Source organism: Schistocerca piceifrons, chromosome 4 (assembly GCF_021461385.2).
Source record: "Schistocerca piceifrons isolate TAMUIC-IGC-003096 chromosome 4, iqSchPice1.1, whole genome shotgun sequence".
Classification (NCBI taxonomy): Eukaryota; Metazoa; Arthropoda; class Insecta; order Orthoptera; family Acrididae; genus Schistocerca; species Schistocerca piceifrons.
This window is the reverse complement of record NC_060141.1, coordinates 45,417,198-45,489,286: the sequence shown is the minus strand read 5'-3', so window position 1 is coordinate 45,489,286 and position 72,089 is coordinate 45,417,198.

Genomic DNA, 72,089 nt, shown 5'->3' with positions numbered 1-72,089 from the left:
TTGATTTAAATGTTTTATCCGTGATATAAAATGACGCGCTGGTGTGTTACTGTAATAGGTGCTACTGCCTCACTCCACTACAAGGAGTTACGATATATTCTCGTTGACTGGTAATCTGAGGAAGCGTCTCTGAGGGGTTCGACTGAGAACAGTTATCAGCAAATGACAGCCTATGGTTTATTACCGAAATCGTTACTGATTTCAAACAATCTAACCGCACTGATTTTTAGCAACATCTCACATGCCACCATATGAAGTTAATCACTTCACACTGAAACCTTAAGACTGGCAGAATGTTCACACGAATGCATTTAGCGAGCACATCTGGCCAATGGTCACACACACACACACACACACACACACACACACACACACACACACACACATGCACACAACCTGTAACTTCGTATTGAACTGAGACTCTCCAATGCCAAGCGCACACTGGAAGCAACAACAATCACAGTATAGTATCAGAAAACATTGTCAGTGGGCAACAATCACTCCAATAGGCTACTCTTGGCTAAAACAGTGGTAGCAGCAGTAGCGTAATACTTAATATTTGTAAGTAAGTAACTGATAAACTTATGACAAATGTCACAAAGAATAACAAATATATCGACATCCTACCCCAAGATCCCAAACAAAAAAATAAATTTTGCCTTGAAATAGATCATGACATAAAGTATCAGCGTGAATGTAATTAATAAGGGGAATGCAGTCGATAGTATAGGAATTATGACATAATGGTAAATTAACTGGCCAATTGAGTATACACACCTAAGAGGCGCAACCACATGAAAACATAACTTCAAGGAATATGAACATATGACATCATTGAAAAATTTCCAACATACAGTGTTGAAGAAAATGTCATTGGGAAATGACTAAAAATATAACTACGAGGGTCATTCAGTAATTAGAGACAAATCGGACTGCAGAAGAAAGAGTTTATTTGTACAAAAGAATACTTTTTCTACTGTTCAACATATTCCCCTTGAACATTTGAGCACTTGTTACAACGGGCTACAAGCTGTTTTATTCCAGCTGCAAAGAACTCTTTATGTTGATGTTTGAATCAATTTCCCACAAACTTTTTCACTTCCTCGTTGTCCTGGAAGCTCTTCCCACGTAATGCCTCCTTCAGTGCACCAAACAAATGGAAATCCCAACGCGCTAAATCAGTACTGTAAGGGGGATGAGGCAGTACTTCTCAGCCCATTTCGTCGACGGTCTCATGGGCTAATTGAGCAATATGAGGATGTGTGTTGTCATACCTCTCCTCTGAGATCCACGACGTCTTTCTCTCATGACTGGCTTCACCTTGTTTAAAAGCAAATCAGAGTAGTATTGGCTGTTCATTGTATGCTGCTCTTCGAGATAATCACAAAAACTGGACCCTCAGCATCCCAAAACACCGTCAACATGACTTTTCCTGCTCATGCTTGGTTTTTGAATTTTTTCTTGACAGGTGAGTTGGTGTGTTTCCACTCCATGCTTTGCCTTTTTGATTCTGGCTCATAATAGTGAAACCAAGTTTCACCACAAGTTAAAATTTTGTTGAGGAAGTGTGCACATTCTGTTTCATAACGTTTCTTTAGCTCTGTGCACACACTCAACCTTATTTTCTTGTGTAGCCACGTCAACTCCTTTGGGACCAATTTGCACATTTCTTGCGATACTTTTGGGGGACCAGTTAAAGTTTCAACTCCCTCACTTTAAAGTCGAGTTGATGACATTATTCGTGCCGACCGGCGAGTGACTGTTGAATGGAGTTTTTAGCAATATATATAACAAATTCACTAGTTAGTAATTATAATTAAATGTTGTTGGTAAATAAATTAAGAACTATTAAATTAGCACATTCCAGTTTATGTTGTTAGTGCTAGCTTTCATTTAAGCAAGATTCAGTATATTCAGGAAAATGTATAAGGAGGAACAAATCCACTAATTTATGTTATTGTAGTAGACAAACATCAACAAGTCACATAGCCACATAGTAAAATTAATCATGGCGTTAATAAAGATTATAGACACGTGATACATAATATTTCCAAATCCCATACCTACATGGTAAGAATTGAGAAATGAAAAAGTAGAAGAGGGAAGAACTAAATTCGTTGCATACAATTTGCATAGGTAAATATATGTTTGTACATAAATAACTCATAATTAGGAATACCCAGCTGTAAAAAGAATTTACATTTTACTATTTCGCCTTAACCACTCACTGCAGTCTGAGATGCTCGGCAATGTAAAGAATCTGAGCGGCACACACCGATGAAGATTTGTATTGTTATGCCGAACCAGGTGGCTCTGTTGATAAACAAACTGCTCTCATAGTACTTGTCATAGGTACAGCCAGCATAAACCGGTAATACCATTTTGACATAAGGTATGCCAACTACTAGAATATCTTATGTGCCACAAAAGGCTTTCATGTGGAGACGTCATAGCACTGGTCAGCGACCCCTTGAAGAGAGAAACCAGAGAAAGAGCAGAGAGTAGAATCCCTCCAAAACAAAACTCTCATGTTGCATCATAAAACACATGGATAATAGTCACACATAATTTTGTTTGACACTGTATAGAAACACGAATTTGCATTCGCTATCAGTCAGTCTACTACATACTGTCATTTCTGAAAGAATATCATCGTAGTTAAAAATGTTTAATGCCTAGTTCACTGACTCTGATACACAGTTCATTAGCCTTAGGAAGAATACTTAACCAGTTTCATAAGCTACATCATTGAAAACTTTCCCCAACCAGTCTGTCATATCGTAACAGCACACAACATGAAAATATTGTTCTTGCAACAGTATTAGCTTTCATTTTCTTCCATAGGTCGATGGTAATAATTATCAATAAGTGTTTCCAACTGAACAGAAGTTTGAACTCTAAATGGTCCCAATTAATAAGGTGGAAATTTCTTGATTTCATCCTTTACTGCTGAAGATTTGAAACGTGATCACATAATCACATAATCTCCGACTCTATACACAATGGATTTCGCTTTATACAACTGTGTTTGAATGTCCTAGTCAGCGCTATCTACTCCGTTTGCTGTAAGACCGCTCGTTATCTTTCCTAAACTGTGAGTTCTGTTTATGTCAGTATATCAACAACCTCATAAAAATGTTGTTGGGCTTTTCCTGTGTGAAACTGTACAGAGTGTCAGACCTGTACTATCATGAGTAAAACTGTTCATCACATATTCAAAATCAGACAAATTATTAATGCGTTTCTTGTGTTTCTTTCTTTAGTGTAATACAAATAGTCTCAAAATTAAGACCTGCAGGATCAGATGCTGGATGTACTTATACATATTATACGACAGGTCTTCTCCTTTTCAATGAAACAGTTCCGCACATTAGAACGAAATTGTGATTCACTCTCTGACAATATACATTAGGGCCAAATTATATACAGAAAATAATCTCCCCATAAGTTTTTAACTATGATTTTGCTGTTAGCTTTCCTCAGCAGAAGGAATTGAACAATTCTGAGAAAAATTTCATCTCAACTGTGACCTGCGAGAAATTTGAATGAGACTTGGGGAGAGACCTGTAGAGCTCTAAAGCGTTAATTTATCCAGTTTTTTTGTGGAAGAATATTGTGCGTTAAAACTCTATGTTGCATTGTAGATGCCTTGGTAGACCGACATACATTACAATCCTTTATAATTCCTTGTACTCGAGCGTAAATGTTGATCTCATTTACACATGGGGTTTCACTGCTGCTGGAAAAGTACAGGTATGGATTTCGAAAATCTTGAAAATTCTGCAAAGTCATGACCGGAGCAGACACTGATGAAAAAAAATTGCAATATCAAAAAATAATTAATTTAGAGTAACGAATTTTCGGGAATACATTTGTCTCAGTTACACACTTAAGTCATTAACATTTCAAGACCACAAATTAAAGTAAGCACTAGATCAGCAGTTGCAAATGTGCTCTGCTAGTACATTAGCAACCAGTATGATTGCCAGGATACTGGGTGCAAGGATGCAGACGTGCAAGCATTGTGTTGTACAGGTGCTGGATGTCAGTTTGTGGAATGGAGTTCCATACCTGTTACATTTCATCAGTCAGTACAGGGACAGTTAACGCCAGTTGTGGATGACCCTGCAGTGTCCTCCAGTGATATCCCATATTTGCTCAATTGGAGACAGATCTGATGATCGAGCAGGTCAAGGCTACACGTCGACACTCTGCAGAGCATGTTGGGTTACAACAGCGATATGTAGACAGGTGCTGTCCTGTGGAAAAGACTCCCTATAATGTTGTTGAGGAATGGCATCACCACAGTTCGTATCACCAAACTGACGTACAAATTCGAGGTCAGGGCGCATGGGATAACCATGGCAGTGCTTCTGCTGCCATACGAATTCGTACTCCAGATCATAACTCCACGTTTAAGTCCAGTATGTCCAGTATGCCTTCACTGGCACCGAACCAGAACCATATTTCATCAGAAAACGCTTCAGGCGTTCTACCTGCCCTCCAATGAGCTATTGGCTGCCACCACTGAAGTGGCAAATATCGGCGGCTTTGGGTCATTAGACTGCATGTTACAGGTCGTCAGGTTCATAGCTGTCCTTGAAGTAACCGATTTGTAACAGTTCCTTGTGTCGCTGTGGTTCCAACTACTGGTGAAATTGCTGCTGTAGATGCAGTACGATGCTCGTGAGGTCTTTGACGAGCACGCTTGTCTTCCCTCCCAGTAATGCCACGTGGCCAGTCATCTTGCGAGAGTACATTTCCGTGACCATCGCTGCCAGCAGTCACGTACAGTGGCTACATTCCTGCCAAATCTTCCTGCAGAAGGAACATCCAGCTTCTCATCACCCTATTACAAGACTTCGTTCAAACTTAGTGAAGTGCTGATACAGCGTCTTTGTCGTCTTAAAGACATTCTTGACTAACATCAACTCACAGTGTCTAATCTCAAAGATAAATACCCCCTCACTACCGTTACAGCAAGCATTTATAGCAAATCCGAATTGCATCCTCATGTTAGTGCTAACAGCGCGTCTCTTATGCGACAGGTGCGAAATTTTAATACACATCATCTTTCAAATGTACAGATAGAAGCACGTCTACCAATATTAATTGAAGTCGTACAATTCCTTTTTGGTCCTGCGATTTCTTTTTCTATGAGTGTACTAGTTGAGGAACCGAATAAGCCGTGAGGCAGGTCTACGACACTGCTCGCAAGTGAGGAAACACGGCCTGGTAGGCACTTACAACGGTGGAGACGGGTGTGGAGTAATCAGGCGCAACACAGGGCACTGATCACTATGAGAAACATGTGCGTAGCAGTTACACCAGTGCCTAGAAACCTGTATGTGGGGGCTGAAGGGGGCTAGAAAAAGCTGATGTTATCATAATTAAGGAAAACTTCCAGAGGGACTACATCAGAGGTGTAAGAAATAAGGTAACCTGGAGGCTCAAGGCAAGCAATAGTGTCACGACGCTGTCCACTTGTGGAACCTGACAGAACGACGACTGTTTGCGTTGCAGGCCAGCCACGACTATTTCGGACTATTAAATCTACCATGGAGCTATGTGTTACAGACACACCACTGCCATGCCGAGGTGGGTCTGAAACACGCCGCTGCACGGGTGTGGGCCTGGGCGTGCCCAGCTGCTGCTTTCTAAGTAACGTTAGTTGATGGACTGCAAGCTGGCATCTGTAAGGGTAGAGCTGGACCACAATCTGATGACCTACCTGGGTTCAAGACTGTCCTCAGTCACTGACCGAGAGAGACCCCTGGTTGACGATTGGAGCTGCTGAGGTTCCACTACAACAACAGATGCTACGATTAACACTCGAGTGGTCTACATGGTGACCACGAGCAGAGTTTGGAATAGCCAACTCTACTCCAGAGGGCAGGTGGAGGGCCTCCATGTCGGTCGACTCCCACTGCCAGCCTCGCCAGCCAGGCGAGAACAGGAGCCGTTAGGTCACGCTCAACGAGCGGCGAGGCCCAACAGCAACAGGTTCCGGCACTGGCGTTCGCGCTGACACACGCAAACACACGCAAGCACGGCTCTGCCGGTGTCTGGATAAGCTGAATCACTGTATTCTGCGGCGAAATAAAATGCCAAACTTCCAGAATGAGATTTTCACTCTGCACTGGAGTGTGCGCTGATATGAAACTTCCTGGCAGATTAAAACTGTGTGCCCGATCGAGAATCGAATTCCGGACCTTTGCCTTTCGCGGGCAAGTGCTCTACCATCTGAGCCACCGAATCACGACTCACGCCCGGTCCTCAAAGCTTTATTTCTGCCAGTATCACGTCTCCTACCCTGCCCGCGAAAAACGTAGGTCGCGAGTTCGAGTCTCGGTCGGACACACAGTTTTAATCTGCCAGGAAATATCATATCTGCGCACACTCCGCTGCAGACTGAAAATCCCATTCTGGAAACATCACCCAGGCTGTGGCTAAGCCATGTCTCCGCAGTATCCTTTCTTTCAGGGGTGCTACTTCTGCAAGGTTCGCAGGAGAGCTGTATATTTAGGAAGGTAGGAGACGAGATGCTGGCAGAAGTAAAGCTTTGAGGCCCGGGCGTGAGTCGTGCTTCGGTAACTCTGATGGTAGAGCACTTGACCGCGAAAGGCAAAGGTCCCGAGTTCGATTCTCGGTCGGCCACACAGTTTTAATCTGCCAGGAAGTTTCAATGCCAAACTTGTCTGTGTATGCATTCCCCGACGTGATTCAGTCCTCCCTCCCAAACCATATCTCTCAGTCATGCTGTCACTTATGCCTCTGGGGCCAGGGGGTCGTAACAGTGCAAACTTCTTTTCAATGTTGTGGATGAGATTACAAAGCATTAGTTAACACATCTGTTTCGCTAGGAAGGTACTGGATCACAAAATTAAATTCCTATATGGCGACGGCCCGTCCAGCAAGCCTATTACCATCTGTTTGTACAGTGGTTGTTGTGTGTGCAGAAAATAGTGGAACTGGTAAAATCCCCAAACAATCGCAACTACTTCATGGATTGCCAAACTGTATTTAGTTCCTTACGCTGATAAAACATTACTTGCAAACGTGGTAGTGCTACTTTGTTCCTGACCGTTTTCACTGATTGTTGTTGTTGTTGTTGTGGTCTTCAATCCTGAGACTGGTTTGATGCAGCTCTCCATGCTACTCTATCCTGTGCAAGCTTTTTCATCTCCCAGTACTTACTGCAACCTACATCCTTCTGAATCTGCTTAGTGTATTCATCTCTTCGTCTCCCTCTACGATTTTTACCCTCCACGTTGCCCTCCAATACTAAATTGGTGATCCCTTGATGCCTCAGAACATGTCCTACCAACCGATCCCTTCTTCTGGTCAAGTTGTGCCACAAACTTCTCTTCTCCCCAATTCTATTCAATACTTCCTCATTAGTTATGTGATCTACCCATCTAATCTTCAGCATTCTTCTGTAGCACCACATTTCGAAAGCTTCTATTCTCTTCTTGTCCAAACTATTTATCGTCCATGTTTCACTTCCATACATGGCTACACTCCATACGAATACTTTCAGAAATGACTTCCTGACACTTAAATCAATACTGGATGTTAACAAATTGCTCTTCTTCAGAAACGCTTTCCTTGCCATTGCCAGCCTACATTTTATATCCTCTCTAATTCGACCATCATCAGTTATTTTGCTCCCCAAATAGCAAAACTCCTTTACTACTTTAAGTGCCTCATTTCCTAATCTAATTCCCTCAGCATCACCCGACTTAATTAGACTACATTCCATTATCCTTGTTTTGCTTTTGTTGATGTTCATCTTATATCCTCCTTTCAAGACACTGTCCATTCCATTCAACTGCTCTTCCAAGTCCTTTGCTGTCTCTGACAGAATTACAATGTCATCGGCGAACCTCAAAGTTTTTATTTCTTCTCCATGAATTTTAATACCTACTCCGAATTTTTCTTTTGTTTCCTTTACTGCTTGCTCAATATACAGATTGATCAACATCGGGGAGAGGCTACAACCCTGTCTTACTCCCTTCCCAACCACTGCTTCCCTTTCATGTCCCTCGACTCTTATAACTGCCGTCTGGTTTCTGTACAAATTGTAAATAGCTTTTCGCTCCCTGTATTTTACCCCTGCCACCTTTAGAATTTGAAAGAGAGTATTCCAGTCAACATTGTCAAAAGCTTTCTCTAAGTCTACAAATGCTAGAAACGTAGGTTTGCCTTTCCTTAATCTTTCTTCTAAGATAAGTCGTAAGGTCAGTATTGCCTCACGTGTTCCAGTATTTCTACGGAATCCAAACTGATCTTCCCCGAGGTTGGCTTCTACTAGTTTTTCCATTCGTCTGTAAAGAATTCGTGTTAGTATTTTGCAGCTGTGACTTATTAAGCTGATAGTTCGACAATTTTCACATCTGTCAACACCTGCTTTCTTTGGGATTGGAATTATTATATTCTTCTTGAAGTCTGAGGGTATTTCGCCTGTTTCATACATCTTGCTCACCAGATGGTAGAGTTTTGTCAGGACTCGCTCTCCCACGGCCATCAGTAGTTTCAATGGAATATTGTCTACTCCGGGGGCCTTGTTTCACTGATTATTTGATGTAAATGAGATCTCAGTCGTAATTCGCTAAGATGAGTCCCAGTATAAAATGGTTTATTAAGATCTGGTAGGAGCAACAGTGGAGCTTTTAAGAGTCGCTGTTTGCTCTCATAAAATGCTGTGGAGCTTTTAAGAGTCGCTGTTTGATCTCATAAAATGCTTCCTGTTGATTGGTCCCCTATGTCCAGGCAAAATTCCTCTTAATTAAATGCAATTACGCAACAACCACTGTGCTTAGAGAAAATGCCGGCAGTATTAACAGGAACTAAGATATGACTGAAGTTGTTTTTCACAGGTTGGCGCCGGAAAACTTCGAATTGCTGCCAAATTCTTTACACCTGGCACAATTCGTGCTGGTGAGATGATATGTCCGAGATATCGCATCCTCTCCCTCACGAATTCCGATTTTTACAGACTTCAACTGCCGATAACCGTTTGTCATATCCGAACTACTAAGATAATAAGTGCATCGAATTTCTGCCAAATCTCTTCTTTATTTTTGGACCCATCTCTCTGAGGCAGAAGACGAAATTGATATACGAGGAGCCCAAAACAAATGTTGTTCCCTCCTTTTAATTGCTTTATGTATTTTCTTTTTGTTTTTCCATTGTCCTGCGTATATGCGGAGTCGACATGGTTATGAACAGACATGGTTTGGTTATTGAAAGGGATGGCCAGATGTGCCTCCCTGCCGCCACTCTGTTATCCGCCCCTATCTACCACCTACCCCCCCGCCCCCCACCCACACACACACACACACACACACACACACACACACACACACACACACGCACACCCTGAGTTAAAATATGTGTGCCCTAACTGATTACATCTGGTATCATCCACAAGAAAAAGTGTGAATATTTTCTAAATGCTTGCAAATTTTGTAAAGAACGCGCAATTTGGGCACTGTCTCAGTATATGCCCAGTCGGATGTAAAATATCGGCTAAAACCCACATCCAGGCAGACTGCCAAAGCGGTCTGAACCGTGCTCTCTCCCAACTATGCGCTTTCGTGAACTTCACTGCCTATCTGTGTTTGGTTTTCCGCCCTTGTCGCGGTTACGTCGTGATTCTTCTTCCTTCTACGTGTGGCAGCAGTGATGTGTATCGGTATTTGCGCCGTGTATCATCTTCGGTTTGGTACACATAGTTTCCGGCAAGGGGATCTGGAGTCGGTCGGTTGTTGCGGACGAGGGAAGTTATCTCTTCGCGGAAGAGACGGCTGGGGCCGCAGGCAGGCCCTGCACAGTGTCGGAGCGTGTGTGTAGCTGCCCGATAGCTACGAGCTTCATGGTTCACGTCAAAGTTGAGTAGTGGTTTCAACTACCCAAGTCACGTCTATTCATGTTGTGGTGATTCACTTCGGTGGTTTGCTGTTAAGGAGGTTTTCCGGTGAGCAACACTGAGTGGTTCTACTGCTGAGATTTAGCCGCCATGCGGTGCAATTAACTATTTTGGTCGACTACGATTTGAGTGCACCAGTGGAATTTTCTGCCAAGTGGCCGTTAGTGTTCCGGTTACCTGACCTGACCACTAACGTAATTTCAGGCAGCGCCCTTTCCTCACCTGTTGTCGCTGTCCAACATGGTGTGTAATGTTGACAGCTAATACATACTCCCTTGTGGGTCATCACATTTGTAACATTGCCAATTTGGGTTGTCATTTACTGATTGACAGGAAACAAGTCGTTTGTCAGTCGGTCGGTGGCTGTCCCCTGGTTGGGTTCCGACGGATCAAGTATAGTTGGGCTCACCTAAGTGAACGAGAGCAGACCGACCTCCCTGGAATGCCTTCTGAGTGCCACCGCTGTTTGATTATCTGTTTCCAGCTATTTTAAATTTTAGGCTTATGGTTATTTGTTTTATTTTATTAAAATTTCGCCAAATTAATTTCTAAATTTATCTTTCAAGCTTAAAAACTGAGGCCTCCTGCCTTTAAAGATTATAGTACTATATTTTAAAATTTTGAAGTTCAATTGTGGCCCTCCGCCATTGGTATTGCACCTTGCATATGTTGCTTCTTTAAATTATTTTATTGCTGTCTTAATTGGATTTTTATCTTGTTGATTTTTAAGATTTCTTATTGTTAATCATGCTGGCCTTTTGCCTTTAAAGGTCTGTGGTAATATATTCTGAAGTTTCGAAATTTAATTGTGGCACTCAACCATTTGTGTTGCCCTTTGCATATGCTGCTTTTTTGTGGATTTTAAGTTATTTTATTGCTATCTTAATTGAATATTGATTTTTTAATATTTCTTGTTGGCCTTCTGCCTTTAAAGGCCTATGTAATATATTCTAAAATTTTGGAATTTAATTGTGGCCTTCAGCCATTTTGCACTGCACTTTGCGTATGTTGTTTTTTTAAAATTATTTTATTGCTATCTGAACTGGATTTCGTCTTGTTAAGATTTCTTGTTCGAGGCCTTCAACCGTGAAAGAGTTGCATTCGGTAAAGATTCGGCTATTTGCCGCTTTGGTTTGAAAGGTTATTAAATTAAAATAAATGACAATCAGAAGCAGAAACTGACCTCAACCCTTGGCCCTTCCCACAATCCTGTAACCTGTTCTGCCCAGCGGGTTTAGCGGGCGTATCACGGCCCTTGCTGTAAATCTTCCGAACGGAATCGACTTGGGACCTGTGCACCTGCTCTAACTTCAGAAGTGACGTGCTAAACATCTGCCTATTAGTTGTTTAATTACTGTATGGATCAAATTGCAGTATTCATTGTCTGATCTTTCAATTATCTCATTTTCTATCATATGCTTGATTTCCATTTCTACAGCTTCTCATGTAAGTGGTGGTTCAAAATAAGATTTCATTTTAAACAGTTTGGGCACTTACACCTTTATACGACATTAACGTCCCGTCATCAGTTGAGCTTTACTTGAAAATACCTCTGCGTGCATATATAAATCTAACTGCAGTTCTCCCCTGTAGCAAGTCGGCAAATTACTCAAATCATCGATCATTCCGAGATGTTTCCTTCTCGTATTGTGGACATGTTATCCTTCAAGTAAACTGGCGATCCTATCCCATCAGTTACCTTCTTTTTAATAAACCTAAACCTGCACACGATTCTTCTTGTTCAACGAATCCGACGAAAGTAAGCACCAATTCTTCATTCTTAACCCAAATGCTTGAAATGATCACTAAATTCAAGTATAGTCTTCTTTTGGTCAGTAATTACCAAAATCTAATCCACAGTTAATGAATCATTAATCATTTATCAGCACAGGCAGGTAAAAGCGTCTTGCACGTAATGAGGGCATGTCCTGTAACATCACGAATTTTATGGCCAGTTGCTGCAGATTAATGCACACGATTTACAGGAAGAATAGGTATCGCTACAGTTTTATGAAGTTGTTCAAGTAATTTCTTCGCTGCTGCAGTATATTACTTCCATAATCTAGGATTGCAGCAATTTATTACCATCTGTAGTTTGTATTTCTTCTCTTAGTAATTCAGCCTTAAAATCTTCCGTATCACATTTAATCGTGTGAATTACCAGAGGTTACCCACTAAATTGTCCATATGTTCTGCAGCAGGTCTGGTACGAAAGTAAATTTTGTTTACTCACGTTCGTTCCTTTCATCTCTTTCTGTTGTCTGTCTTGGAGAGGTGAGCGATACCTCAAGCTTCTGTCTTACGCTGCTTGCTGGTTCCGCCTTGCAAAATCTTTTTCCCTCCTCTCGTTATTCCTTCAGCAATTATCACAGTGCACGTATTTCCGTGAATGGTCATCTCATCATACGTATATCATTGTATCACAGTCGATTGTCGACTTGCTGACTCCACGGTGGGGACCAAAAGTTTTCTTGCTGTGGTGTTTTGCTTTGCTGAAAACGTTGACTAAATGTCCTGTGCCATGTTCAAATTCAGCAGGAGTTCCTGTACTGACTGTCTCTTCTAAACGATCAACTTGTTGTAGCTTGTCAAAATCATTGAACGTCCACGAAACTGTCTTCTTCATTTTCATGGGAAATGCTTTCTCAAAATTGCATTCAGACCAATATCACTGATAGTGTCATATACATAACTACTTTGTTCCCGGTGTTTTTGAAGAAAGTTATGCATTGGCCAATTACTGCAATTCTAATTGATACATTTCATGGTTCAAATGGCTCTGAGCACTATGGGACTTAACTTCTGAGGTCATCAGTCCCCTAGAACCTAGAACTACTTAAACCTAACTAACCTAAGTACATCACACACATCCATGCCCGAGGCAGGATTCGAACCTGCAACCGCAGCGGTCGCGAGGTCCCAGACTGTAGCGCCTGGAACCGATCGGCCACTCTGGCCGGCCGATACATTTCATGCTTAGTTTCCTCCGCCAGGACAAATACTTGCAGAGAAACGCCTTTTCGAAGTCTGCAAACCTACTGCCTTGACCAGACAAACGTTTTCCCTCTTTCTAGCACCAACATTCACGTGTTGTCCAGAAATATCAGTTTTTTCAAACTCAATCTGAATTCAAGTTATTTCATTAAACCAACTGGACGTGATTATTAGTGCGGGACACACTCTCTTTACTGTCCTTCAATGAGCAGCTTATCGACGATAATGTTCATATAGCAGTTTACAACAGGATCTTCTTGCATTAGCATTTCTGCGCCTGTAAGGTTACAATTTTTTTGATGCTTCATTGTTTCTCCCTGTTCATGTTTTTCTAATTCTAAATCGGAATATTGTTGTTGCGCACCCAATACAACTTTAATAACTAACTTCTTATTTTGTTTGCATGTATCTTCATCAGACACAACATCGTTAGTTATTACTGGACTGTCCAGTACAACTTGTTTCACAGCTTTCTGTTGTGAGTTTATTTAGGGCTGTATTTCAGAAAGGGGTCCGGCAAGGCTGCATACTGTCACCGTACTTATTCAATCTGTATGCAGAACATGTCATGAGGAATGCGAGGCTAGATGAAGGAGAAACAGGAATTAAAATAGCTGGAATAAATGTAAACAACCTCAGGTACGCGGATGATACGATCCTGTTGGCAGAAAGTGAAGAAGAATTGAGAACACTCTTACTGAAGGTGAAAGACGAAAGTGAAAAGGCTGGTCTTATGCTGAATGTAAAGAAAACGAAAATTATGGCAACTACACCTACCAATTCATGGGATATAGCAGGAGAAACCATGGAGGTAGTGACCACATTCAGTTATCTCGGTTCCCAGAACTCTCCTGACGGTGACTGCAGCCATGAAATCCGGAGACGCCTGTTACTCGGTAGACAGGCGATGTCAAACCTTGACAAGGTTATAAGGTCCAGAGATATAACACTAGCAACAAAGATCCGTATTGTGAGGGCTATGGTCTTTCCAGTTGTGATGTATGGATGTGAGACCTGGACCATTAGAAAGGCTGAACGGCGAAGAATTGACTCCTTCGAATTGTGGTGTTGGAGGAAACTTCTTAGAGTTCCATAGACGGCAAAGAGAACCAACAGATCAATATTGAAGCAAATTAAACCAGATTTCTCCCTGGAAGGTCTAATCTTAAAACAAAAGCTGACCTACTTTGGACACACAATGCGAAGGCATGCCTCGCTGGAAAATACATTAATGCTGGGGAAGATTGAAGGAACTAGAAGAAGCAGACGTCAGAGGATGAGATGGATCGATGGCATCACAGAAGCAATGTGTTCCAACCTGGAAGGTCTACCGGAGAAAGTGCAAGACAGGAAAAAGTGGCGTGATTTGGTTCATGGGGTCACGAAGAGTCGGAACCGACTAAACGAATAGAGAGAGAGAGAGAGTATTTCAGCTACATGTGCTTCCATCTGCCGACAGTGTGTCTTGATCTCACTCTCAATTCAGGTAGTTGCCTGTTGAGCTACTTCGTAACTTGAACTGATAGGAAATCTACTTATGAATATCTATTACTTTTTGACCCAGAACTTTGTTCACATCTATTTTCAATTTTTCGGTACGCTCGTCGAGTTTCTTGTTCCAAACTGCCCTTAATTTTTAATTATGTTCATCGAGAATTTTCTTCAAATCTGCGCTCAGTTTTGATTATCAGCCATCAGCTGCCGCTTATTATCGTCTTCTTCTTTTTATTTTTTAGCACAGCATTTGTAAAAACTCTATTATAACATCCTTCCTTCCCTGTTTATCAACAGGTTTGTTATTTATCAAGGTCTTTCTTGTATAAAATTAGATTAAAAAAAATGGTCCAAATGGCTCTGAGCACTATGGGACTTAACATCTGTGGTCATCAGTCCCCTAGAACTTAGAACTACTTAAACCTAACTAACCTAAGGACATCACAAACATAGCAATCGCGCGGTTCCGGACTGAGCGCCCAGAACCGCTAGACCACCGGCAATTAGGATCAAGTTTTGTCTCTACAATATAAATTCTATTCATTAATTCCAATTCAGTAATGATATCCGTATCAACACTGTCTTGATTGACACTGTCCTTATTAATTCGTGTCTTGGCGTGAGTCACCATTGTTATTATGACACATACAATGCAAACGCAGTTTGCAATCATTGTCAACAACTATTTTCTGGCTCAATGCTTCTTGAAAATTCGAGGCACTGCTGAAAACTTCAAATTTGCTCACCAGACATTTCCGTTGCGATATACTTGTCACCAGTCTCCTTGTATAACATGCCTGGATGGTGTGACGTTTTAAAAGGAGCAGCTGCTTCTCTCCAGTCCAAGGAGCTGCGATATGTTATCTTTGACTCGTTATATGAGGGAGCAAACCATAACGATTTCAGCTTGTAATCCCTGAAACAGTACTCGTTAAAGCCTGTGCTATGGTAAGTGAACGGGGTTCACCTTATGAGAAAGAATTTTCTTATAGACATCGACCGCGTGTACATGAATGGTGGCAAATCAGACTTACATCCAGTCTGTAATAACAATGATACGTCAAGTAAGTTCGAAATGCAATCACACGTCAGGACGGAACAAAAGCAAACCAGAAGTTGCTACCAATGTGACAATAATACGGTCGCCAGCCTAATTAGGCATTAACTGAGTTTCCTCCCTGTACAAATTGGTATATATTCGTGCAAAACAACAAGTTAGAACACTGCATAATATAGTAGAATTTTAGAACCAGAAAATCTATTGAACTGATAGTTTCACGTTCTGTTCTGATATGGAAATTCATGAATACATAACACTACACTATAATGTTTACTACAAAACTTTATACTGTCTATAAATCTGATTAAAATCGGGCATAGGTTACCCTACAAATTGTACTTTCGTGTCACACACAAAATTTCAAATTTGATAAAGACAAAACACTGATAAATTTTAACTTTTATATTGACTTTAACTTTTACTGGTCAAACCAATTTAGAACACTTCAGCATTCAAATGAATGACGGGGGGGAGGGGGGGGGGACCATGAAACTGTTATGACCGCTGTATTTAAAAAAAAATTAATTATTACTGATTTTATTATTCATTCAAGATTTCCAGTATATAAGTTACTACTCTTTTCATCTTATTTACTGCTCATTTAAATGCCTTTAAATCTGTCTAAAAATAATAAACTTCATTACTATATCAATACTAAAGTTATCTTTCGACTTCATTAGACCTTCACTATTCATTTACTGGTTCATTAACAAAACATTTCTTTAAACACCATTCTAATATATCTAGTTCTGCAAATAATTATTATGAACACAATTTTTAATTTTCATTTCGGGACACTCGGATTGCACAACGTTTGGAAAGGACCCTGTCTAGGTTAGTTGTGAGGATAATTAAATCATGGAAAAGTTCTGATAAAATTTAGGTTATTATTGCACCAAACAAGCACAGTTCACTCTCTGATCCATACGAATACAGTACTAAAAGTTTCAACCTGCTAGTATCGATGCGGCGGTTGGCAGGCGGCAAGAAGGCGAGGCACCGAGCACACATACAACCCAGCTATGGCTCTTGACGTATCGGCACTTCAATTCTTTTTAGCGTCGCAGTACTTTTCCATTTAGTGCCTATGGAATTTTGCCATGCTGTGTGGGCGTTGGGCCGGCATACCCTAGGCTCAGTGAAGCTATATCTTCCAGGAGAGCTTCCTCGCTCCAGAAAGTGCCAAACTCCAACCACTACTGAGCACGTTGTGCCGTGCAGTGCCCGCGAGCATTTTCCCGCACTCGCGTGCCATCCACCTTTTACCGCTCCCTGACAGAACGGGTATTCACCCGATGTTTTGCTTTCTACATATCCTAACACATTGCCTACGTATAGACCAGACGCACAGTGACAATTTTAAACATCTTACAACAGTTTCAAAATCTGTTACTTTCAATTGTATTATAATATTGCTTGACATTTGACATAAACATTAATATTCACATTGAAACTATTTACAGTTTTCTTAACATAATGGCATGAAACAGAAAGAAATGAAATCAGAACATCAATTACACAAGTTTATCGAAAAATCAGATGGAAATAATTACTTAAATGTACAATAGTACAGAGTTCTTGTTGTTACAAACTGAGAACAGTTATTAGCAAATTACGTACCATACCATTTATCAGTGAGGTCGTTACTGATTTTAAAAAAAATGTAAATAGACTCAGTTTTAGTAAAATCCAAAATAGAAATGTCCGTAATTTACACCCATTATATCCTGTATAGGCTTCATAGAGCTACACCTTTACTCACCGATTCTTCCGCTTATAGAAAAGTGCCAAGCTAAATTGTGCGTGGAGTATACAAAGTGACAAATTTCACCAGCAATAACGCTAGCAAACACAACTGCCCGCGCCCCGCCTTCACCTCCTCTCCTTTTACGAGCTCGCTGAATCACATGTTAATGTGACGTATGTGCCTCCCCCGGTCGCCTATCGAAAGACGTCCACCTTCCTCTCTCCGGATTCTTCTCCTTGGCTGCTTTCCTCCTCCCTGAGCCATATATAACAGGACAGCTGCGATTGGCCGGCCATCTATTTCCAATTAGCCGGTCGACTGCGCTGGGTCGCCGTACCAGAGGCGAGGGCACACGTCCAGTGACTGGGGCGCAGACGATACAGCCGAGGCTTACGAATACACGCCACTGACTGTCAGGACAACCCGTTTTCTCTCCACAAACTTGTTGACTTCTTGGGAGCACATGTTCTAGCGTTGTAGGTAATAAACATTTGCGCCAGAGTAGTTGTCAAAGTGCAGCACGAAATAGGTTCGGATCAGCTTGAGTAGATGTGTGCAAGAGATGGTAACACAGTAGGCTGTGATGAAACAGATGGAGTATAACTGTTTTGCTGAGACTTATTTTCTGTACAGTGCTGACCCATTTATCATACCCTTAAGAGCGAATGCTGTTCTATAGAAGACACGTTCACAATGCAAACGGTTAAGTGACTCAGTAGTGGTTTCTGAGTAAGTAAAAGACTATAAACCTGAAATTTTTTTACACACTATCTAATTGATTTTGGAACTGACTAAATCACAATTTCCTCCTTTAGAATTTCTTTTTAACACCTGTTAAGGGGGGATTTTGACGAAATTGACCAAAAATGTCAATTTTAGATTTATTTTTTATTTGTTAGTACAACTCACGGACAATAAGTTCCCAAAGTTTCATGTTGAAATCGCATCCGAAGTGCCTGGAAGTTAATTAAAAGTGTGACGCGGCCTCCCTGCCACGCCCACGTTTTTGAAGCAGCACTTCAATATCAGCTCAGTGAACAACGATTCTGTGTATTACTTGCAACCAAACGTGTGCAGGATATATCTACAACGTCGTGATACACTCTCTTTAGTTTTATAGATCATCTCTGAGTCTGTTCTGTATTTATAAACAATAACAAACTAGCTGCATAGTTTATGACGAAGCAATTCTTTTTTGCCTTGTGATACCGTCGGAGATTTATACAAGTGATCGATTCTTTCTTCATTCAATTTCGCCACTATCACAAAGAGTATATAAAAAACTGGATAAACTTTGTTTGAATAAGTTAGTGAATGGAAAACGTGAGAAACAACGACAAACCAGCAATGAGACTACGTCCGAAGTATGAACATCTGCTGAAAAGTCAGTTGAAGACTTGGTAAAGGAAAGAAGACAGACAACAAGAAACAAGAAGAGAAACTTTGAAGGGGAAAATGACCCAGAGTACAAATATGGTGCCTTCTGAAGAAGTGACATAAGGAAAAAAGTTAGCGTCAACTTTAAATTGCGTTTCTTGAAAAGATTGTTTTTTAAGGTTTATGTACCTTTTCCTCAGACTCTATGAATGCTAGATTTATGAAATTTTGTACATATATTTCTGCAAACCTAATAAACGTTGTCTCAAGAGAAAATTTTGAAATTTTGATTGCAAGCTGAGATATGAGGCAAAGTGCTTGGAATTTTGTATGAATTTAAAATTGTACTTGTGGAATTATAATTAAAACATTATGAAAATTCTCCTATTGGTCCTATTCCAAAAACCTCATGCGGGAAGCTTAAAAAATATAAAGAGATGAAACAGAGAAATTTTTGTAGAAATCTCTTGATTATTTTCTGAGAAAAAGTAACACATTATTTTTTGAAAATAAAACTTCAGATTTCATTCAAATTAAAGTTGAATATATGTAATCGAAGGATTTTATATGTAAATGTGTTGCTTTCAGTTAAAGCGTGGTACAAAATTTCATTGTCATATCTCCAAAACTGTGGATTTGGTGCATTTTTGAAATAGTGTGTGTTTTTCATCAACGTCGCCCCTTAAATCACGACGTGGTCTCGATGACACAGTGATCGAAGAGCACTCTCATAACTCACTGGATAAGCCATTTCGACGGTTGAAAGAATGCAGGGATTTATCTTCCAGTTGCTATATGTAACATAATATATGCTAATGTGATATTCGATTTCATAACCATCTTTTTCCTTTGTTTCCAGGTATTTAAAAGAAGTCATCGTTCCACAAAACTGTACGGATTAAAAACAAATCCTTTATTTGCCACCGAATGCCAGTAGAAACGTACGGTAATTTTCAAAGGTACTTAACAGAACAAAGGACACATATGAGTATATGAACAGGAAGTGCATCCGCCAACAAGACAGTGTCTTTTTTCAGCACGAACATTGATGTGCTTTTTATTACATTGTTTTTCTTTTTGCTTAAAACTTAGGTTCGTGTTTACGTCCTTCTGAAAATTACATTGCTACGTATTAACTGAATTATTACGTAGAATATACAGCTAGAGAGTCGGCAAGTAATCATATGCTAATGTGCAACGGAACACTGTACACATCGTACTAAAATTATGCCATTTCTCTTTGAATGTTAACTGGTCTGCGAATAAAACGGGCGAAAACATGTTTCGTAGCGCTCTCTCTGCAATATCGATGAGCCATAGTCCAGAATGCTAAAAATGATCTCAACCTCGTTTCATGCTGTGTGCGACTGCGCATGCCCCGATGCAACGCCATCCCTTGTGGTACTATCTGTGCTACAATCCTCACAGCACGACGTCTGTAGAGGCAAGACCGGAAGTAACACCGGGCTTAGAAACATCCCCTCCACATCGCCTGAGCTCTAAAACCAAGCAAGCAATGAAAGGGGGGGGGGGGGAGGGGGGAATATGAAAACTCGGCGTTTTACCCACATGCAGGCTTCTATTACCAATGTTGATTTTAACACACTGCAGATTTATCACAAACACGTTACTGTGTGTACAATTTCAGGAAAATTGATGACACATCATAGATTAAAGCCTTCAGGACAACCAAACATAAATAATAATACTGTTATATGTTGTGTGTGTTTAGTATAGGTGTGTGTTGAGGTGTTGAGGCTCACATATTCGTCCTGCTCTCGTTACGAGCGTACTAATCATGCCTCTTTTCTGGCTCGGGTGGTGGTTTGACAGATTGTGCAGGTATCGGTCCGTGTGTGTCGGTTTCCGATACACGCTGTGTCCCAGGTTTCGCCGTCCCTCAAACGAGAAATGCAACACCTGGAAACTGTTCTGCGGAGCAATGAGTACTCCACAAATTACATTAGAAGTATAACAGAGCCAAACACTCGACGAAGTGAGGAAGCAGAAAAAGAAATGTCGGGTACGGCCTTTCTGCCATACATTCCCAGAGTGACGGACAGAATCGGCCGTATATTGCGCAAACACGGCGTAAAGACTATTTTCAAACCGACAAGGAAGATCGAAGAGTGTCTTAGATCGGCGAAGGAGATAAGAGACCCACTTGCAATGTCGGGAATATACCGTATACCATGCACATCGGAAAAGTTTATGTCGGAATTACTGGACGATCAGTTAACACCAGGATCCAATAGCATAAGCGACATTGCAGGTTGGGGCAGGTGGAGAAATCGGCCGTGGCAGAGCACGCACTGAATGAGACCGACCACGTAATACAATTCGCCGACACGGAAATTCTGGCTGTAGAGAAGCACTATCACACGCGCTTGTTCAGAGAAGCTGTAGAAATCCAAAAACACACGAACAGTTCCCACAAGAAAGAGGAAAGCCTTAAGGTAAACGGATTCTGGCTACCCGTACTGCAGCGAACGACCGTCGCAGGTAGCAAGAGGAGAACCGCACCGGAAATGACCGCGGAGAAGCCCTCGGACGTTGGCGCGCCAGGTACATATAGTCTGCGGCCGTGAGCTCGCCTCCAGTTCACCACCGGCAATGGAGGGTGAAGCTTTGACAATGCCAGCCACTTGTGCTGGCGAAACGTCAGAAAAATCATTAGATGAACGTCGGCCGAAGAACCCGAGACAGAAGCCAATAGGCAGTTTGTCAACAAGTGGCCACGAAAGCCTTAACAATTTTGTATGACAGGTTTACTAAATAAATGGATAGAAAACAGTGACTAACATCAGTAAACCGTATTCAGAAACGAAGATCCGGAAGAAGTTCGTAAAACTTCACTAAAAAATTGGGATACAAACATGGTCCCTACCCGAGAACGTCACATAAACGCTTTTGAAATATCTTAATAAAGCCGACTAGAATAACATAAAACATTAGCCTAGTCTACAAGGAACAACCTATATTTTTAAGCATTTTAAATGAACATTAAGCCAAAACTTATTTACAGATATCGCAAACGCATGGTTCTTTCAGCCTCGGCGTAATCCAAGTTTCCCCACATGTGGTACATAACTCACTTAACTCATGCTGGTCTTTGTGTGATTCGAGAGACGCACCTTTCCTCGCCCGAGTCTTGTGTATAGTCATACTTGATTTCCAGGACATTATAGCTGGGAGGGTCGCAGGAGTCTGATGAGCATGATGAAGAATCGGATCGTTTCTTGTCTGAAATTTCTGTTGCTACAGGCCTTTTGTGTTCCAAACCGTGCACCCTAGTCGGACTCCAAGTTCGGAAAAACTCAAACGACCTTCTCTTCAGAGAATATTTTGCCAGGCAAATGGATCAGCTAAATCTTGGCTGATGTTCCAGTTACGAGGCTCGCACCAGCTGATTTCCGTCCCCGAATGGTGGTTATCTTCTTTATGTTGGCGGAAGGATATATGTCGAACGCAGAAACTGTATTCGTAGTCCTCAGGGAATACTGTGAAGTTTAAATGTGAGCCCGTATTAACACCAACCACACCAAAGTAAGGAGACCAGTAAAACATTTAAACTAAAGACACGGGCGACTATAGACGAAATTTTGAAAGTAATTTGGGATAATGCTTTCTGGATATCACTGTGAATTTATTTAGAGAAACAACAAGGACACAGAAAAGTACAGATAACAAAAATTAACTATTTGGCACACCTGCCAAAGGCTTGCAGTCGAAAGCAAACACCATTTCGCACTGTAGACGACGCTGCATCCACACTACTTGAAAGAAAGGTTACAAGTGCTCTCTGCTGTCTCCTATGAAGATGTTACACCGTTCACAGTCGTGGCCTCAAGCCCGCACCACTTCCCCCCAACCAACTTGGGGAGGGGCGCCAATATTTAACCCTGCGCCCTTTTTGACCCCATGTACTCTAACATTTGGGTATGTTTACTTTTATAGTCTAAGTTGTGAAGCGTCATCCATGTGCATGTTGTTGTTCGTGTTATGGTTATGGTAGCTGTGAAGCGTCTCGACACAGCTGTCCATGCTGCTCCCTGTTATGTAGGGTTTTTCGACTCTCCCAGGTGAGATCTGCTGTAGCTATATATATATATATATATATATATATATATATATATATATATATATATATATATATATATACACTCCTGGATATTGAAATAAGAACACCGTGAATTCATTGTCCCAGGAAGGGGAAGTTATGTAGGGTTTTTCGACTCTCCCAGGTGAGATCTGCTGTAGCTGTATATATATATATATATATATATATATATATATATATATATATATATATATATATATACTCCTGGAAATTGAAATAAGAACACCGTGAATTCATTGTCCCAGGAAGGGGAAACTCTATTGACACATTCCTGGGGTCAGATACATCACATGATCACACTGACAGAACCACAGGCACATAGACACAGGAACAGAGCATGCACAATGTCGGCACTAGTACAGTGTATATCCACCTTCCGCAGCAATGCAGGCTGCTATTCTCCCATGGAGACGATCGTAGAGATGCTGGATGTAGTCCTGTGGAACGGCTTGCCATACCATTTCCACCTGGCGCCTCAGTTGGACCAGCGTTCGTGCTGGACGTGCAGGCCACGTGAGATGACGCTTCATCCAGTCCCAAACATGCTCAATGGGGGACAGATCCGGAGATCTTGCTGGCCAGGGTAGTTGACTTACACCTTCTAGAGCACGTTGGGTGGCACGGGATACATGCGGACGTGCATTGTCCTGTTGGAACAGCAAGTTCCCTTGCCGGTCTAGGAATGGTAGAACGATGGGTTCGATGACGGTTTGGATGTACCGTGCACTATTCAGTGTCCCCTCGACGATCACCAGTGGTGTACGGCCAGTGTAGGAGATCGCTCCCCACACCATAATGCCGGGTGTTGGCCCTGTGTGCCTCGGTCGTATGCAGTCCTGTTTGTGGCGCTCACCTGCACGGCGCCAAACACGCATACGACCATCATTGGCACCAAGGCAGAAGTGACTCTCATCGCTGAAGACGACACGTCTCCATTCGTCCCTCCATTCACGCCTGTCGCGACACCACTGGAGGTGGGCTGCACGATGTTGGGGCGTGAGCGGAAGACGGCCTAACGGTGTGCGGGACCGTAGCCCAGCTTCATGGAGACGGTTGCGAATGGTCCTCGCCGATACCCCAGGAGCAACAGTGTCCCTAATTTGCTGGGAAGTGGCGGTGCGGTCCCCTACGGCACTGTGTAGGATCCTACGGTCTTGGCGTGCATCCGTGCGTCGCTGCGGTCCGGTCCCAGGTCGACGGGCACGTGCACCTTCCGCCGACCACTGGCGACAACATCGATGTACTGTGGAGACCTCACGCCCCACGTGTTGAGCAATTCGGCGGTACGTCCACCCGGCCTCCCGCATGCCCACTATACGCCCTTGCTCAAAGTCCGTCAACTACACATACGGTTCACGTCCACGCTGTCGCGGCATGCTACCAGTGTTAAAGACTGCGATGGAGCTCCGTATGCCACTGCAAACTGGCTGACACTGACGGCGGCGGTGCACAAATGCTGTGCAGCTAGCGCCATTCGACGGCCAACACCGCGGTTCCTGGTGTGTCCGCTGTGCCGTGCGTGTGATCATTGCTTGTACAGCCCTCTCGCAGTGTCCGGAGCAAGTATGGTGGGTCTGACACACCGGTGTCAATGTGTTCTTTTTTCCATTTCCAGGAGTGTATATATATACTTGTAAAGGCACATGTTCTAGCAGCACAGGTAGAGCATCCCGTATGAAATCATGGCAGCGAATCGAGGAAGTACAGTACATACTGACGAAATTAAAATGAGCTGTAACATGGAAAGTAATCGTTTCCGTACACATGTCCACATAACATATTTTCTTTCTTTGTATGTGAGGAACGTTTCCTGAAAGTTTGGCCGTGCCTTTTTGTACCACCCTGTATATTTATTCCACAGTACATTAAGTGATTTGCAAGAAGTTGAAAGTTGTATACGTTACATGCCTTAATCATAGTGTACAGTTCTTAAATGTATTAATACAAATATTTTATTATATAATAATTTCTTTCTCTTTAGAAAAATAAGTAGTTATAATTAACATTGATATACATACGAATTCAAATAATCAATTAATTTTAGTAAAGTAAAACTTATAATAATAATTTGAATTAAATTTAATATATTAAATTAATTATATTAAAATTGAAAGAAAACAACAGTTTCTTAGAAACGGCATAAAATTAATTAAAATTAAAGAAAATTGTACATACACAAATTAAAAAGCTTTCAATGTATACCGTTAAAATTTAAAATGAATGTATAACAAACCATGACTACCGTATTAAGGCTCTTAAATAATTATCATTTATGAAATTGCGCCCGAGAATGAACGACAGTGCGATGTGACTACACCTGATGAAGTACGAGATAGAAAGCAAACGGTCATAGCATAACGGAACATGAGAATGACGCCTGTGACATAATTTAAAGAAAGATAAATGCCAACAAAGGATTCCCAACGTCCTAATATACCACCTACCAGTTTTAGAAGAGACAAGTGTCCTGCAGATGTAACTGATCACAATATGTCCTAAAACCTAATGACAGAAAGTAGGTCGTAGCAGTGTAAGAAACGAAGTATTCATCGCTTCAACACGTATCTTGAAGTTCTCAACTCGTACTTACCTTGTATGGCTGAGCAATTTCAAACGAAGTAGAAAAATTCTGGTCCTCTGTAAAATCGCTAAGAGCATCTGAGGATTCCATCCAGTCACTCGTTGAGCATTCCGGAGTAGCAGTAGAAGATCGCAAAAGTGAAGACGAATTTTTGAAATTTCGCATATAATAAATAAGGAGAATCGTACAATGGTAACATCGTTTGACCGTCCAACAGACTCCCTTGTGGAGCATATACTAATATGCGTCCCTGGCGCAGAAAAGCAACGGAAAGAGTTGAAAACAAATAAGTCGTCAGGTGTGGACAGAATCCCAGTCCAGTTTTAGAAAGAGTGCTCTATGTGCTTGGCCAATTACTTAGGTTGCATTTATCGCGAATCTCTTGCACAGACTCAAGTCCAGAGCGACTGGGAGAAGGCGGATGAAATGGACGGAGCATTTAAGGATTGCGGTAGGGAAGGAGAATGCCCTCCTTCATTTATTGGGAGAATATTAGGAAAGAGTGCTTCGTCTCTAAATGAGACCCCCATATACGACGCTAGTGTTATTTATTCTTGAGTACAGCCCGCGTATTCGGAATCCGCATCAGATCAGATTAATGGAAGACATCGAAGCAATTCAGAAACGGGGTACTACGTTTTCTACAGGTAGGTTCGAACAACACACTATCATTGTGGTTCAAATGTTCAAATTGCTCTGAGCACTATGGGACTTAACGTCTAAGGTCATCAGTCCCCTAGAACTTAGAACTACTTAAACCTAACTAACCTAAGGACATCACACACATCCATGCCCGAGGAAGGATTCGAACCTGCGACCGCAGCGGTCGCGCAGTTCCAGTTTGTAGCGCCTAAAACCGCTCGACCACCCAGGCCGACCACTAGCATTATGGAAATCCTTCGGGAACACAAATGGGAATCCCTGGAGGGATGGCGACGTTCTTTAGGAGGAACGCTATTGAGAAAATTTAGGGAAATGGCCATTTAAGTTGACTGACGAATGATTCTACCACCGCCAACATACATTTCGCCTAAGGACCATAAAAGTCTGATACGAGAATTCATAATTCTTACTGATGCATTTACATAGTCATTCTTTCATCCCTCTGTTTGTGAGAGGAAGCGGAAAACAAATGGCTATTAGCGGTACGGGGTACACTCCGCCACGCATCATACAGTTGTAACCTCCCCCTCACTTACCGACCTTAATGACAGTGAAAAATGAAACCGCGTGTACCTAATGGGAGTTTTGGAAAAGCAATCGTCACCGAAGTTAACCTGTCGGTAAAGAGGGAGGAAAGGGTTACATCTAAATGAAAGGAAATGTGCTAATGAAACTGGTGGAAATTAATTTTGAAAAGGGGTAAAGTTAATAAAGAAAGTAAATGTGCAGCCGTTACATTAACAATTAACTAGCGGTAATTAGGTATTTGAGATTTGGGGAAAATCACGGTCGCCAGTCCTAAGGACAATTACTATAGTAACTGAAAAAGAAAGGTTATTACACATATAATTAGCACTAGAAGCGTGGCAACTGAAGGTTGACATGTGTAGTGTGAAAACTGAAAGCTTGTCAGAAGTAATAAATTTCGCTACACCCTGACTTAATTTAGCAAAAGAATTAATAACCGGAACATCGAAAGTTAATTTAGTGACTGAAGTTAATAGTGAGCTTTCTTTCTGAAGCACATCGAAATTCAGTAAAATACAGTTAGTCTTGGACTACCTCAACAATCGTTTCAAAAGCTACTTGAATCTACGCAATTTAGAAAGAAGAGATTTAACTTTGAACTTGAATTAAATGATTCTGAACAATTAACAATAGGAAAATTTAGTACGTACCAAGCTGAGCTGCAGTCACAGGTAAGCTAAAATACGGTAACAAAGCTCGCACTCTTAATTCGTGCTTGTGTAATCTGAATATTGTAGCCAGCTATTAATGCCATAATTGAATTTTGAAATTAAAGCAGTGAAAACGAGTTAGCTATATTACTTTAATGCTGGCGTTTGAATTTCAACGACACTCGGGTTCATTTCGGAAAAGGAAGGGACTCTGCTTGGTGATGCAATTGGGACAATGAGCAACAAACGTTCATGCTAAGTTGCTGTAATTATAGTTACGAAAATGGAACAAGATTAAAAGCTGAGGTCTGCCATACAGCTCTAAAACTTTACGTGCGTCCAGTCTTCCTTGTCGGTTGATTGAAGGTTTGAAGCCGTCGGTCGAGGAGGTGGCGACAGTCACTCATTGTCGGCCGTCGCTGTTGCAGAAGCTGGATGTTGACGCGCCTTCTTCTCGACACGGTCACCAGGCGAAACGGGCTCTTGATGTGCGCTAGTTAATGTTTCCCGTCCGCGACACCATGTCAGAAACTATCATCGCGAGTCGAGCGCAATTACATGCTGCCAAACCCTGAAAGCGCGGCAACTCGCGGGAGCGTCACACAACACACCTGCTCCACTGCACCACCCCAGCCAGACTCTCACTGCCCCGCCCGCGCTCCACGCGGCAGAGTTCACACTACCAAAGATCCTACAAACTTTGATTCTCTACACGACCTATCGATGTAATCGTTCGATAGCAGTTTTCCCTAGGCAAGACCCAGCGTAAAAATACAAATAATATTTACGAAACAAACCAATTATACATCGACATAAGTGCATAAATATATATATATACAAACAGTAAAACAATTACAATATATAAAGAGACAGAAATGTCATATCTTGAGGTAACAAAACAAGGAAAAAAATAATAGTACAATAGATGGAAATAGGAGGATATGCATTTCCGGCGTTACACAGTGGCTTATGGTATATGTGTGTAGATGCAGACGTAAAATAGCTTGTATCTGACGAAGTTAACTCTCCCGTGCACAAGCATAATCAAAGATAAGTGACCACATGCGGATGTGAGCGTAGTTGAGGGAGTAGAACTGAAAAGGGAAATGAATCTTCAGTGATTTTAAATCCTCTTCAGTTATTATTGAAAAAGCATACACGAAAATTCATGAACAGCATGTACACATGTCTTATAACGACTCAGGTAGGTGAAGAATACCACATTTTCAGAGAAAGCAGAAAACTAACCCCACATGCTTTACAATCCGCGTACACTGTTAAGTCACATTAATGTGGCCACCTGAAAAAAGCCTCAATAACCAAATTTTGCTGTCCGAACCGCTGCGAGACATTCAGAAAGAGAGTCAGTGAGGTTGTAGAAGGTTCCGACAGGGACCTGGAACCATGCCGACTCCAGTGCCGCTGGCCCCAGTGTTAGGAGTCTCGGTTGAGGGGTCTGCAGCTCGTGGTCTCGCAGTCACGTTCTCATTTCCCGAGCACGAGGTCACGGGTTCGATTCCCGGCGGGGTATTGGACTGCGCAAAGGTTGGTAATTTGTCTGGGCGGTGATAACCACGCAGTTGGGCGCCCAACAAGCCAAACACCATCATCATCATCGTCATCGGTTGAGGGTCCATGGCGCGAACGGACCGATCGATATGGTCCCACAGATTCGCGAAAAGGTTTAAATCCGGGGAGTTCGGTATCCGGGGAAGTACAGTAAACTAATCCTGATGCTGTTTGAACCACGCACGTACACTACGAGTGTGACATATTCCATTCTTCTGCTGGTAGATAGTGTAGGGGTGGACATGGTCCCCAATAATAGATGCACACTTGTGCTGATCCACTGTTTCTTCCAGAATGACGAGATCAGCTGGTGAATGCCACGAAAACATTACCCATATCATAACACGTGTTTTCAGGCGTTTAACGCGTTGCACGCCAACGGCCAGCTGTCAGGTGAACCATAAAACGTGATTCTTCTGGAAAGGTCACCTGTCGCCGCTCAGTGGACGTCCAGCTGCCGTGCAGACGTGCAACTTACAGCCTTCGTCGCCGATGGACAGCAGTCAGCATGGCTCATGAACAGGTGCCTGCCTCCTGCAGAGATCCATACGGACCAGCGATCGCTGAACGGTCCTTGATATGACAATGTTGGTAGCCCTTCGTTCACCTGTGCTATCTGTTGAACCAATAGTTGTACTTCTATTCGCCCTTACACATTCCCGCAGACGTCGTTAATCTCTGTTGTCAATGGCCTGTGGCTCACCACAGTATCCTCGGCGCTTCTTTTCGACAGCACTAATTTGCCACGCATGGCACTGTGTATTGTGTATTAAACTGGGAACCTGGAAGCGACGGAGAGGCTACGTCCAGCCGTAGCCCTCAGTGGTTCACAACCCAACAACAGGCTACAGCAGTCCACTCACCCCACCGCCGCCACACACCGAACCCAGGGTTATCGTGCGGTTCGGCCCCCAGTGGACCCCGTCGCTGGGAACGTCCCATACCAGACGAGTGTAGTCCCAAACGCATGCGTGGTAGGGTAATTATGGTGTGGAGACAGTGTTTCCCCAGCAACCACCGACATAGCCTAACTGAGGCGGAATAAGGGAAACAAGCTCGCTTTCGCGAAGGTAGGTGGGAAACCGCCTTAAAAACCATCCACAGGTTGGCCGGCGCACCGGACCTCGACCTAAATCCGCCGGGCGGATCAGTGCCTTGGACTGGCACGCCTTCCCGCTCGGCAGGAAGCGCGTTAGACTGCGCGGCTAGCCCGGCAGGCCATGTAAAGTGCAAAGAAGCCTATGCAGTCGTTGTCGTAATACCGAAGTAAAGTGAGTTACATAATGTCCAAAAGACAATGATCGAGGGCTTGCGGGGAAGAGTACAAGCATTGCCGTAATGGCTAAGTTCGTGAACGGTTTACAAACTTAGCCATTATGCAAATACTTCTACTCTTCCCCGTAAGCCTTCGGTCAAAGACTTTTGGACATTATGTAAACCACTTTACTTCCGCATTGTGGCAACGACTGCATTGGTTTGTTTACGCTTTACATAGGTTTCACTGCTACTGTTGCCGCGTGCCTTCTATGAGTGAGTATTGCCCGTTGACGAACATTGAGGGTGGACGCATTAATGAGAATGGATCGTGTGTTTTTGAAAACTAGTTACGTGACGTGTGGACGGTAAAGCCTAACATCGTTGATCTTTCACGATGTTGTACCGTAAAACAGAAGGTCTTTTACCATGGAAAATCTTACCGTTGCACATGAGACTGCGAACTGTCATTCTCGACCGCGAAATGTGTGGGAGTTAACTCCAGATACTAAGGTGTTCTTTCATTGACGCACTTTATGCCAGCCCCTGCGTCCTTTTCGTGACGATACTGAGCGGTGGTTTGTCTGGAACATTTTCCTCGACCACTCGTAAGGAAATAGAATGATTTCAACGCCGTGAGTCGCAGTTGTGACCCGCATCGCAGAGGTGTCAAAAGAAAGGGGTGAAATGTGGGTAACAGTGCGTGATAGGCCACTCCTATCATATGACAAGTCTACATTGGCAATGAGCAGAGTTACGGTGAAATTTAATGCCAATGTGATTTCATTAACCCATATTAGCTCAAATGAACTTCTGAGGTGTAGCCTATTTTTGGCATAGGTTGACATCTCACTGTTTGAAACGTCATCGAGACCGAGAGTGAAGTCGTACGGTGCCACTTTTTTTTTCAGTAACCAGCACTTTATTATTATATCTTTATTATTATATCTTCTATCAAAGGAACGAGCCGCGCATGAACGTGCCAGTTTGCCTGAAGGTAATGGCTAGGAAACTCGTCGAAACGTTGCGACAACACGAACTCGGTTGATAACTGAAGAAGATTTAATCACTGGTTTCAGCTTTTAGAAACATACATTATGCCCCATAAATGTAGCTACAAACTTCGAGGAGCTGTAGAGGGTGTCTTGAGGAACAAATGGCGGATAGGCACCAGTATACAATGACAATACTTAGCGTCGAAGTTATAGACTGCAGCATCTGGTACTAGACCTCCCCTTTGGCACCAAACAAGTCTTTGTCCGCTGACGGACCGTAGACGGAATGTCTCACAACGTTGATTGTTACTCAGTGAGCGCGACTGATTTCCAGGATCGCCTGTGAAGAAGGTGGAGCTAGCAGCTGCGTAAGACGGACTTGTCTCCTGCGACTGCGGTGCTCTGTTGCCCCGGAGTGACGATTTCCGACACAGGTTTCCAAACACAGTTCAATTTCGTCCTGCAGCTCTATAAAATCTCCCATTTTCTTCAGTATACAGGACAGAAATATGCGGATTGAAACAGCTGTCCGAAACTATCATCCGCCAAGGTGACAGAGCATCGCATTCATAGGAGACAAAGCACATCTATGTCGCAACTAGCTCCATCTTCTCCAAAGGTGATTTTGGCCTATAACTCATCGCGTTATTTCTGAGACCCGATGTATAAGAAGTTTACAGAAATGCACCTGCAGATGACGTTGCCTTATCTTCAATAATTGGGAAACTTTTTCGTTGTTGCATTAAGACGAACATATTATGGAAATGACCTCTTATAAATACAACATGTTGTCACCTGTGGGAAACATGAACTCTGTCACAGATCTATAACATGAGGTAATTTGAGTTAAATATGACGCATAATGCTCCACTCACTATTCAAGAAGCCGTACACGGTGGTTACGGCTAAAATTATACAGCTTGAGAGGGCCCCAATGAAAAACGAGTGACCGTAGGACAATCAAACTTTGTGCAACCGTTTGTAGAAACATGCAGAAGAGGATTAACGAATAAACCATTGAAAGAAACAAATTTTAATTTGCACATGACAGGGTATGTTAACTCCGTACCATGTTTGCAAGTTACAAACTTTGCTCATCTGACGACCATCTCTATCCACGACAATCTGAAACCACACCAGAGATTTCTCTAATGCTGCCCCAGACATTTACGATGGAACGTTGGCTACCTCCCTCGCTATATTCATCTTCAACCTCAAACGTCCGTTAGTGTTCAATTGACGAACACTGTCTTTCAGGTAACCCCCCAGCCAGAGTTCACACAATAAGCTTGTTGGCCACGCCATTTGGAGCGATAGGCAAGTGATTCGGCTTTCTCCAGATGTGTTACGGAGTAACCGAGTGTCTCCACTAGAAATGTGAAGTGGATCTCCAATGTTCGCCAACAGATCTGAGTCCACGGCAACTCTCTGCCATAGATCACGTGTTAGCGAAGCAGATCAGAATATGGTTCAAATGGCTCTGAGCACTAAGGGACTTAACATCTATGGTCATCAGTCCCCTAGGACTTAGAACTACTTATACCTAACTAACCTAAGGACATCAGACAACACCCAGTCACCACGAGGCAGAGAAAATCCCTGACCCCGCCGGGAATCGAACCCGGGAACCCGGGCGCGGGAATCGAGTACGCAGATCAGAATAACATACGCCGTTCACGCCACATGTCCATGCTTCTCGGAATCAGAGTTCCTCACAGAAAAATGGATCATTCATGAACTGTGCCGTGAAGCCACACAAATTATGAGCGCTTACCAAGTGCGGGGAAAGATCATAGACGTTCTTGCTGACGATCCCCAGTTGTCACAACTGTTAGTGGTCACTGCCCAAGTGAGAGTAAGGTGTGCTTCATCACTACGCAAAATGTCCTAATGCCGCATGACGTCAGCTTCAATCCTTACTAGAAATGTAAGAGCGAAGTCTACCCAAATGTCTGCGTCACTTGGCAATAGCCGGTTTGAAATGTGGAGTTTGTAGGGATCTATTTCACAGCTGTTCACACCAATTTTCGCACTGTGGACCATAGAATGTCCAGTTATGACACAGCTCGTGCTTTGCTTGAATGTCGCAATACAGTCCAGCATTCTCAGCCATGACAACAGTGGCTTCCACAATTTGTGGCGCAATTCGCCATCGGCATCTCCCAGGAGCGGTTCTCAAATCGCTAGTTAATTCAAACTTCTGAATCACCGTCTTCAGCCCCGGTGAGGGAATAGGACCTCTTCGCATTTCTTTAATGCGTCGACACTCAGGAAGAGCGGCAGCATTATTGCTCCATTTTCTATACAACAGCTTTACGACTAAGGCCCTGCTGACTTTGTCCGGACCCATGTTCCCATGTTGAGGGTCTGCAAATGTAATGCGCATTGATGTTTTTGTCCTCTCCGTTGTCTCCGTACCGAAAGCGTCGCCTAACGGCAAGTCATGACACTAAAACTACTAACAACGCAAATCCTGCAGCCCACAGTCTGAACGTCATTCTTTTAAAGTTGGGTACCAACGCCGTGACTGTCTTTCTATCTACACTAGCTCAAGTAGCGAAGCTTTAATTGTGATCGGCCAATACTTCGCTGGTATTCACTCTACGAATCGGCGTCAGAATTCGGCCTCAAAATCAGCTTCGTTATGCAGCCGTATATTTCCTCTCCGTCAACAAATTACGGCGACAGGTCGTTAGTGAGATTCGTCCCTCGTTCAGTCATCGTAAGGAGGTCGAAATGACAGATACCGACATAGCCGATCGAGGAATAGAAAAGCAACTGCAATCGCTTAGTAGACAACAGGATAGGATGAGGTAAATATAAGACTCTACACAGATTTAGCGAAAGAATTTGCTCCCCTTCTAGCAACAGTTAATCACACATTTCTTGAACGACGGAGAGTAATTAGCAACTGGAAGAAAGCCCAGTTCATTCCCGTTTAGACGAAGGGCTGTGGGACAGGTGCCCTCAATTGAAGACCTACATTGCTGACGTCGGTCTGCTGTAGAATTGTGAAACATGTTTCAAGCTAATAGAATTATGATATTTTTTGAGAACGAGAATCTATTCTATAAAAAGTAACGTGGACTGCGTAAACAGAAATCCTGAGAAACTCAGCGCTGTTCCTCCATGAGATCCGTAGCGTGTAGACAACTACGCTCAGGTTGATGGCTCTGAGTACTATGCGACTCAACTTCTGAGGTCATTAGTCGCCTAGAACTTAGAACTAATTAAACCTAACTAACCTAAGGATATCACACACATCCATGCCCGAGGCAGGATTCGAACCTGCGACCCTAGCGGTCACTCGGTTCCAGAGTGTAGCGACTAGAACCGCACGGCCACTCCGGCCAGCAACTCAGGTTGATGTCGTGTTGCTTGACTTCAGGAAAGGCATTTGACACCGACTCGCGTCACCGCCTAGTGAAAAATAAATTCGAGCTTATCAAGTATCGGATCAAATTTGTGACTGGATTCAAGAAATTCTTGCAGGCAGAACTCAACCCGTCGCTCTTAACGGAACAAAAAGCTGACTTCCGGAATACTCCAATGAAGTGTGGTAGGCACCATTACTGTTTACAATTTATATAAATCATGTAGTAGAAAGCATCAAAAGCTGTGTAACACTGTTTGCAGATGATGCGGTTGTCTGTAAGAAAGTGACAACGGCAGAAGACAGTATCGATTTGCAGAATGATCTGCAAAGGGTTGATAAATGGGGGCAATTGACACTGAACATAAGTAATGGTAACACATTTCGCAGACATCGGAACAGAAAGCTGCTCCTGTATAACTACACGATTGATGACAGACTGCTTGAAAAAGTATCTGCCGTAAAAATTAGCTACCCAGAGGGATCTTAAATGGAACAATCGCGTAAAACAAATAGTAGGAAAAGCAGATGCCATATAGGGATTCACAGGAAGAATCTCAGGAAAATTTAATTCATGCACGAAGGAAGTGGCTTATAATGCGCTTACTTCGAAAGATTCTTGAGTATTTTGATCAGTATGAGCTCCTTACTGGGTAAGACTGATAGTTGAGATAGATCCAAAGAAGAGCGGCGCATTTCATCTGGGATAGTTGGTCGGCGCTAGAGCGTCCCAGGAATGTTATTTTTGAATAGTTGGTACAAAGATTTTATATATGAATTCTCATATATCCCTTTGTAAGTAGGCTGTTTAGGTTTTCTTATTGGTAACGCCACCTCTGTATGAAAATCACTGGCTGTGCTGTGTGCAGTCTGTGGCTGCTTTGCATTGTTGTAATACTCGCCATTGTAGTGTTAGGCAGTGGCTGTGAACAGCATGTAGCGTTGCGCAGTTGGAGGTGAGCCGCCAGCAGTGGTGGATGTGGGGAGAGAGATGGCGGAGTTTTGTAATTTGTCATGAACTGCTATATATATTATGACTATTGAGGTAAATACATTGTTTGTTCTCTATTAAAATCTTTCATTTGCTAACTATGCCTATCAGTATTTAGTGCCTTCCGTAGTTTGAATCTTTTATTTAGCTGGCAGTAGTGGCGCCTGCTGTATTGCAGTAGTTCGAGTAACCAAGATTTTTGTGAGGTAAGCGATTTGTGAAACGCGTAGGTTAATGTTAGTCAGGGCCATTCTTTCGTGGGGATTTTTTGAAAGTCAGATTGCGTTGCGCTAAAAATATTGTGAGTCAGGTTAAGCACAGTCCTGTATAATTTTTCTAAGGGGACGTTTCATATGGCGACCCTGCCAGGATACCTCACTGGAATCTTCTGATTTTTTCCTTGTAGTTTGTGTAATTAGCGTAGATTTTGTTTATTGCTAGCATGTAATTGTAGAGAGAATCTCCTTTGTAGTTGCAGTCTTTCATTGTTGTACAGTAAAACAGTTGTGACATGCATGTAGATTTGCACTAAGTATTTAAGTAGACATTATTTCCATTTCTATGTTAATGTGTTATCTTATTTTGCTCTTCAAATTGCGCTTTTCTGTGTTATCGTGTGAAATATTGTGACAATAATGGCATGTGAAAAACACTAGGCTCCAAAGTAAACTGAGAAATAATAGTGACAACGAGCGTAGCTTATCAGCACCACTGTGTAATGAAGTAACAGACATTCAAAGTAGTAATTTGGTAATTGTGCATAGGGAAATGGAGCGGGCGTCAAATAATGGTGTAGACAGTGAAACAGGTAGTGAACAGGGAAGCGTTATCGATCTATCGGTCGGCAACAGCTCGTCTCAGGAATCGGGAATGACAGAACACAATATTGTAAATACTGCAGACACAGGGTTTGGGTTCTCACCATTTTCTCAAATGAGTCAAGACACATTTTCCGCTTGTCAAAATGTGAATGTTGCCGGTGCAAATTCACTGCCGAAAAGCACTGAGGAACATGTTTCAGACACCAGTGCATTGTTATTACAATTAATGCAACAAATGGGACAAAAGCTTAAAAAGTTAGACCCAATGGAACAAAATCTTCAAAAGTTAGACACAATGGAACGAAATCTTCAAAAGTTAGACACACTGGAACAAAATCTTAAAAAGTTAGACACACTGGAACAAAATCAGAGACAAACACAGCAACAGTTAGACACACTGGAACAAAATCAGAGACAAACACAGCAACAGCTTCAAAAGTTAGACTCATTGGAACAAACTCTTGAACAAACGCGTGAAGATTTAACTACTGACTTACATAACATTGAATCGAAATGTCAAAAAGTCTGTAATGACGTAAGAACTCAAATTTGTGAGCATTTTCAACCTATTTTTTCGCGGCATGAAAATGCATTACAGAATCACGAAGCAGCCATAAAAGAACTGCAAATTATTGTTCATGAAAATCATGAGAACTTGCAAGCTAAAATTGACTCAGTTGCGTCTACCGATTCGGTTACACAACTTGCAAAACCTCAGGAAAACTTAAAGGACACAGTAGAAAGACACATGGAGGAAATTAGTACTTTATCAGAGAAAGTAGTTGAACTTTCGGATCAGCTAAATAATGTACACTCCTGGAAATGGAAAAAAGAACACATTGACACCGGTGTGTCAGACCCACCATACTTGCTCCGGACACTCCGAGATGGCTGTACAAGCAATGATCACACGCACGGCACAGCGGACACACCAGGAACCGCGGTGTTGGCCGTCCAATGGCGCTAGCTGCGCAGCATTTGTGCACCGCCGCCGTCAGTGTCAGCCAGTTTTCCGTGGCATACGGAGCTCCATCGCAGTCTTTAACACTGGTAGCATGCCGCGACAGCGTGGGCGTGAACCGTATGTGCAGTTGACGGACTTTGAGCGAGGGCATATAGTGGGCATGCGGGAGGCCGGGTGGACGTACCGCCGAATTGCTCAACACGTGGGGCGTGAGGTCTCCACAGTACATCGATGTTGTCGCCAGTGGTCGGCGGAAGGTGCACGTGCCCGTCGACCTGGGACCGGACCGCAGCGACGCACGGATGCACGCCAAGATCGTAGGATCCTACGCAGTGCCGTAGGGGACCGCACTGCCACTTCCCAGCAAATTAGGGACACTGTTGCTCCTGGGGTATCGGCGAGGACCATTCGCAACCGTCTCCATGAAGCTGGGCTACGGTCCCGCACACCGTTAGGCCGTCTTCCCCTCGCCCCAACATTGTGCAGCCCGCCTCCAGTGGTGTCGCGACAGGCGTGAATGGAGGGACGAATGGAGACGTGTCGTCTTCAGCGACGAGAGTCGCTTCTACCTTGGTGCCAATGATGGTCGTATGCGTGTTTGGCGCCGTGCAGGTGAGCGCCACAATCAGGACTGCATACGACCGAGGCACACAGGGCCAACACCCGGCATCATGATGTGGGGAGCGATCTCCTACACTGGCCGTACACCACTGGTGATCGTCGAGGGGACACTGAACAGTGCACGGTACATCCAAACCGTCATCGAACCCATCGTTCTACCATTCCTAGACCGGCAAGGGAACTTGCTGTTCCAACAGGACAATGCACGTCCTCATGCATCCCGTGCCACCCAACGTGCTCTAGAAGGTGTAAGTCAACTACCCTGGCCAGCAAGATCTCCGGATCTGTCCCCCATTGAGCATGTTTGGGACTGGATGAAGCGTCGTCTCACGCGGTCTGCACGTCCAGCACGAACGCTGGTCCGACTGAGGCGCCAGGTGGAAATGGCATGGCAAGCCGTTCCACAGGACTACATCCAGCATCTCTATGATCGTCTCCATGGGAGAATAGCAGCCTGCATTGCTGCGAAAAGTGGATATACACTGTACTAGTGCCGACATTGTGCATGCTCTGTTGCCTGTGTCTATGTGCCTGTGGTTCTGTCAGTGTGATCATGTGATGTATCTGACCCCAGGAATGTGTCAATAAAGTTTCCCCTTCCTGGGACAATGAATTCACGGTGTTCTTATTTCAATTTCCAGGAGTGTATCTACGAAGGTAGATGATAATCTGAATGACACAAAACCGGTAGTCTTTAATGACACAGAAGAGTGCGAAGAAATCAGGAAATTCAAACAAAATCAGAATCAAATTAATACGCAACACCAAAGAGAAATCCGCGAAATACAAGATCAGCTGACACAGGTAGTACAAGAATTACGTATTTCAGAGGACACTCGCGCCCCAATACTGGAAGAGCGACATAGAAATACGGAACAGCCACAAAATAATAACACAGCGCATTTCGGAAATTATGAAAAAAATTGGCAAGGTGCACCGAATTTTGAAATGGAACCGCCGAAACGACGTAACAATGACCGATATGCGACTCGCCGACATGATGATTTTGACTATAAGCTGTTCATTACTACACGTAAATTCAAAACGTTTAAGAATTCTGCCAACGACATTCATCCACAAGCATAGCCCCATCAATTCTCTCATTGTTTTCCTCCCAACTGGCCGTTAGAACACAGATTAGGATTTATGTGTGGCTACTTAGAGAATGAACCAGCTGTAAGAATGGGATCGGTCATTCACGATTGCCACAGTGAAGGAGAATTTCATCATGCCTTCCTCTCAGCATATTGGTCTCAAGCTACACAAGACCGAGTAAAACATAGCATCATAATGATGAAACATTTCGAACAATCTGAATTCTCCAGTCTTGTGAAATATTTTGAAGACATGTTGCACAAGAATCAGTACCTGTCAAACCCATACAGCCCCTCAGAACTCATCCGCATTTGCTCAATCAAATTGCCTGAACATTTACGACATATTATTTTAGCAGGACGTTGCAAAGAAGACATTGAGGCTTTTCAGGGACTGTTACAAGAGCTGGAAATTGACACTGACAATCGGGGAACGCGGAAACAGGAGCACAACAATTACAGGTCACATCTGTCACAATTCCGCTATGAAAGAAATAATAACTGGACACGACAAGGCTATTCTCACAACACATATCGTGACCAAAACAGACACCACCTGTATGACAACCGTTGGCAGAGTAGTAATAATTACAGGGAAAGATCACCTCTCCGCGGTAGTGACTATCACAGAGACAATCAGAGAAACAGACAATTTGGGAACCAAAATAATTATTATCAAGGGAGACAGAATAACTTAAGACGCAACGGTCCAGCGCAAAGTTACGATTCAGGGAGAAATTCTCCACCACTTAACCGACAAGAAAGAAACTACAGGAACTACCGACATGACGACAGACGATGTGATCGTAATGACAGACCTGAGTTGCATCAGAATTGGCGGGATTTAAACAGGGCAGGGCCCTCTCGTCACGGTGAATTTGTAGAAGTTTGGTCTCCAAATCCCAATAACGACGCGCGCCAACAAAGAGACAATAGGCAATGACTCACACCGCTGGCAGCCACAAAACGTACATATGAAACTGACGACGCAGCTGCCGTAGCTAGTAATTATGTAAAAATGGAAGACATTAGGGACATCTTACTCCAGGAACACGACATAAATCATAACAACATTGCATATCCTGTGATTCACATTACAGTAAATGATGTAAAATTTACGGCAGTACTTGACTCTGGCAGTCCCATTTCAGTAATTAGTGAAACAGCCTTTAGCAAATGCAACAAATCGAACGATTATCCCACACTTCCGTTAAGTAAGATTAAATTACAAGGTGCAATCTTTGGAAAAAGCGTAGATTTACGCCAACAAATCAACTTAGAATTCTTTTGTCAAAGCCACAGCTTCTCTATGAGCTTTCTTATTGTTCCATTATTGTCGACGGAAATTATATTGGGAGTAGACTTTTTGAATGAATACAAAGCAATCTTAAACTTTCACGATGCTGAAATAAGTTTAGAAAAAGAAGGTAAGTCAGTAGCTTTGAAATTTGAAGATTGGCTCTCAAATCATGACGAAGAAATTAATCGGCTTTACCTTCTGTTAGACAACAGTTCGGAATTTTCTACGGAACTAGACCCTAACAATCACTCTGCAAGTACTGACAGGGATGATATCGACAGCATATTTGAAACTAATGACATAATTCAGAATAAAATTCAAACAACTGAGAATTGTAATGACACTGATAGGCAGGACCTCTTTGAGATTTTACAAGCACATTCCACAGTTTTTACTCACAAAACAGGAACAATCAAGGGATTTCAATACGAATTTCGTGTTCGTGAGCATACTAAATTTTGTGTTAGACCATACGTAATTCCAGCACATTATAGGGACCGTGTTAGAACAGAAATACAATCTATGCTTGACGAGGGCATTATTGAGCCTGCAGTAAGCTCATACAACAATCCGTTACATGTTGTTGAGAAGAAAAATGGATCGATCAGGCTTGTCTTAGATTCGAGACAAACCAATACTATCATCATTCCTGAAACAGACAGGCCGCAGTCGATGGAAGAACTTCTTCAAAATTTTAATGGTGTAAAAGTGTTGTCTTCCATTGATCTCAGATCCAGCTTTTATCAGATCGAACTTCATCCAGAATGTAGAAAATACACAGCTTTTCTTTGTTTCGGCGTTTGTTATCAGTTTCGGAAACTTCCTTTTGGTTTGAACATTTCTTCGGCAGCATTCATTGGCGGGCTAAATTCCATATTACCTGAGTTCTTAAAACGTCACATCACCTTATATGTAGACGATATTCTGATAGCAGAAGCCTCATGGGAACAAAACAATCGCATCCTCAACAGCGTGTTACATATTTTTGCAGAATCTGGAATTACAGTTAACTTGGAAAAGTCTGATTCGGTAGGTCAAAGGTGAAGTTTTTGGGACATATTATTTCTTCTACAGGCATTCAGCCGGATCCTGAAAAGTTAGAAGCAATCAGAGCCATTCCATCTAATGGATTTTCGTACGTTCTAGTCGCTGTTGAACTTACCTAAAAATTTGTTTCTTTCACACCGTTACGTAAAGCCACTGGACGGTCTGTATCCAACGCCTTTGTTAAAAATTTCTTACGTGAAGTTGGACACGTTAGTAAAGTCATTTCAGATAACGGACCGCAATTCAGATCTACTGTTTGGTCACGCATGCTTCGCAACCATAAAATCAAACCCATTTTTATTTCATTGTACTCACCACATTGTAACCCGTCTGAACGGATTATGAAAGAAATCAGTAAGCTATGCAGACTTTATTGTCACAGAAAGCATCAGCATTGGGACAGATATTTACACTTATTTCAAAACGTGCTGAATGAAATGCCTCACGACTCCACTGCTTTACAACCTACTCTTGTACTGAAGAATGAAGAACCACCGAACAGAATCAGAGAGCTTGTACCATTCCCGAATACACGTAAACTTCGACACAAAGACATAATTGATTTGGCTCTTAAAAATATAAAATCTGCAGCAGACAAAAGGAGAAAACTACACGGTAAAGCAAATGCAAAGAAGTTGTATATTGGTCAGAAAGTTCTCATTAAAGCTCATTCATTGTCACATAAGAAGAAACACTTGAGTCACAAATTCTTTCTAGTTTACAATGGACCTTACAGAATCCGACGTATACCACATGATAATTGCGTTGAAGTTGAAACTCTGCGTACTAGGAAGAGTAAAGGTTTACACCACATTTCACATGTAAAACCGTTTATTGAAAGATAATCTGCTTTTTAACTTAGTCTTTGTCATAAAATATTTCGCTTCACATTACTAATATGCTTTGTCAGACTTAGAATCTGTTAACATACAACAATGTTTGAAGTTAAATATCCAATCAAGAACCAAGAGAACTTATTTAAACAGAAATGACGAATGCATTGTTATAGTGAACAGATGTCACAGTGTTATTGTGTGTGTACATTCTTGCTTGTTAGTTGCACGATTGTGGAACGACTATAAGGCTTACATACTTAGAACATTTACCAGTACTGCTAATGAGATTTTAATGCAACATTTTGGTTTACTTGAAAATATATTCTGGATTTAAAGTACTTTCAGTGAGATACCAGATGACACAGTGGTTAGTTTATGTGACAGCTACACGATTTTATCATGACGCTACTAATGAGTGACAATTTACAATGTTGCTTTTGCAGTGTTTCTGTTTTATATCTGCACAGTTTTCTGTTTTATTCTGGAAAGTAAAACATGTTTTAGTAGTAACGTTTGTGGTATAGCTACAATGAGACAGCCTTTTCTGTAGCACAACAATACGTTACAGCACAGTAATTTCTTTATCACGGCAATAAGCGTAATAACTAAGATATCTATACGCAAAGCATTTCACTTTTGTTTATCATGAGGTAAGTACATTGACTTCTGCAGAACTTAGCTTACGGAGGACGACAACTACGACACTTCCACAGAGATTATCTTACAACAAGACGCACAGTTTAGCGCTACAGTACATGTATTTGAGTGATTAATTTTATACTTAAATATTTTTTTAAAGGTTTTTGAATTACAAAGAAAGTTTTCCGTGATACATTTTATTCCATTGCAATAATCTGTAACACCTGAGGGTATAATTACATTAATCCTCAGGGGGGTACGTGCCTACTTTGTGTATCATGTGTTTGGCAAGCACAAGGAGCCCTAGCTAATATGGTATTTGCTTATACAACTTTACACATCGGTACCATATTTCTCTAACACAGAATTACACAGCTATCTGATCATTTAACTGAGAGATAAACTTTTTTTTACTACATCAGTGACAGATGTTTACGTAATTACACATTTGGATAACTTCACACTTACGAAATTGTATTTTGTCTGTACTTTGAGAAATGCTCATATTTTTCAGAACCATTGTGATACTACGAGAGCTTTGAATGATGTATTTGGTATGAGATCATGATTTTTAAAGTACGTTTGAGGTAGATAACATTATTGAAATGAGCAGAGAATATTTTTTAGGGTTTGAAATTATTGCAGAAAGCTACGACGTTTTTGAGATTTGACTGAGGTGTTATGATATTATTACGACGACAATGTGTATTATGATGTTGAGGAATGTTTATTATGCTACGTATTTCTCATGATGAAATATTGAAGAAGTGTCGATGAATATGTAAATGTATAATGAGGTAAGAATAATGAGTAGTGGTTAGGGACTCTGATTTGTGGAACAGGATGTTGGAAACCAAGAATCGTACTTTAAGAGTTATGAAGTGTGTGTAAATGCTTGAATGTACCACAATGCCGACGAAATATTTTTGGACACTGTTATATTTACAGGATTTTGTTTCTACACATTTGTAACGTAAATTTTCGACCTGTGAAATTTTCATATGAGACTGTCACTGTAGCGGAAACTGGTGTCGTAAATATTTCGGTAAGAAAGTTAAGTGTCCACCTGCACCTAATGCGTCGTGGGCACCCAGCTGTGCAACAGTCGCCTTGAAAAAAAGCCATTAGCGTGTGCCTTCAAGAGGCACAGGTGGAAAAAGAAAGGGAGGCCATCATCCTTGCTATTGACGTTCCTTTGTAGAAAGCATCATAAATACGACACCTTCAAACTTGAAAACGTGATTACACTGTAGAGTTCTTAATTTATAACATTTACTGAAATGAAATGATGAGAAACATTTTATGCCTATGGTCTTGCTAGTTGAAAGATTGTTTACTGCATTATGAAATGCCATATGGCTAGTGAATGACGTTTGACGCCTTGCTTTGCCTATTTTGTTTAATATTTAGTTCCTAGCTTCACTGCAGCATTGGTTATTATAAAATTTAATAGATGTACTAATATCACTATTTTCTGTCTACAGACCCAGTAAAGAATACGTTTATGATATACTTTCTTAGAAAAGAGAGCACAAATAGACATTTCCTTTCACAGGAATTGCATAAATAATTTTTTTATTGACTTGGTAACTTTCTTGCAGAGCAAGTTTTTGTGATGCACCACTCTAGTGTTAAGATGTGACATAGGTATTAGACATGCCCATTTTTAGTGTAATATTTTTCTGCTTGAGCTATGTCATGTTATTTCATTTTCGTGCTACTGATTTTTAATTTGTGTTACTCTGCTAAGCCAGATTTATTTTTCTTGTTTGCTGCGCATTGCCTCATATTAGTTGTAATGTTGAATTGCTTGGTAATTTAGATTTACTGTAGCTTGCTTTGCAAATTTCCATTTTTTCATTGCTGTTTGTGTTAATTGTTTTGTGCAGCTGAATTGCCTCGCCCCTTAGTTTAGCATCTGAGCTCAGTAGATTTAAGTTAGCTTAAGAGGGGGTAGACTATATAAGAAACTGACTATGGACAATAGGGAAAAAATGCATTGAGAAGTTATATGAAAAAGATTTGGGCCAAAATGAGGCTTAGATAGTACTTTTGGAAATAATGATGAACAAAGGGAGATCTCCATGCAAAATACTGTAGTAAAACAAACCCTGTCCTTTCCTTTTGTGTCATCCCTCTTTATGTTTGTGTACCCTTGTGTATTTGTGTTTTTTCTGTCTTTATGTGTTTATCTGATAAGACTTATGTTGTAGAATTTTTCTAGTACTAAGCTACATTCACTATGATGAGGAATACTGTTATCCTCAAATATAATTGGCATTAATAGTATGTTACTTACCTTGTAAATATGCTTAGACATAATTTGTTCTGTTTTGTTTTAATGCTCATGTGTGAAGTTGATGTTTCAAAATTTATTCTGATCTTTTATGTGTCTACTTATCTCATAATTCCTGTAACATTGATGTATATGTTTATTTCTATTCTTTTGTAAAGCCTGTATTACTACAAATGTTATCTGTATTATTATGTTTTTAATGATGTTTTCTGTATCTTTGTAACTGCATTCTTGTGTTATAAAACTGTAATTGTCACCATTCATCATATTATTAACTTGTAAGTTACATTTCACTGCACACATTTCTGTTGGTCATAGCATATGGACAATATGTGAGAAGTAGGGACTGATAGTGTTTGCACGTGTGTTAATAATTTAGCAAGGGACTGGATAACAGCATTGCTAGTTCTAAGGACATTTCAAAAAAATTTTTCTGTGCGTGCACAAGTGGTGGTTTATGGACTTGCTATATTCTCCGCAAGAATCTTCGATGGTGATTGTGCACCTGCACAGTCGCAACGGATGGCTGCTAGCCATCTCTACAAGGACTACAGTGGGTCTGCATCTTTGATGGCCCACCAATACCATTATTTCAACAAGGACTACAGTGGGTCTGCACCTCTGGTGGCCCACCAATACCATACTCTCTACCAGGACTACAGTGGGTCTACTCTATGATGACCTACCTACTAATATTCTTCAAAACGTCAAATGACTCTGCTGTGGGTTTGCTCTGTTGTGGCCCATTATCTGTCAGCATGTCAAGAGTCAGCACTGTCTTTCCGTTGGAAGGACAACGCTACTTCTTCAAGACTGCATGGAAATCCACTACTTCCGTGTGCATTTTGTTTTACTGCTCAGACTTTGAGAAAAACACTACTATTCTACTGTTATGTGGATTAGGACTGTCTTTATGGACTGTGAGAAAATTTTAGCTTTTGACCAACATTGTATCAATAAGTGTGTGCATTTTATTTCTTTGTTATTGTAATTATGAAAACAATTTTCAAATCATTATTGGCCACTGCCCAAAACAATTTGTAAGACTTTTTTGTGGGGAGCATGGGGGCTATGTAAGTAGGCTGTTTAGGTTTTCTTATTGGTAACGCCACCTCTGTATGAAAATCACTGGCTGTGCTGTGTGCAGTCTGTGGCTGCTTTGCATTGTTGTAATACTCGCCATTGTAGTGTTAGGCAGCTGGCTGTGAACAGCACGTAGCGTTGCGCAGTTGGAGGTGAGCCGCCAGCAGTGGTGGATGTGGGGAGAGAGATGGCGGAGTTTTGTAATTTGTCATGAACTGCTATATATATTATGACTATTGAGGTAAATACATTGTTTGTTCTCTATTAAAATCTTTCATTTGCTAACTATGCCTATCAGTATTTAGTGCCTTCCGTAGTTTGAATCTTTTATTTAGCCGGCAGTAGTGGCGCCTGCTGTATTGCAGTAGTTCGAGTAACCAAGATTTTTGTGAGGTAAGCGATTTGTGAAACGCATAGGTTAATGTTAGTCAGGGCCATTCTTTCGTAGGGATTTTTTGAAAGTCAGATTGCGTTGCGCTAAAAATATTGTGCGTCAGGTTAAGCACAGTCCTGTATAATTTTTCTAAGGGGACGTTTCACCTTGTACCAACTATTAAAAAATGACGTGCTCCGAGAGTAACAGAACAAATATTTAAAAATTACTTCAAAGAAATTTAATACACTCATATTTACACCAATGATGAAAGGTAATTAAATATAATTGAGAACAAAAGCATATGCAGATACACTCCTGGAAATGGAAAAAAGAACACATTGACACTGGTGTGTCAGACCCACCATACTTCCTCCGGACACTGCGAGAGGGCTGTACAAGCAATGATCACACGCACGGCACAGCGGACACACCAGGAACCGCGGTGTTGGCCGTCGAATGGCGCAAGCTGCGTAGCATTTGTGCACCGCTGCCGTCAGTGTCAGCCAGTTTGCCGTGACATACGGAGCTCCATCGCAGTCTTTAACACTGGTAGCATGCCGCGACAGCGTGGACGTGAACCGTATGTGCAGTTGACGCACTTCGAGCGAGGGCGTATAGTGGGCATGCGGGAGGCCGGGTGGACGTACCGCCGAATTGCTCAACACGTGGGGCGTGAGGTCTCCACAGTACATCGATGTTGTCGCCAGTGGTCGGCGGAAGGTGCACGTGCCCGTCGACCTGGGACCGGACCGCAGCTACGCACGGATGCACGCCAAGACCGTAGGATCCTACGCAGTGCCGTAGGGGACCGCACCGCCACTTCCCAGCAAATTAGGGACACTGTTGCTCCTGGGGTATCGGCGAGGACCATTCGCAACCGTCTCCATGAAGCTGGGCTACGGTCCCGCACACCGTTAGGCCGTCTTCCGCTCACGCCCCAACATCGTGCAGCCCGCCTCCAGTGGTGTCGCGACAGGCGTGAATGGAGGGACGAATGGAGACGTGTCGTCTACAGCGATGAGAGTCGCTTCTGCCTTGGTGCCAATGATGGTCGTATGCGTGTTTGGCGCCGTGCAGGTGAGCGCCACAATCAGGACTGCATACGACCGAGGCACACAGGGCCAACACCCGGCATCATGGTGTGGGGAGCGATCTCCTACGCTGGCCGTACACCTCTGGTGATCGTCGAGGGGACACTGAATAGTGCACGGTACATCCAAACCGTCATCGAACCCATCGTTCTACCATTCCTAGACCGGCAAGGGAACTTGCTGTTCCAACAGGACAATGCACGTTCGCATGTATCCCGTGCCACCCAACGTGCTCTAGAAGGTGTAAGTCAACTACTCTGGCCAGCAAGATCTCCGGATCTGTCCCCCATTGAGCAAGTTTGGGACTGGATGAAGCGTCGTCTCACGCGGTCTGCACGTCCAGCACGAACGCTGGTCCAACTGAGGCGCCAGGTGGAAATGGCATGGCAAGCCGTTCCACAGGACTACATCCAGCATCTCTACGATCGTCTCCATGGGAGAATAGCAGCCTGCATTGCTGTGAAAGGTGTATATACACTGTACTAGTGCCGACATTGTGCATGCTCTGTTGCCTGTGTCTATGTGCCTGTGGTTCTGTCAGTGTGATCATGTGATGTATCTGACTCCAGGAATGTGTCAATAAAGTTTCCCCTTCCTGGGACAATGAATTCACGGTGTTCTTATTTCAATTTCCAGGAGTGTAGTTGTAAACGGCCTAAGGCTGAAATTGTATGATCTTACATGAAATAAAGAGAATGGCTGCTGAAGGCTTTAACAAACATTTCAAAAAATAAGTACCTATGTACAACTCCTCTGAAAAGACCTGCTTCCCTAAGACTAAGGAATGATTTGTGATTGCCAGATGTTTCTTTATGCAACAGTAAGCACCGAGTGAGGTGATGCAGTGGTTAGCACACTGAACACACATTCGGAAGGACGGTGGTTCTTGTCCCTGCCCGGCAATCCAGATTTAGGTTTCCCGTGATGTGTCTAAATCGTTCCAGGCAAGTTCCGGGATGATTCTGTATGGAAACGGTAAGGCCGATTTCCGTCCCGAACCTTTCGTAATCCGAGCTCGTGTTGTGTCTGTAATGACCTCGACATGACATAATATAATCTCTCTTCTTTTTGAAATAACAACCATAAACAAGGTGACTTATCGCTCCTCAGAAAACGAATCTATGTTGGTAATCCGCTTATTCACACTTTGCTTTATCGTCATTGTTTCCAGCTGCGATGGTTTCCCATCTTCCGCGACTTCGTTTAACATTTCATTGACCATCTACGTCACAAAGTTTTCGTTTACATTCAGAAGTACAGTAATCGTTGTGACACCGTTGTTAACACCGAGGAATGAACTACAGTTAAATATATCTTCGCCGAAGTTACCAAGTAATTCACAAACGAATTCTGTCGACTGATCTCATACGTGAAACGCTTGATTGCTACGACGGATTTCTTTATTAATAAAATTTGACAAGGTGTAACACCCTTTTCGGGTCCCCTTAGGTTATGATGTTTTTACTACCACTGAACTTACGCCGTGTTACATGCTTGCTAGTGATACACTGTTCCATTTAGACACGTTGAAAATCGTGGTCATTGGCATCTCAGAACTTGCCTAGCTCCCTTCTGCCATTTCGTCACGTCTCAACGTCGCACCACGTAACTGACTTACTCCGTACAGCCGTCTGGCACACACACACACCGTTTCACTGCAGTGACTTACGTCAGTTTGTAACCTCCCCCCTCACTTATCGACCGTAATGACAGTGAAAAATTAAACCTCGTGTACCTAATGGAAATTTGGGAAAAGCAAATCGTCGCCGAAGTTAATCTGTCGGTAAAGAGGGAGGAAAGGGTTACATCTAAATGAAAAGAAAAATGCAAATGAAACTGGTGGAAATTAATTTTGAAAAGGGGTAAAGTTAATAAAGAAAGTAAATGTGCGGCTGTTACGTCAACAATTAACTAGCGGTAATTAGATATTTGAGATGTGGGGGAAATTACGGTCGCCAGTCCTATGGACAATTACTATAGTAACTGAAAAAGAAAGGTTATTACACATATAATTAGCACTAGAAGCGTGGCAACTGAAGGTTGACACGTGTAGTGTGAAAACTGAAAGTTTGTCAGAAGTAATAAATTTCGCTACACTCTGACTTAATTTAGCAAAAGAATTAATAAAACCGGAAAATTGAAAGTTAATTTAGTGACTGAGATTAATAGTGAACTTTGTTTCTGAAGCATATCGAAATTCAGTAAAATACAGTTAGTCCTGGGCTACCTCAACAAACATTTCAAAAGCTACTTGAATCTACGCCATTTAGAAATAAGAGATATAACTTTGAACTTGAATTAAATGATTCTGAACAATTAACAATAGTAAAATTTAGTACGTACCAAGCTGAGCTGCAGTCACAGGTAAGCTAAAATACGGTAACAAAACTCGCACTCTTAATTTGTGCTTGTGTAATCTAAATATTGTAGCCAGCTATGAATACCTTAACTGAACTTTGAAATTAAAGCAGTGAAATCGAATGATGCTGGCGTTTGAATTTCAACGACACTCGGGTTCATTTCGGAAAAGGAAGGGGCCCTGCTTGGTAATGCAATTGGGACAATGAGCAACATGGTTCATGCTACGTTGCTGTAATTTAGTTATGAAAATGGAACAGTTTGAAAAGCTGAGGTTCTAAAACTTTACGTGCTTCCAGTCTTCCTTGTTGGTGATTGAAGGTTTGGAGCCGTCGAGCGAGGAGGTGGCGACAGTCATTCATTGTCGGCCGTCGCTGTTGCAGAAGCTGGGTGTTGGCGCTCCTTCTTCTCGACACGGTCTCCAGCCGAAACGGGCTCTTGATGCGTGCCAGCTAACGCTTCCCGTCCGGGACACCATGTCAGAGTCTAACATAGCAAGTCGAGCGCAATTACATGCTGCCAAACCCCTAAAGCGCGGCAACTCGCGGGAGCGTCACACAACACACCTGCTCCACTGCCTACTCCAGCCAGACCCCCTCTGCTCAGCCCGCGCTCCACGCGGCAGAGTTAACACTACCAAAGATCCTAAATACATTCGTTCTTCACACGACCTATCGATGTATTCGTTCGATAGCATAGTTTTCCCTAGGCAAGACCCAGCGTAAAATACAAATAATATTTACAAAACAAACCAATTATACATCGACATAAATTTATATATATATATATATATATATATATATATATATATATATATATATATATATATATATATATATATATATAAAAACAATTACAATATATAAAGACACAGAAATGTCATATCTTGAGGTAACAAAACAAGGAAAAAAATTATAGTACAATAGATGGGAATAGGAGGACATGCATTTCCGGCGTTACAAGTTGTGGCTAGACATATTACTCCATGGTCCCAGACTGACATCATATAATGTGTAGCAAACCGAATATTCTGAGCAGTGAGAGTTTTACTTCTCTTCGTGACAACCATTGAGATTTAAGCATTTACCATATCACAACGAGTTGAGAAATTCCCTCTGACTAACATTGTATCTTGGTGCTAAGTTTCAAAAAAATGGTTCAAATGGTTCTGAGCACTATGGGACTCAACTGCTGAGGTCATTAGTCCCCTAGAACTTAGAACTAGTTAAACCTAACTAACCTAAGGACATCACAAACAACCATGCCCGAGGCAGGATTCGAACCCGCGACCGTAGCGGTCTTGCGGTTCCAGACTGCAGCGCCTTTAACCGCACGGCCACTTCGGCCGGCTAAGTTTCACTAGGTGAGCCATTTAGGTGAGAACGAAAGTGCAAACACATGTGAAGCAGCAAGGCTCATGCTCTGCTGTATACGAGTATCACCTACGACCAGCTTTGCGAAAGAAGCGGCGACACGTTTTGCACAACCTACCCATCATTTTGCACGACAATGCGCGGGCGCATACAGCTCAAGCTGTGGCTCTTCTGTTCGGACGATGGGACTAGGAACCATCCACCATACTCCCCGGACTTACGTCCTTGTGACTTTGAATTGATTCCGAAGATGAAGGAACGACTTCTTGGCATTCGCTTCAGAACCGTTCTAGAGATTCGACATTCAGTAGACCGCTCAATTCGCAACAGAACAGGTTCTGCAAACGGTATACTACGCCTTCCACACCGCTGGCAACGGGTTCTACACAATCCTGGTGACTACTTCGAAGGACAGTAACAGGTGCAAACATGTAACTCTTGTGTATCGGCTATGAATAAATAGTTGCCACTATTTAAATTCCCACAGTCGTATTATTCTTCAACTAGTTTCTTGAAAATCATATATCACTTTTACCGCTTGCTCTTGTATAGTCACTACTTTCCTTCTGATCGATGGTTTACCCCGGAAAATCATTGCATAGGACTGAGTGTAAGTATGTAAAATATGCAAGGTGGGTGATGCCACAAGCAATGGTAGGAAGAGCAAAATCTGCTGAACGTAATTGTTTGAGAATGTCAGTAATATGCTTCTTCGAGGTCAAGTTTTCGTCAGTAACTACAATAAAAAAATTTTTGCATTCTACTCTATTTACCGATTGCTGTTCATGTGCTGCATAAGTTGCCGTTATGTGTTTATTTTTTTCAAATACAGTTGAATATGGTGTGTTATCTCAGAATCAAGGATAGTACATTTTCAGGCAGCGTCTCAGTAACTGTGTTTAAAACATCATCAACAATGACTTCCGTCACTTTCTCTCTAATAAGTTTTATTATAGCACTAGTATCATCTGAAAAAAGTGCCAGTTATTCTTGTTGAATGTTAAATAGAAGGTCACTCACATATATGAGCAACGGGAGACACCCGAAATTGAATCCTGCTGCACTCACTTTATTATTTCTACCAAGTCATTTGCCTTAACAACGTTTAGTGCATTGTTCATCAAATCGTTTTGCATTCTGTTTGTTAACTACGATTCACACCAGTTGTGTGTGAAGTCATCAATTACATAAAGATGAAACTTTTCGGGGAGTATAAGACGATTTACGAGCTCAAAAGCCTTGAATGATCACAAAAAATATCACTAGCTTTTAATATTTGGTGGGTTAAAGTGCACGCAACATTGTCAGTAGAGTAACGCTCCTGGAATCCTAATTGTGGTGTGGTATGTGTTTGTACTTCAGTGTGAGACTACTCTCAAGTACGTCTTCGAATATTTTGGAAAAATAGAAACTGGGGGATAATTATCTAAGTCTTCCTTGTCACCATTCTTGGAAAGAGGATTAACAGCTGCGTGTTTCAACCTGTCTGGAAAAAATTCTTGGGTGTCAGAGATACATTACATGTGTCCCTAAGGACATTATTTATTAAGTAAGAAAAGTCTTTCAGAACTCTGAAGCAAAATGAACACCGTATGAGCCGTTGATTTCCAAAATATTAAAATGTCATTAGTGAGTATGATTTCTTCTGTCACACGGGTCTCACATGGTGTCATGCAAGGAAGGGTGATGTCAGGTCTAAGACGACCTATCGATCGCCTGGGAGGGATTCGCCTGCGAGACCCGACGAGAGAATTGTTTCTATCCGTCTTTCCGAGGACACTGTTGGGGTGGGCTGGGAGGGGGGGGGGCGGAGTGGGGGCGGAGCGGATGTGGAGGCGGTGGTGGAGGCGCAGTCGGCGCACAGAGCGCTCAGTGAGCAGTCAGAGTCCGCACGTGCCGCGAATGCAGCCGCTGGCCGGCTGGGGAGGCGGAGGCGGCGGAGGCGGCGGAGGCGGAGGGAGTGCGGTAGCGGCGGCGGCAGCTTCCGTCACAGCGCGAGCCGCCCTTCCGCACTGCTCGCACGCCCCCGCCTAAAATATTCCCACTGGATCTCACATCCGCGACTGTGGATCCGCCGGCGTGAGGCCTCCAGCTTCCGACCGTACCAAAGGAGCAGGGTACAATTCTGAGCCTCGTGTACTGCGGAGCTGATAGAGGAGCAGAGACAAATGACAGTGCTTCTTCAAATGGCAGTACTAACATCGTATAAATATTTTTATGAAGGATAGTGATAAAGTCTCAACTGCCACTAAAAGAATAAAGTTACGTAACAAATTTTTAACTGATAAAACTGCAGTTCGTTGTGAAACATTTTACACTGTATTAACTAAACGAAACACTTTTTTAGTCTAGTTCATTAACTTTTTTACTAAGTATCATAGCACCCTCTGCTTCGCTTGTATAGATTTTATAGTCTGCACAAACTTTTTCTATTTATCTTTAATCGAATTTTTATGTTGCTCAGAAATTGCAACACCTTCTAAACTTTCCACGCTAAATAAGGTCACAGGAGCACGGTTTTTTCCGAATGCACTTCTGAACAAAAAGCGATTCTGGTAGCTAGAATGCAACGTTTTTCTTAAACGCATGTTTTGCGTTATTGTGGCGCTATTTCCGTAGAAACTTCATCTCAATAAAATATATTTCTTCATATGCAACCGATTTACCCTTAAATTTTTTTTATATAATGAAGTATTTTGTTAAAATGTTTCATCCACTATTTTACCTCCTTTGTGGTTGAATTTCCAACTGAGAAATAAAATACCATTTTTCGTATTTCTAGCCCCAAAATTATCTTAATAGTGACATATTTTCAAAAAACGTTTCATCCCCTATTTCACCCTCTAAGGAGTGTAATTTCAAACAATCCCTTCTTAATCGATGCCTACAGTATAATATCCTCTCCAAATTTCAAGTTTCTATCCGTAGAGGATTGGGTTGGAAGATGATAGATCAATAAAGCAGTCTGGCGATATTCCACCTCCACAGGGGCTGAATTTCCAAAAACACTGAAACTTGTATTTTTTAATTGCTAACTAAGAAATCAAATACCAGTTTTCATAGCCCTCACTTTAAAAAGACTATAGCAGTTCTTTAATGATGATTTTCGTTCAAAAAAAATTCACCCATTATTTCAGCCTGATAGCGGTTATTTACAACAAAAAAATGCTAAAATATGTGTTTCTTTCTTCCTGAATGAGAAACCAAATACCGATTTTCCTAGGTCTAGCTTCAGAGTTGCCTTCATAGCGACATGTTTTCAAAAATCTTCCATCCTATGTCTCACTCCATTTCGGGTGGAATTACGAAAAATCCCTTCTTAGACGACACCTACAGCATAAGACTAACACCCTCTGCAAATTTCAGGTTTCCATCCCTAGCTGTTTCGCTGGGTGGTGATGAGTCACTGACTCACTTGGGGGAAATTACCTTTTATTGTTATTAATGTACGACCTAGATTTTGGATTGTAAGGCCATTTTCTAGCACATGTACTAAAACGGTATTATAACCCGAAACCTACGTCATACAGCGATACTAAGTGCAGTTCGTGAAACAAGGCTAGAAAAGTGTTTCATTTAGTTACTATAATTCAATTTTGTTTGCAGTTACATGTCTGTAGTGCTGGTTTACATTGAAACGCTCTGGCTATAGTACAGTAGCAAGCCTCTAGAGAAGTCATATGCTTCTGTCATAGTCTTTTGTCATAACGTACTGATAAAGTGGGAGTCAGGAGCACCGTTTTGTTTAGGTACTTCCAGCTGCATACTGCGGTACTGCAGCGCACAAAGTTCTGTGGGTACCTTGAATGCAGACGTGTACCTGGCAATGAACAAAAATTTAATTATGTGACTATTTTTTTGAGGTAATAATTAATAGTTTACCCCTAGTACACACTAAAAACAACAGAATGTTAACTGCACAGACAGTCACATGTATTTTCTTGAATTACAGCGCCAACTACCAAAAATCAAAACAAATGTTTAGCACAAAATGTACGTATTTTTTATGTATAACCTGATTCTGCAATAAAAAATGGGGGCCCGGGTGGTGGGCTAATTTTAGCACCAGCAGATGTCCCCCTCGAAAATAATCAATTTTGGATTCTACACATTTTTTTCATCTAAAGCTTATTTTTCGAGTTATTTTGGTTTGTCAACTTAAAATTTACACCCTGTATACGTGACAGGAGCAAGTCATTAATGCTAATTATCACCTTGGCAGCAGTTCGGGTATTGAAGTATGGACGCATGGATGCAGAAGAGTTAGCCTATATTGAAAGGCATAGTCCACCCAGTAGCGCATTTACGACCATACTGAAAACGTCAGCTGGTAGATCATTTGACGTGTGTGTGTTTGGGAAGGCTCTTAGATACAGAAGAAATACAACTAACGTACTTAAGTGAGTACATTTTAAGCATCTGGTCATGTATCTGCACTAACATAACTGAAATACTGCATAGGCGCAGATCATTCCAGAGTGGGAGATTCGCCAGGAACGTTCTCAAAAGATTTTTCACAATCATGTTTTTGTGATGTAGGTGATATTAGGCGATGTCCACAAATTCATACCTACCTCGTCCTCTTCACCACTCGAAACCCAACGAAATGTTTGGTGCTGCATTCTGGCCTATGTATTACAGTTATAAGAAACATATTGTAGTCTAAATTTCGTATATAAACTGGGATTTTACTAAATGAGGACAAACTGCAGTAGACGATCCCTCAGAGGATAAGAAGTATGAAAGAATATGTGGACACATGATCAGAGGTGCATTCCAAGGGCAGCACACCCACATGACGACAGACATAAATGATCTTTGGTATTGTAGGTTTCACTGAGTGATATCACACGTCATAAGAAACCAGACAAGCGGGAATGCTGAGACTGCACTAGTTTTTTAGGTCCACACTCAACATGTCAGTAATGTTGTCCACGACGGCGACGAACTATCTTGGGTCATGCAGCGCTGAGACATGATGTTCCCGTACACCAGCTAAGAACAAACAGACGTGGTCTTCACATAAGGCCAGGCAAATGGCAATGTGCAGGTTGTTGCATGACCGTACCGCCCTTTAGTAACTGCTCCATAAACTGTTTGAAACAGTGTTTCGTCGTCTGTGTGAGACAGACTCATTTACAAGGATGGGCAACCATGAACTGCAGGTGCATCCGGAAGGTACACTGATCTTGATAGAACAAGTGCCAATCACTATAGAATATGAACCGTGTATTAGCTAGAGTCAAGTCAGCTATCAGCATATGGTAAGCCGTAGGACGGCGTGCAACGTTCTCCGTGACAACTACCACTATCCATGTCACTTACAACGTCTTCAGGCGTCATTACCATCGGGCTTAGCTTCATTGCGGCCGTTTTGTCTCTATAAACAGCAGTACACCTAAAACTGCCACAGGTGTGTATAGTCTAAGCTGGAATACCTACGTTAAGGTTACTGGAAGAAGGGAAAATGATGACGTAATATCGTGTTACTATGGACGTATCAACCAAAACGGGTACTCGAGAGGAGATTTTATAATTAACAAGGCAATTACACGTGGGATTGTTTCGTTTATACTGAAGAGTTTTTAGGGAAAAAGACTAGAACTGAAATTAAACGAAGCTACCCTTTGTAAATAGCACTACTTCATTCCCCTAGAATTTCGTACTGTGATGAAGAAATAAAACGTATTTATGAGCATTTGCAGGAACAATTACGCAAAAATAATTCTTGCCTTTACGTAGTAGTGTAAAATTGTAAACGAAGGAAAGAAACCACATTCCGGTTGTGTCATCCAACAGCATCAGGTGGAGGCGGTATGGAAGGATGGGATCAACACACCATGCCTCGGGCCATTAGCAGAACAGGTGCCGCTACTACGCGGTGATGTAGCTCCTCAACTGGCGTCAAAAGGCTAACTAGACCCTGTTCCAATCATCCCACGAAGTGAGGTCCTTTGATTGACTGTCAGCCACGCTGACCGCTCTGCTTATTATGTGGATACTGTAATGTTTGGGACAGCGTTAATAAATTAAAAAGAGATTAATATATCACATTCCTAAATCGAAATAAAAGGTTTCAAATAACTTCTCCTAGACCTATTCAGATTCATAACTGCATACAAATAGTCTTCTATATTTGCGATTTGTGAATGTTTAGTAGGCTAGAAAGTACTTGTTAGATTTAAAATAAGGAATGTGGGATGCATGCAGTAGATAGTAATAGTAAGGAGATGAAGTATTCATACTTGAGTTATGTACTGCATGCCCCCCATGTTCTTCATCTTAAATCTTAGAGATATTTTCATGGCTATTAAAAAATTTACAATCTCTAATTTTCAGGGCAATCTGTACGGGGTATAAGTCTGCATGGGGCTAGGAAAAATATTTCATACTTTTTAGTACGTTTTAATAATGTGGTATATCAAAAATTTATGTTTACATAAATAATTATTTTATGCTGTTAGTCTTGCATGTGTGAAAATATTCATTACATTGTGAGCATAATGAAGTCATTATAATAGAAATGTATAAATTTCAGATATATTTTCGTCAATTCAACTGATAATATCCCAAATGGAATAGTACTACACCTCCATGCTAGTGTAACAATGTATCAATCTGTTTAATTTTTATTTTTCTAAAAAATAAAATAATGAAGCAAACAAAATTAAGTTTATATGATATTTTACAATTTTCTTATTTCAAAATACTAGCTTTACACTCGAAACTTGCCGGCCGCGGTGGTCTAGCGGTTCTAGGCGCTCAGTCCGGAACCGCGGGACTGCTACGGTTGCAGGTTCGAATCCTGCCTCAGGCATGGATGTGTGTGATGTCCTTAGGTTAGTTAGGTTTAAGTAGTTCTAAGTTCTAGGGGACTGATGACCACAGATGTTAAGTCCCATAGTGCTCAGAGCCATTTAGCCACTCGAAACTTGACCCTTGCATGTGTAAATCACATTTAATGCACACATCTCCACCTTCCCCACCCTACTTCTTCTGCACACTCTCTCCATCTAACTTCTCCTCCCACACTCTCTACTCCTCTTGGCCCCAGTTTCTTAGTCTGCCACCTCCTCCCCTCTCTCTGACCGTCTCCCTCACTCTCTCTCTCTGTTCATCTCCTGTCCTATCTTCTCCTCCCCATCTCTCTGTCCACCTCCTTCTTCATTATCTCTGTCCATCTTCTCCTCTCCTTTCTCTCTGTCTTCCTCCTCACCCCTCTGACTGTGCATCTCCTCCTATCCCCTGTCTCTGGCGTTCCACATCTGTCTCTCTGTTGATCTGTTTCCAACCCCACCTCCCTCTGTTCATCTCAACCTACCCACTCTCTCTTTGTCCAGTGCCTCCTCCTGCCCCTCTCTCTGACCACCTCCCTTTCCTACTGTTTCTTTCTATCTTCCCCCTATGTTCATCTCTCACTGTTCGCTCTATCTATCTACTTCTCTGCCTCTGTCCATCTCATCTTCCACTCTCTCTGGTCTCTTCTGCCTCCCCCTCTGTTTGTCATCATTTCCTCCACCCCCTCTCTGTGAGCATTGCCTTCTCCAACCTCTATCTGCCCATATCCTCAAGCCCCCCTCTCAGTCCATCTCATCATCATGTCAGTACCTATCTCCTCCTCCCTCCTTTCTCAGCTCAGCCATGCCCATCTGCACATATACCCCTTGAAACACGTTCCTATACTACCTGCGCAACATGCTGGTTGTGTAGGTTAGCATAGATGTCAGTTGTTACGAACTTCCACTGCTAACTAACAGACTGACACGGTAACAAGTTGATAGTGCAGTGTCATCCAGTTCTGAGCTATCTTTAACATTTCATGTCTCTAGCTCACTGAAAAGTTAGTTTAAAATAAGTCACATAAATTGTAATGAACTTACTGACGTACAAGAAGTGACCAAATAAAAGCTGACACTTTACTAGAGAACTTGGATTCAATAGCAAGGAAGACATAAATTTAGAGGAATTTGCTAAGAAGGACCAGTTGTTTTCTATTATTCACACGACATCCAGAGAGAAAATGCACGTGGGGTGGACTGAATGGAGCTAAAAATAAGACAATGTTACGTTTAACAACATACAAACTGTGCACGGTATGCCAGTCTCAAAACGGTACAAAATCTCTACTGACCACAGGTTGGTAACATGAGAAATGAAGCAATACGCTATTATAGAAGACAGGAAACTCAGTAAACACAACTCAGCACAACGGGTTGGTAACATGAGAAATGAAGCAATACGTTATTATAGATGACAGGAAACTCAGTAAACACAACTCAAGTATCACCAGTTCAAAAGATTCAGATATAAAATTGGGATATCAACAGTTGAAATTATTGACAGAACAGAAAGAAAAAAAAAGGACTAAGTTTATTGGAAAATTCAGTGCTGTATTGAGAAGAAAATTCTCAAATGCCTTCAATGTTATGTCCATATCCTCTGCATGAAGGCTGCACACAAGATATCAGAAACTGATATTGAAGATACTGCAAGGTCGGATATTCAAATGATTAACATTTCAGCAAAAGTGCACAAAAGCTAGAGTAATGTCATCTGTATAAAGAAATATTAATATTAGTCCAGAACACTGCCTGCACTTTAGAGCTAAAATCTTGCAAGTGGATGTACGTTGTCGTGTCTTATAAACATGAATTCTACAACCAACAAGTTCCATCGTGAAAGACGTTTCCACTCTGCCCGCTGCTACGAAACTTTCTGACAGGTGAAAGCTGCGCGCAGACTTCCACACGAGCATGGAACCCAGCCTCTGGTGGCGCGTTGTTGTGGATGTTCCATCCACACGTGCCTCACGGGACGCTCTGATAACTTTATTTTGGCAGACTGGAACGTTGGAAGGAAGTGCTGGCAGGGTAAATCTGATGTTAGAAAAGTGAGGACAGATGAGTCGAAAGGAAAACGGCTTGTGTAAGCTAAGGCATAAGGTTCGTGCGGCTGTCAGACAAATGGTGTTCTTCTGTCAAGAAGTTCAATGTTTTATTTTATGTGATGCAGAAATTTTTGAAGTATCGTTATTTGTGTGATATGTACTCATTTCATGAAAACTAGTGTATTACATTTGTAATACTTTGAAGGATTTATTTTGTGAAGTCATTAAATTTAGCTACCTTTTTCCTGCACGGTACCAAAATCGTTGTCCGCTCAGGTAATACAGTCATGTTATAATCAGAAATGTCTAAATCTGCTTCTACACTGTTCGTCTAGAACGTTTCGATGGTGATTGTATTCCTCGCACATAAGCCAGCTCACAAAGAGAACGTACCTAGCCTTCATCACCCAGGTATAGACCTCGGCCTGTTAGAAATTGACCAACATGTGCCAAGCGCTTAGAAATCATAGCAGTTCTGGCGGTGATCGGGAAAGCACGAATCATTTTTGTTAAAATCGTTTCAAGGCAGCCGTTGGCACCGTGGACAGAGTACACAACGGTAATCCGAGGGTCATGGGACAGAGCACCAAGTGGGAAAGCATTTTTTAAAATTTCTTTTATTTTCGATTTTTCGGTTATTTAGCCTGCAAATAAACCAGAATAATGCTCAGCATACTCCATTCATTACTATTTTGATAAAAGAGGTGAAAAGAAAGACGAAGTATAATTTGGGATCGTAAATAAATTTTTCCATGAGGGGACTGCAAGGCGTACATGAGAACATTGTTTATAAAATTAGATACTTTTATTGTTTTACAGTTGAGAATATAGGGGACCCGGGGCAGGATGGTATCGCTGGCATTAAAATTACCGCACTTCAGTTAAAATGGCAAAGCAAAAGTTAAGAAAATTACTGTGTCATGTAACATATGCTTTAGAAAGTGAAACAAATAAATCAGATGTAAAGGCTCCAGGCGAGAACTGTAAAAAATTTAAAAAGTCAGTCAGTTGGTCAATTGTGCCAGGTTCAGAATGGAACCAAGTTCACAGTTCTAATGTAGTGTTAACGCTATCTTTAATTCACATTTCATTACAAGTTTAAATTTAATATCTAATCATAGTTTTAAAATCTACAAAAACAAAACAAGCATACGAGTTCACATACGACGGATTATTAGATAGCTCGAAAGAAACTGAGTCATCGAATTCTTTATTAAATGGTGGCTTCAATATGCTTTTCTCTGCTAACTGAAAAGCTAATGCTCTTAATTCCTTCATTGTCAATGTAAACAATCTGCCGTCCATGGCTTTTAAGTAATTATTTCAGAAAACACGACAAAAGTTTTCCTTTGATGTGTCAATTTGAAAAGTCTCGCTTTGAAGTCCGTTCTGAACTGCTGCCTGAGGAATTGTTTAAGGAACGGTGAACTCAATACTGGCTTTCCTAAGTTCTATTTCTTTTTCACAGCAGCTGTCACTCCTTCTTCCATGTTTTCTGTAGACCACCTAGTTCTGCGTTCGTAACTTTAAACCATCTACGAGAAAAGAAGAATTAACACTAGTATTGGAAACTTGAATATATAGGAATGTATCATAGAGGTGTGATATCAAATATGAACAATAAGAAGTAAATGCTAGGGAAGAATGATACCATACCAGGAGCAGAAAGCAGTCCCCATCTGTGAAGTTACGTACAGTTCAAAGCACACAAGACACTTTGAAAAATAAAATATCTCCTAAACGCTTGAGAATAAAGGGCCTACGATGTGCTTAGAGATTTTAAAATAGAGGACATTAGCAGAGAAAGCGTTTTCGCTTAATTTGCAGATAAAGAGTTCTAATACAGCAGTACGTACTCGAAAAACAAATACAAACACGTTACTGGCGCAACAATCAAAGACAATTTTTTCTACTGTGGCTTCTTACCATCCTGTTCGGCCCCATGGTTCGGTCCCCCTCTACGTTCTGAGGTGATATTAATCGCAAACACAGGGGATCAATTGTTGTAAAGACAACATTTCTACAGTTATACGTTCTTTTGAAGCTTCTATAGGAAAATAAACCTCGTCTAAGTTCTTTTAAGGCTTGCTCTCGTCTTACAGTTTGGCAGCAAACCAGGCTTGCTCAACGCATCATCTCACCAAATATTGGCGAGAAAAACGGGTGATGTAAAATGCAATGTATTTTGATGCAGTATTCCCGATGACGTCAAAGGATTACACTAGAGGAGTGTGGATTTTCGGGGAACCACTTTAATACTGCACGACGCAATCCTTCTTTATCTTGAAAACTCTTGTCGTATAAGTGAAGATTTGTTTGTCCTCTTCACAAGTCAATATTTTACAGAAGAAATTTGTTCTTCTGCACTTAGCGCCTGATCACATCAGCGAAAACGTTTTCTTTTATGAGGCTGTTCTAAGTTGCCCAGATCTTGATGAGGTAGTAACGTCATTCCTACATTTTGCCACCTGCTCATCAGCCGTTTTTTGAATCCTCTGTCTTGATCAGCCAGTTCTCTCTTGTAGACGTATATAGACTGTTGGCCATAATTTAACGTCACGTTAAACACAGTATTTAGATTGACAGTTCTCGAGCACGTTATAATTACAACCATTTCTTGGAAATTTATTTGAGTCCCAAATTTTCCTTGCCTTTTGTTTTCATGTTTTTTTCTGATAATAATAAATTCAGTACTTTATCTCGGTTCCCTTCCAGTGTAACTAATGTAAAACTGAAAGGAAAAGAAAATGTTACCGAATGGGGGCTCGGTCGCGCGACATTCGCACTACCGACCTGTTCTTTCGCACTGTGCCAACAACTACCTGGAATCTACGTTAATGTCCATGATTCATGTGTCGCCCGTCCCACTGCATAAAAGCTATTTTTTTTTCCAAATGGTTAGCCATATTGAGGTCTCACTCCCGTTACTTACATTTTAAAAATGTGGTTCAGATGGCTCTAAGCACCACGAGACTTAACATCTGAGGACATCAGTTTCCTAGACTTAGAACTACTTAAACTAACCTAAGGACATCACACGCATCTATGCCAGAGACAGGATTCGAACCTGAGACTGTAGCAGCAGCGCGGTTCCGGACTGAAGCGTCTAGAACCGCTCGGTCACAGCGGCCGGCACTTACATTTCTGGCAAAGCCCTGCATGTAACGTAAGTCTGAGCGAAACATGTGATAATGAGTAGCCGTGATGTTCTTGTCAGTGCAGTAACTGCAGTGTCACCTTGAACGAACAACTCTAAACAACAGATCCACCATTCGACCAGACAGTTGTGAGCAGACAGTGTTGAACAGCGGACGTGGGAAGAGTAGTGTGACAAATAGCAATGGAGCAACATTTCTAAATTACGTGTTCAGGACATTCTGCAGAGTATTAAGAAGACGTCAAATATGTGTGCCAAGTTTATCCCGCACACCTTGACTTCCTAAAAACGACAAATGGACTCCCGCCGCGATTGACTTGACTGAAATGCAAAATGCGAATGATTCTCTTCCTCAAAAAATTGTCATGGGTGACGAGACTTGGTGTTACTAGTATCTATCACAAAACGACAATGTACAAGACACACGAAGGGTCAAAGCTTCGACGACATAACCGACGTTCAAGGGAATGTGACGTGCAAGTTGCAGCACATCGCTAAAAAGGGACTTATCTGACTTTTTCACAAGGTTCTATGAACGTTCCGTTCCCTGTACTCGAGTTGGGGGGAGCCAATAAGGAACGTCTGAAGCATTAAGACTACGACCTTAACGTTTCTCTGATTTTTTTTAATCCAATGTCGAAACCTTTTGGACTGAAATTTATACATACAGTCGGCAAGCCATCATATACTGATCTGACAGAAATCACGGGGTAGCTATATAATGGTAGTATCACATACGCGAGGTGTGAAAGGGCAGTTCATTGGCGGAGCAGTCATTTGTACTCGGCTGATTCATATGAGAAGGTTTCCGACCGACGTGATTGTGGCCGCACAATAGGAACTCAGAGACTTTGAGCGCGGAATGGTAATTGGAGCTTGACTCATGAGGCATTCCATATCGGAAATCGTTAGGGAGTACAATATTCCGCAGGAGCAGTGTTGCTTGTACAGAGTTGTCAGTGCTAATAGACAAGCAACACTGCGTGAAATAACCGCATCCCTTAGGACAGCAAGTCAAAATTTGGCGTTACGGACTATGGCAGCAGACGACCCATGCGAGTGCCCTTGCTAATAGCACGATGTGGCCTGCAGCACCTCTCCTGGGCTCCTGACCATCTCGATCAGACCCTAGCCGGCTGGAAAACCGTGGTCTCATCACATGAGTATCGAATTCCCGTTGCTAAGAGCTGATGGGTACGGTTCGAGTTTGACGCAGGACCGATGAAGCCATGAACACAAGTTGTCAACAAGACACAATCCAAGCCGGTAAAAAGCTAAACTCCGCCAGAAGAGGTCACGAAGGTCCAGCGGTGGTGGTTCCATAATGGTGTGGGCTGTTTTGACATAGAATGAAAGCGGCCCTCTGGTTCAACTGAACCAATCACTGACTGGTAATGCTTAAATTCAGCCACTTGCAGACCATTTACCGCCATCCGTTGACTTCATGTTCCCAAACAACGATGGAATTTTTATGGATGACAATGCACCATGTCACGACATCAAAATTGTTCACGATTGATTTGGAGAACGTTCTGGATATTTCGAGCGAATGATTTGGCCATTCAGGTCGTCCATCATGACATCTACAGAATATTTACAGGACATAATCTAGAGGTCATTTCATGCACAAAATCATGTACCACCAACACTTTACCATTATGGACGATTATAGAGTCAGAATGGCTCAATATTTCTGCTGGGGAGTTTCAACCATTTGTTGAGCCCTTGCCACCTCGAGTTCCTGCAGTACGCGGGTCAGTTAAAGGTCCGACACGATATTAAGAGGTACACAACGACTTTTGTCATCTCATTGTTTATTGTTCGTAATGAGAAGAAATTTGTACTAACATCAGAGATTGTCCCTGTTACGTTTGCCTTTTCACCGATCGAAAAATTATTGACTGTAGCACAGTCTCAAGTTACTTAAGTGATGCATATAATGGTCACAAAATCTTGCTCGGTTGTTGTTCTTGTTGTGCCCTTGGCCTTTAGTCCGAAGGCTGGTCTGATGCAGCTCTCCACGATATTTTATCGTGTGCAAGCCTCTTCTTCTCCGAATAACTACTGCAACACACATATATTTGAACTTGATTACTGTACTCGTCTTCGGGTCTTCCTCTGCAATTTTTACACTCCTCGCACCGCCAACTCCTCCCGCCCCACGCTTCCCTCCATTTTTAAACTGAATATCTATTGTTATCTCAGAATGGATTCTGTCAATTGATCCCTCTTCTACTCAAGTTGTGCTACAGATTTCTTTTGTGTATTCCGTTCAGTACCTGCTCGTTAGTTATGCCATCTAATTGCTTAATCTTTAACATTCTTATGTAGAACCACTTCCGAAAAACTTTTATTATCTTCTTCTCTGAAACGCTTATCGTCCACGTTTCTCTGCGATACAGGGCTACAAGCCAGGATAATACCTTCAGAAAATACTTCCTAACACATTTATATTTGGTGTTAACAGGTTTCTCTTATTCAGAAACGCTTTCCTTGACTTGTATATTGTGTATGGAACTGGGGACCTAGAAACGACGGAGAGGCTTCGTCCCCGCCGTAGCCCTCAGTGGTTCACAACTCCACAATAGGCTACAGCAGTCCACTCACCCCACCGCCAGCCCATACCGAACCCAGGGTTATTATGCGGTTCGGCCCGCAGTGGAACCCCCCGCCCCAGGAACGTCTCGTACGAGACGAGTGTAACCCCAAAATTTTGCGTGGTAGAGTAAGTATCGTGTACGCGTACGTGGAGACAGTGTTTGTGCAGCAATTGCTGACATAGTGTAACTGAGGCGGTATAATGCGAAACAGTCCTCATTCGCCGAGGCACATCGAAAACCGCCTTAAAAACCATCCACAGGTTGGCGCGTTAGACCGCGCGGCTAGCCAGGCGGGATTCCTTGTCTTGCTGATCCACATTCTATATTCCCTCCACTTCGGCCATCGTCAGTTATTTTACTAACTAAATAACAAAAACATCTAGTTTTAGTGTGTCATTTCTAAATGTAATTCCCTCATCGTTAGCTGATTTAATTTCACTACACTCCATTGCCCTTGTTGTTTCGTTGATATTCGACTTACGTCTTCCTTTCTACACACTGCACATTTCGTTCAACTATCCCTCCATGACCTTTGGTGTCTCTGACAGAATAACAGTGTCACAGGCAAAACTGATAATTCTTATATCTTCTCCATAAACTTTATTTCCTTCTCCAAATATTTCCTTGGTTTCCTTTTCTACTTGTTCATAGTACAGAATATCACCTGGGAGATGCTTCTAACCCTGTCTCGCTCCCTTCACTATCACTGCTTTCCTTTCATTCTATTCGACTCTTATAACTGCATTCTAGTATGTCCAAAGCATGTCAGTAATTCTGTAGAAATGTCGTCTACTCCAGGGATACAATTCAGACCTAGGCCATTCAGTGCTCCGTCATATTCTTCTTGCAGTATCATACCACTCATCTGATTTTCATATATATCCTTTTTCCTTTTTATACAAGTAAATTGGCCTCCATGTTGATTTCCCTACGTACCTCCTCTATACACTGACTCCACCTTCCCAGCTCTCCCTTCTTTCCTTAGTACTGGTTTTCCATCCGAGCTCTTGTTATTCATACAGTGCTCCTCCTCTCTCCAAAGGCCTTTTTGATTTTCCTATAGCTTGCCTCTATGTTTCCCCCGTTTTACACGTTTCCATAGTATTCGATTTGTTCCTCAGCATTCCTTTTTAGCCGTTTTGTGCTTCCTGTCAGTTTCATTTTTAGTCGTTTGTATTCGCTTTCTCCTCTCTCATTTCCTGCGTGTTTATATTTCCTCCTTTCGCAAATTCAGTATCTCCTATGACATCTAAGAATTTCTATTAGGCACTTGAGTTTTTTCTAATGAGTTGGTCCACCTCGACCTATCCGCCTTCCTGAACATGTTTGGATCTGATGTTCTCGGATGTCACATGCAAAATTTGCGGTTGCGTCATTTTGGAACCATTGTAACCGAAGGAGTGATGGCAAATCTTCCCAAAACCCGACCAGTATCTACCGCCCTTTTCTGTGCGTACCGTGAAGCGGGAGATTTAAAAGTGATCCGACCCTCAATCTTCCTTTACAAACAAACGGTACATTTCGGGATATGGGGTCGTTATCTGTACTTTATTTCCTTGTAACAAAAATTGTGAAATATCTAGGAGTTATGTACATTCTGGTGAAACTTCACTGCTCTCTGCAGTTGCAGAAGTTGTTTATCTTACTGCTCTCCCGGTAAGATATTGCCCCCTCAGTAACAGAACAGCTCGTGCCTCGCTTCATTATCCCGAGATGTCACTTCAAATACTGATTAAATATGGAACAGGTAAGACTACACATATTAACTACTTATCGTTACTGTTATTATGAATTATATACACAAATCTTGGTAGTGAATCTGTCTGTTAGGGAAATACGTGTTAAATCCGTACAGTAGTTCCTGAGATTAGCCTTCACTTGCACACAACAAAACGTGGCGGTGGATTTGTTTACAATATGCAGTGATGTTAGAGTTTGGCACAGAGTAGACTGATTTGTCACGATACTAGTACGGCGACTCGAATTCTTTCGATGTCTGTTGTCAAGCTTACTTGGTAAGGACTCTAAGCACTGAATTTACACAGTAAAATTTGTCGTACTAGAGCTTTGCACGCTATTGCTCATTAGATATACATTGCTTTTCCGAGACTCTTTTCAACTAATTCAAGTTTTCCATTCTTTTCCATAGTACCTGTTTCATGTTTTCTTTCTATTTAATATCGTTTTGTCTATAAATGTTTAAACAATGTGATGGGATTGAGATGGGATTCACTGATCTGATAATCGACTAATTTCGGTTGGTTTGTTACAGGCACTAACTTCCAGTTATACATCTTAAAGGAGATCTGTGATTTATCACACCAAGCAGATTTCTGATCAAGCTCTTCTGCACCTCACTACGATCTTTCAACGACGATACATTTCCGTAGATAATAACATCGTAAACGACGCTATAGTCAGGTTGTGAGCATAGTAGTCTTGCGCATAATAGTTCGCGACTGGGATCGTTCAGTTTAGTTCGCGGTTCCGTCGCGAACTAAGTCGCTCTTCTAGTTCGTTAGCTCGCATGTCGATTTCCAGAAAGACAGTTTGCTCGCATTGCTACCGCTGCTGCCGACGCTCTTTTATTCGTTATGCTAGTCTTTTAAATAATGACCAGTGTTGACAATGCCTGTATTATTAAAGTTTTATGTCGAGTAATTAGACTTCGGAAGGGCAAATAAACTAGTTATTTACACAAATGGGTAAAATGGGGTAGTCAACTACTTTACTTAACATACAGTGCACTCGTAGTATTTTAATTTTGAAATATATTTATTTATTAGTTCATTGTAGGAATATTACTTATAGGTTATGCTAAATGCGTTTTTTTGTGAATAAAAGTACACTTTCATAAATAATGGACTTTTTTAAAGTTTTGGAAATAACCAACAAAAAATATTTCTGCTTTAGGTAAATGTTAAGCACTATATGGCACAAACAATAATACCTTTATCATTAACAGAAGAAACATAATTTGTTACCAAACAGACATAGAAAAAATAAGTATGACCCCTGAGTGAGATCGTATTCTAAAGCAAACTTTTTGTGCTTTGCATTATCATTCTTTAAATAATGTCTTCTAATTTTCAAGTGAAATAATACAAAAATTTACATATTATTATGTAAAAACATTAATTTGGAAACTTTGTTCGTTGATAACAGTGTTCTTCGTTCATTAAGGATTTGTCCCGTCGCCGAAAAAACGCGTTTGCAGGGCACTGATGTCACTACTACGCAAAATCTCTTTAACACACATACATGTACATGAAGATATAACTGACGACGCTCTTGCCACCAATCAAGCGGATCTAAATACCCTTCATTGAGGTATTTATCGAGTTCGCGAATACGAGCAGCAAGTTGGTTATCTGGTCTAGTGATTTTTCTTATTTCTTGGTCATACTCGTCCCATATAGAGTCTTTTTTATTTTCATTACTGCAGTTACTAGAACGACCCGCCGAAGGATCGCTAGCAGTAGGATCAGCCACTAAAATATCTCGATTCTCCCTCTGAAGTAACTGCACTCTGCCAACTTTATTTTTGAAGCGTTGTATTGTAGCTTCACAAGCTTTTTGATTTCTAAATCCTCTCTGTCTAAATCGGGGATCCAGAATAGTACACTCAGCGTATAGAATGTTATTCTCTAAATCTTTAAAACGGTCGTCCATGCCTTTATTGAGCACTGATTGCACAGCGACAATTTTTTTATTGTTAGAAGCATGCTTCTGCAGAAAATTGTTACGCAGGGTACAAAACACAATAACCTCTGACAAAGTCACATTTCTTTCGGCACGTATTTCTACCATGATTTTTTTAAAGCCTACTGCTGGCTCTCGCTCCGTCTCGCTATTGTCCGTTGGTCTTCGGAAAAGAGCGAACGAACTAAATACCGAGGTTATCCGTGAACTAACTTGTGTAGTTCGCCTGTGGGAGTGCTCTTGCGAACTAGTTCGTTCGCGAACTACACAAGACTAGAGCACAGGTCTAGAGGGGAATGAAATGCTAAACGATAAGCTTGGAGACGCTGCCGTCTTCGTTGTTCCAGCCCTGAGACAGGCGGCTGAGCCGGACAGTGGAGCAGATAGCGGCTAAGCAGCAGCTGCGGCGCCTGCTACCTGCTCCGCCGCCTCCTGTCTGGTAGACCGGACCGCCTCTGCGTCCCGCGAGGTGAGGAGGAAGCGCTGCGGGAGGCCTACTCGGCGGCTGACAGGCGCCGCTATCGCCTTCCGGCCGTCCCAACCATTGTGCCGGCTGCGCCGCGACACAGCCGGCTTGGCCGGACCGCGCGCAAAACCTGCACCCAAGGCGGGCGACCGCGTGCTTCGCCTTTCATGCCGTGGCGGACGCAACCACATAGTACCATGGCAGATGCCACACAGTAGTGTTCGTCGATTCGGAACGCTTTCCGTGCTATATCTGAGCACATTGGACAAAAAATGTAGCCGCTCTCTGGAGACAGGACATTAAAGCCCTGTAAACCCACCTGTATCATTGGTAGCGGCCTGAGTTCGGCGAGGAGGAGAGTCTTCGCATATCGTGACGACACGAGGAGCCGGTTCTCGGCGTGATAGGAGCTGGTGAGCATTCGACATGTCGACCGAGCCAGGCAGTTTGAAGATGAGAGCATGCCAAGAATTCAGCTCACAGCCGAGTGACAGGATTACGGGTTTTCCTCGGACGGTTACTTGAGTAACGTGCACGCTGACTGAAAATGATGGAAGTGAGAGAATGACAGCCAGGGTGGATGAAACGAAAGATGGAGCGCAATATCAGGATGCGTGGTAATCAATGCCACGAACATTTGAAAGTATATGTTACTAGAAGCAAACGAGTCGCGGTGAACAGGTGTCGGAAAACCAACCGCTTGCGAGATAACTACGACTTTTTTATTACTAGCCGCGCCGGATTAGCCGAGCGGTCTAAGGCGCTGCAGTCATGGACTGTGCGGCTGGTCCCGGTGTAGGTTCCAGTCCTCCCTCGGGCATGGTTGTGTGTGTTTGTCCTTAGGATAATTTAGGTTAAATAGTGTGTAAGCTTAGGGACTGACGACCTTAGCAGTTAAGTCCCATTAGATTTCACACATATTTTGTTATTAATAGCCCCCACTGATTTGACTGTATGTAAACAATGCACGCCTGCACGTGCTGTAGTCTTTGTTTACATTTTCGAGACGTGGGGTTGTAAACAGAATGGATACGAGAATATAGTACACAGTCAGAGGCCCATTCATGTCACTTGCTTGCGGCATGTCCCTTGTACTGTACGAGTGTTGGTGGTAGTAACATTGACTATCAAAATAACGAGGAGTATGCAGATATGGAATTCATGTACCTTAGGAAAACCAGCAATGTACCGGAGGTTACATTTTTGTACCATGAAGCATATCTTGTCCGAAGACACCAAGAGAGTCGGACGTCTACTATGGTGCACAACGCCTCAGAGGAACTGGGAGCTTTGTAGTTGCTGCAGGAGCTGACAGGCCTGTACGAACTACAACTGGGATTGGAGATGTGCTTCTGGATCAGTGGAAAACGCTTCAAGAATGTCGACAAGGAGACGTTCCACAAAACTTCCTTGAATGAACCGTAATAGGATTTGAAGAACAATGCTTCGTAGTGCATCTACCTGCACAACCGCCAGCGAGTCCTGTGCGAGGCGGACTTTGCTCTTAGACCAATGTTCTGTGAGTGGATTTCACATCAAGCTGAAGGCATACGTCTGATAATAACATTATATATACAAACGAAGCTCGGTTCGCCAGTGAAGGTGTCTTCAATTAAGAGAATTCTCACATTTGGAGTTATCTAACCTCCAACCCACATGAGTCTCCACATCAGCGACTTCCTCATTGAATGTCAGGTTAGGAATACTAGGTGATCGTCTCATTGGGTCGCACACGTTATCAAACAAACTGAGTTGACAGAATTACCTTCGGTATCTGTGCTATCATCTTACAGGATTTTTTGAGGATGTTCTCTTAGAGCAACGCCAGAGGATATGGCCCACCAACGATGGAGCACTGGCACATTGTGCTGTTATGTTTCGACATCAAATGCACCGATACGGCCAAAAATGGATCGGACGAGGGGCACCTGTGTCGTGGCCTCCCAGATCACCTGAACTGAAGATAACATATTTCTGCGTTTGGGACCACTTGAAAGGGGTACTGTAGGCGACTACATATAACATGGTTCAAAAATTCGCGCACGGACTTG